Genomic DNA, 72,089 nt, shown 5'->3' with positions numbered 1-72,089 from the left:
TATGATTGATTACAATATTCCATCATGTAAGTTAATATCTACTGTATCTTCATGCTTACCAACATTGTTATGAGATTTATGTGTATTTGTTAATTAAATTATCTATACAAAATATAAAAATAAAAATAAAACCACATTTATTTTCAGTATCAAATATTAAAAATTTAAACACAAGTAGAGTTTGACTAATTTACCCAAATCTTTATAATTGGAAAGTGGAATGGTCACCTATTAATATAGCACCAATATGCCTTCTTAATAAATTACATATGACATAAATAAGTGAATTTGTGAGTATTTATTTATGAAAGCTTCATTAGATATGAATATATGATTTTAACTTATCAAATGTCATTATTATAGTAATTCCTACTTGAAATTGTACTGCAGGGCATCAGACTATGCTAGACTTTGGGATAGTGTCCTGGTCCTCACTTCTGAGAGGGTCTGTTTTCAGGCAGACACTTCTCGCATTGTGGTGATGTGACCACTAGCAGAACCAGATTTCTATATTTCCATGTAAGCAGTTATGATGGATATAGATAAAGTCATTCTCTCTCTCTCTTTCTCCCACCCACCCCTAAATCTCAACTGAAGTCCAAGACTTGAGTAGCATTGACCCAATCGAATCCTAGTTAGGTCTTAAGCCTGTGCCTTCACTGGAGCCAGAAATTTCTCAACCGCAATGAGGAAGTCCACTCATAAGGAAAAATGGTGGAGCTCCAAGCAGCAAACACATGAGAGCTTGCTGACAGAGTTTCCTGTTGGCATGGAGTCTATCGCAATTCATAGGGACTCCACATGTGTCAGACTGTGATTGCGCTCGATCAAGTTTTCAGTGCCTACTCTTTCGAATGCTAGTCCTTTCTCTTGAAACACCTCTCAGTGGACTTGAACCTCCAACCTTTCCTTATTGGTAAACCTGGTAATTGTTTGAATATCCTAGAGCAGGGGTGCTCAATACATCAATTGCAATCTAATAGTTGATTGCAAATGTAATGTGGGTAGATCATATAACATTAAAAAAGTAGCCGTAAGCCTATCACCAATCCTGTCACTTAAATGATATACAGCACAGCCAATCAGATGCAATCTTAAGAGCCAAATGCATGCACGAACAACTGCACTAAGTGCAGCAAAACTGACAAGCTAAGTTATTGCCAATTTTAGACCTTAGTTTTTTTCTCTTAAACGTAAGAAAGGGTATTAAAATGAGTGGGGGAGATGGACCACGTAAGAAGACAAAAATGCATCACTTTCATATAGAATGGGAGATTTTGGCACTATAAGCCAACATTCAGCTGGCTTGAGGCTGGCTGTCAGCAGCTACCGTGCGGACTATGCATCCCTGGCTGATTCCATTCAGTGCAAGTCCTCAGAGTAAACTCAGGTCATGACAAAAAAAATGTACAGAGTTAATTGTGTTGTGTTGTGCAATATGGAATCATGCGGTTATTCAAGGGACATAAGCATGCATGTACATATAAAGAATTCTCCATGCATTTATGAATAAATGAAATAAATAAATAAAAATAAATATATGTTTTGCATTTTTGTAGTTGGTAGATCATTTTGTAAGCAGCTCACAAGCTGAACACGTGTGAGCACCCCTGTACTATAGATTCCTCTACAGGTGCTAAAGCCACCTAGTCCTAACAGTCAGGGACTATCTCACCTGCTAGTTGATCCCAGCTTATGGAAATCCGGTGCATACAGGGAAGAACTACTGGGTAGGGTTTCCAGGGCTGGGACTTCCCAAAGCAGATCCTCAGGCCTGCCTTCCTAGGATTCCTTTGCTCTTTCTCACATTTAATATTAATCTCATATTTCACCTTTATTTCATTATTTCATGTCTCCCACCCACCTCCCTGTTCACCAGCAGATTAAATGGCCCTGGCTTTATTTCTACTGCCAGAGAGGCCAGCAGGCCCCAGGGGGCATTGCAGGAAGAGCTGTGATGGCTGGCATCAGTGAAAAGTTCAAAGATGGCAATGTTTTTCATTTATACGAGTGCCAAAGATCTGACAGTGTACCTGGCCTGGAAGAAGGTGGAGTTCTGCCCCGTGAACTGCTCCAGCACCTTGACTGCCCAGGGCAGTCTGTTTCTACTCTCCCCGTCCAGATGTTGGGGCAGAGCTTGCACACAAGGTTCTTTTTTTCCCCACCTTGATCCTGTGCCATTTCCGTACACTGCACAGTCCATGGGGCCAAGGCAGAAGAAATCTTGGAGAAAGGTTTAAAGGTGCAGGAGTACTAGTTATGAAACACTAACTTCTCTGTTACCGGAAACTTTCTATTTGGGATCCAAGAGCACATGTATATGGGGAGCAACATGGCCCTAGCCTGGGTATCTATAGCTTGGACTTGGATGGGGTGCTGGGGAGGCCAAGCTTCAGCTTTGTGGACAAGAAGTGCAATGCAGGTTGATTCCGGGCCAAATGCGAAATCGACAAAGAGGAGGCCATGCAATGGTTCCATTCGAAATATGATGGGCGCATCCTTTCTGGTACATAGATTCCTGTTTCCAAAAGGCCAATAAAAGTTTACAGTGAGAAAAAAAATTTGAAAAGTTCAAAGAATATTCTGGGTGTGTCACTTTCACATAATTTGTATTACTCAGAGAGGAAGGAGAGATTAAGAAGGGTTAAAGGAAAAAGACTATCTTTATTTTATAGGCTATTACAATTGGGTGAAAAGGGGGTTTTATAGATTCAACAAAAATTTGGGTACCTTAGCTCTATTAGACTGTGCTTTTATTGTCGTTGTGATAAGAGAATAACTAGTTGCCTATCGCAGCCGATGCAGCTGCTCTCTTTTCCAAAACACTTTTGGGAAAATTAAATTTTGCATTTAGATAGTTATTTAAGGTCTATCTTAAAATAAATTACTTATGGGAAAATCATAATAACTTTCTTCAGACTTTACCAGGGTTTCTCCAGCTCAGCATTACTGATATTTTTGGAGAGATAAATTCTTGGATGAAGCAGACAGTTAGTTAAAGATCACCCAGAGGCACCTTAAAACAAAAAATTAATGTCTGCTTCTAAAACACTCAGTCACTGGATCCCATAGAGAGCACAGTTCTACATTGACATGCTTAGGATCACCATGACTCAGAATTGGTTGGAAGACACCTGATATTTTTGGTTTTGGTTGTGTGTGTGTGTGTGTGTGTGTTTCAGTGATGGCGGTGGGAGCACATCGAAACAGCTGTCAAGAGATCAAAGGACACATTACATTGCATAAAGTTGCTGTATAAGATTTCTTAAAAGCATTGAAAATCAAGGAGGTTACTTTGAGAACTAAAGTGCTCCTAATCCAAGCCATAGTATTTTGGGTTGCCTCATATGTATATGAACATTAGACACCGAATAAGGAAGACTGAATATCAATCAGTGTTTTTGAATTCTGGTGCTGGAGAAGAACACGGAAATACCATAGTCAGTCAAAGCATCAACAAGTCTATCTTGGAAATTCAGCCAGAATGCTCCTTGGAGGCAAGGATGGCCAGACTTCACCTCACGTACTTTGAACATGTTGTCAAGAGACAGCTTGTGGGGAACAGTCATGCTTGGTAACTTAAAGAGGAAGTGAAAAAGAGAAAGACCTTCAACAAGATGGGTTGACAAAGTGATTGCTCCGTTGACCTCAAGCTTAAACATAAGTTTTGAGGATAGCACTACACTGGGCATTGTTTTGTTCTGTTGTACATATGGTCGCTATGCATCCAACTCGAAGGCCCCTAAAAACAACGATCTCCCGTGAGGTACTCTCATTTCTATGAGATCATCAAGCACTGGCCAAAGGCTTGCTGTGGATTCATTGCCTGTTAGGGATAACGTAGGTGCTTAAACACATCTACAATTTATTGCAAAAATCTGTCACCCCTGCTTTGTTTGCAGTTGCATGAGATAATGGCAGTCTGTGCCCCTTGCTTCTTTTAATGGGGGTGCATTGCAGCAGGAGCCTTGTAGCTCTTTGCCTCCCTACTTGGATTATGGACAGAACAATTAGCTAGTTGCTGACTTAATTTCTGGGTGACCTCTCGGACCACCTTCCAAACTGTTTCTGGTATAATGGTCACCAGTGTTTGCAGGTGCAAAGTGTTAGTACCGGGAAGGAAAAGTTCCTTCCCAAATTCTGCTTCTCCTACAGCCATTTTATACAAGCTCAAGCCAAGAAGGTAAATGTTTAATATCATTTCTTCCAAAGCCTCTTTTGGATCACTATTGTAAAGCAATTTGCCCTGATTATTACTGTAACTTCGCTTAGATGTTGGCTTGTAATCAGGATCTCTGACTTATCAAAAAGAGAATATTGATTTGTAGATTAGCTTGGCTGCTATCAAAAAGTTGAACCTTCAAAAGCACCCAGAGGTGGGTTGCGTGAAAGGTTTTGCGATCTATTTCTGAAAAAGGGGCTACAGACAACCTTGGGGAACACCGCTCTACTCTGACGTACAGCTTTCCAGGAGTCAGTGTCAATCCCACAGCAACTTGCTTTCATATGAATTCCTTCATGGGTGCTTTGGTCTCCCAGTTCCTCAGGGAAAGGCTTGCTATTTCCATGAACACCACGATGCAATATGTTTCTCACCAACTATAATGTTGTAATAGAACAACTTTTTTCAATAAATAGTAAGCCTCTGGTGTTTATTTTTTTCAAAAAAAAACTTATGGAGGAAAGACGATCTTACTCTAAACCTTCCTAATTAATTTGCTTTTTCTCCTGCTTAGTCTGAAGAAATGTAATATCCAGTTACTTTGAAGTCAACACACCTGGCAATGTCTGTCTAGGAATGGTCTAAAAATAACAGCTGATGTAACCACTCATTTTAGGCTCACATGCATTCCTGTTAATGTACCAGGGGAACTGTCTGCTTGAGGAAAGTTAATGAGTTCTCCCTGCTCATGTCGATGTGAAATCGATACTCTTGGGCCATCACTTTGGATCATATAAATAATTTTACAATAAGCATAATTGACTTTTTGGCTCAAGTTCATTCTCTTCTAAATTTATCTTATGCTTATTGTCAGATTAGAAAAATTTTGGCATTTTCTAAAATGTCTTGCCTATTGGGTAAATAATTCTATGCATTACCAATTGTGTATGATTCTATAATACAGAGGTCCTCACACTGTAAAGTACTCTTAAAAAACAGTAATTCTAGCCCCCTTTATGATATTTATAATGATATTAATAGCCGGGGAAGTTGAATGACCTGTCCCAGGTCATATCATCAGAAGGTGGCAGTCCCAGATCTCTGTTGTTTCTGGGTTCCCTGTTGTTTGGATGATAGTTAATCAAGCCAACATTTATTTAAGACAGGTTGTGAGCTCTCTAGGAATTTTCTGGGACCCAATACTTTGGCTTTTTGTCTTCTTTCAATGTAGTGGCAAATTCAGTGAAGATATATATTGAAACTCAAGTTACCATCTTGAGTTCTGATAGAGGCACAGCTCTGCCGTGAACTGGACTTCTGCATGCTGAAACCTATGGAAACTATTCTGTGACCTTGAGAAGTTTTATGTTGTTGGTGTTAGAGGCAGTGGAGTTGGTTCTCATAGTAACCCCATGTACAAAGGAACAAAACATCTTTACAATTGTTCTTATATTTGAGCCTGTGGATGCAGCCACTGTATCAATCTATTTTATGGAGAGGTGGCCTCTTTTTGACTGCCCTCTTCTTTACTAAGCACAATGTCCTTCCTCCTCCAGGGACTGGCCTCTCCTGAACATATGTCCCAATGTACATGAGACAAAGTTTTGCCATCCTTGCCTCTACGGAGAATTCTGGCTTTATTTTAATCAAGACAGATTCAGTTGTTCTTCGAGTCGACCATGGTACTTCTCAATTTTCTTGACCAGCCCCATAATCCAAATGCATCAATTCTTTTGTATTTATGTATTAAGTTTTTAAGCTTCTTTCTCCTTTTTTGTTTTTTTTCCCAACAGTGTGTAATTTACATATAATACAATCCAATAGCCCAGTTGTTTACTCTTATCAAGAACTGTTTACTCCTTACCACATCAATTTTAGAGCATTCTCCCACCTCCATGGTTAATGGCCTTTAAGATGAGTTGTGCAATCGCAATCCATTCCAGGGCTGCCTCTCTCCTCCCCCTTCATTATTTACCTCCCAAGTCCCCTTTCCCTCCCTATCATCCACCATACACCCCTGCATTCCCCATATCCCATTTTATCAGTCATTTTCATTATGCGCCCACTCCTCCTGTGTTTCACATATGGGAGGCCCAATAGAAACAATAAAAAACAAAATTTCACTAAGTGGTAAGGATAAAACCATAATAGTATAAAAACAAAAATACAAAGAATCATAAGAAGGAAAACCTCCATTAACATTCAGAACACCAGGGACAAAATTTATGTCATGGAACAAGTAAGATATACTAGTATCCAGAACAAATTCAGGTCATGTCTATTGGATAGTGCTCTGTCCAAGTATTGAGTTCGATCCCCCTTAATCAGGATTACAATGGTCTCTGCCTGATAGTAAGGCTGTTCAAGATTCTTGCCTGTGGCAAGAGTGGCAAGATCTGCCAGTGGCTCAGTCTGACTAGATACTCTGCAGATGGGTTTTTGGCTCCCACCATCTGCCATAACCCTCCACATATTGCTTGTTCGTAATTTTAGCCTTGATGTTTTTCTCCTCACCATACTCGGACTTTGTAATTGCCTTCTTTGGATATGCAAGCTGGTGTACTTCTTCCATGTGGCTTTAGTTAATTCCTTGCTTAGATGTATGATTCTTTAAATATGAGCATTTAAGACCTCAGACACTATTCCAATTGATAGCCAGACACCATCTATTTTCTTCACCACTTTGCTGTAGCACCCTTATCTTCAGTGATCATTTCATGACTGTGAGTATCAGGTAAGGTCATGATGTGAAAACTGATTATTAAGTTGGAGCTAGGATTTAGTATAAGCCCCAAACCCATTCCTGGAGATTATTTGCTGTAACTTGATAGTTATTCTCTGGTCTTTCTTATTCAATTTCCAACTTTCACATGAATGTGAGAAAATTGAAAATACCATGGCTTGGATCAAGCACACCTTAGTTTTCAAAGTATCCTCTTTGTTTTTCAGTACTTTAAAGAGACCTTGTGCAGCAGATTTACCCACTGCAATGTGCTATTTGCTCTCTTGGCTGCTGCTTCCATGCACATTGATTATGGATCCAAGCAAGATGAAATTCTTGAGAACTTCAATCCTTTTTGCTTACCCTGGTCCGGTTGGGAGGACTTTGGTTTTATTTACAGTGAGAGTAAGAGGTAAGACTGGAGGGCTCGAGGAATGATTAGATAGGTGTATGTGACAAGCTGGCCAGGTAGTTAGGATGGAGAACACGGCACCTACAGATACGGTGCAAATAAAAATAAAGTGATTCAGGATGTAAGTTCTTTGAAGAGGGATTGTATGAAGGCTACCTTGTTTTCCTTATAGCACTTAACACAATGCTAAAAACAAACTAGCACTCAACAATGCTATTTAGATGAAGGGAATTTGATTTCTATTTATATCCCCAAATTTAAAGCTTCATGGAAAACATTTTTCCAAATTTGCCTTTTTTCTTCCAAGTTGGCTTTTAAATAAAGATAAAGATCTATAATTAGGAAAGCAAAGGAACATTTATTAGCAAATGAGTAAATCCATTGATCATAAGGAAGTAATTAACCAAGAATGGCAAGGCAAGAAAGCAAAAGGTTGAGCCAAATTAACAAATTCACTGTGTAATAAAGCACAAAGAAGGTTAACTAAGTGCATTCAGTAAGAGTCAGTAAACTACCACATAATTAGACCCAACAGTTAACAAAAGCCAGTAAGCACTTTCTTAAAGCTGAGCGAGAACTTGTTTACAAACTAAAATATCTTATAAAGTGTTCAAGTGGTGGAAATAGGAAATAGATGTTGGCTTGGAAATCGAGAAGATAGTAAGAAAAAAACAGAAACAAGATTTATGAAATTAAGAGAAGAAAGGAAAGGAACCCAGGAAACTACAGGAGCAAATCTTAAAAATGTCCCAGGAAACACGAGATCAGCAAACAGCAATGGTGAAAGCATGGTAGGAATTTCATACAAGTCTGGCTGTGTACTGGTGGAAGATTATGCTGTCTTTCAAGATGAATAATAAAGCCCAAAGGGAAAGAAGGTTCAAAATTTCATAATTGCCAGGAATTAATCTTTGACTAAATCTGTAAGTTCTTCCAAGAGTCGTAGCAGTACTAGTCATATACAAGAAGTTTTATACACACATGTTGCAAGCTAACAAACAGGAGATTTTGTAGAAGGAAGGATAAACCAGTGTTAATCTGCAGTTTCCAGCAGGTGATTACTGAGTGTGATTGGTTCTGTGTTAGCTCAGCCAGGATTCTCAATGGTTTGAGAATCGTGAAGTGACCTAAAGCCACGTAAATAACTTCATGATGGGATTTTCTGTGAACTGACACTCAGCGGAATGAAAACGGTGGAGGAACACAACACGCTTACTCAGGTCAGAGACTTGATGCAGTGAAAGGACGTTACCTGTGGGCGTCTCTGCCTTTCTAGATAAGTGGATTCTATGGGAAAGCTTCTTTGCTTTTTGCTAGGTCTGCATTCTGCATCTGGCTGTTTGATCTCTGGTTTTTGGACTTGACCCAATGCACTGTTCTCTTATCTGCCAATCCCAGAAGCCATTAGGGACTTATCATTTGACCTGTCCCCCTTTCTAATTATAGGCCTGGTCAACTGAACTTCAAATCCTCCTCCTCTACATCTCTTAGCCTGTGGAATACCTGCCAATCTTGGGTTCCTCACTCCTGTAGGCACGTGAGACAGAAGATGTCTCCAGCTTCACAGCTAGTACATACGACTTGGAAACTGACTGAACTCTGATAAGACTTGCCTACTTCTGCAATTATGTGAACCATTTTCTTGATGTAAATTTTTTTTCTTTCTGTCTCCCTTTCTTACTGCCTATCTGGACATCAACTCTCTTCTAACTGCATCTAACTGATTTTACTTCTCTAGAGAAATCAGCCTAAGACACTAACCAAATAGTCTTCGCTTTGTGTAACTTCAACCATACTTTATTTTAAAAAGTCATGATTGTTCTAAATAAATATTCCAGATTCTGAAAACTAGGCTATTTTGATCAGTTGCATAATTTCATTGACACTGAAAATCACAGATCTGGTAGCATAAAGAAATAGTTTGTGGGGTTGCTGTTAGATTATATTTAACATGGCTAACAAGAAGATCTTCATGAGCGGAGATGGAGAAAGGACAGAGTGGTCGTTACCAACCCAGGACAAGGGAACAACAAGTGAACTAAAATCTATGCAGAGAAGGCATAGGATTCCTAAAGGGGCTTAATCAAGGGCAGTGTAAGAGCGAGGAATTACTGAAACCCTAACGAAGGCCGAACATGATAGTGGGACAAGAGGAAAATAAAAGGAAATAGATGAGGGAACTAGGGGCAAAGGGAATTTATAGTTGTCTAACTACGGGCATGTACATGTGTAAATATATTTATATATGATGATAGGCATGTAGATCGCTGTACATATATTTACAAGTTTAATTTTAAGGTAGCAGACAGACATTAGACCTCTATTCAAGTACTCCCTCAATGTAAAACGACTTTGTTCTAATAGCCTGGTATTCCATGATGCTCACCTTCCTGCCACAATCGCTGAAGGCAAAGTGGGTACATAAGCAAATGTGGTGAAGAAAGCTGAGGGTGCCAGGCATCAAAGGATATAGTGTGTGGGGTCTTAAAGGCTTGAAGATAAACAAACAGCCACCTGCTGAGAAACAACAAAGTCCACATGGAAGAAGCACACCAGCCTGTGTGATCATAAGATGTCAATGGGATCAGGCATCTAAGACCCAGAATAAAATCATACTAATGTGAATGGGTGGAGCGGCATGGAGTGGAGACTGAAAGCCCATCTGTAGACAATTGGACATTCCCTCACTGAAGGGTCACAAGGAAGAGACGAGCCAGTCAGGGTGCAGTATAGCACCAACAAAACATATAACTTTCCTTTAGTTCTTTAATCCTTGCTCCCACCAATATCATGACCTCAATTTTACCTTACAAATTTGACTAGACCAAAACATGTACATTGTTACAGATAAGAGCCCGAAACACAGGGCATCCAGAACAGATAAACCCCTCAGGACCAATAAGGAGAATAGAGACACCAGGAGGGTTAGGAAAAGATGGGGAAAGAAAGAGGGAGTTTATCACAAGGATTGATATATAACTCCCTCCCAGGGGGATGAACAAGAGAAAAGTGGGTGAAAGAAGACAGTGGATGATGTAAGATATGAAAATAATAATTTATATTTTATCAAGGGTTCATGAGGGAGGGAGGGTGGGGGAGGGAGAAAATATGAGAAGCTGATATCAAGGACTCAAGTAGAAAGAAATGCTTTGAAAATGATGATGGAAACATACATACAAATGTGCTTGACACAATGGATGGATGTATGGATTGTGATAAGAGCTGTAAGAGTCCCCAATGAAAGTATTTAATTAAAAAAAGCAGAAGATCTTCATGGACATCTATACATAACCAAAGATTATTTTCTCAATGGACTTTAAAATACTTTTCCCAAAGTTGGCTTTTTCTGTTTTTTAACTTAAATCTCTTTTAAGTCGGACAGACTTTATTTTTCACTTTCCAGAGGGATCTCTCTCACAGCCTTAAGGGTAGGCATTTAATTACTTATGATTAAACAGAGTGAAGGTGATATTTTAAAATTGTCTTGAAATTGTAGATGCCAGTGATAGTGTTGTGATGTGTTAAGACCATATAAGTATTCCAAAGAATATAAGTATTCCAAAGAATATATCTTTGTGTCAATCTATGGAGCTTTATTTTTATTTGCTGAATAAACTTTGGCAACTTTTCAGAATTAATTTATACTTAAACTAAGTCAATTTCCTTTGTCTTCTCAGTCAATTTTGTAGATGAGACAATTGTGCCCTCATAAGAAAGGATCTTATGTATTTTAATCTCTAAGCAGGGCCATTTAGCTCTCAAGTAATCTTAGAGAGAATGGTTTCAAGACATTATTCATGTGTAGAAGGCTGTTTTGGATTTTAGGACCAGATGGAGTATGTAAAAATGGCAGTAAAAGATCTGGGGCTCATCGTGGAAAACAATCTGGACATGAATTCTCATCATGCCATGGGTTAACCGAACCACATTAAGATAACTTGACCATTTTTGAGTTTTCAACAAAGAGAAACTTTAACAAATGGTCTCTTAAAGCAGAGAAGAAAATTATTTCTGTGCTTTCTTAATGTGACTTTTGAATTATAATGCCTGCTAGAAATTTCTAGGCTCTTTAAACATGGAGCGTGTGAGAAGGTAGAATCTGTTTGGAATTAAAAACAAAACAAAACTGTAGAATGAATCTTAAACAGCTAGGACATGTCTTATAATATTTGCATTTTAATAGGAGAATGTTAAGGGCAAAACTTTTAATACATGAACATTTAACTGGAGATGTTTATACTAAGTTAAAAACAATATATACTTTCACGGAAGAATGTTAACTATGAAGCTACTGATGCATAAACATTTAACAAGAAATAGAGCAAGCCAAAGGTTACCTTTAAGAAACAGTGAGAACAGACTAATCTTCTCACACCTTCTAGCTCTAAGGTTTATGGATTATGTAATAGAAAAATGTGAATATGACCACTGGAGGGCTCTTACTAGAGTGACAAACACAATGTTTATTATATAGCACAAGATTTTTCATTTTAATTAAAGGACTCATAAAAATTGGTAAGGCTCCATTTGAAAATTTAAAAACATGCCTTCTTTATAACAGTCCCTGAAATGGTACAGATATATAAAACTACAAAAAGAAGATAGCTAACATTCAAGTATATATATTTGTAGATCATTCACATAGATTAAAACAATCTTTAAATGTGAGACATGGTATTCCTAATCATCTTTAAGTATGATATTGTTAAAAGCTTTCTCAAATGTGTTTAAATGCATTCACATAATTACTTAGATTTTATGCTGTCAAAGGGTTTAGCAGAAAAAGACAGCAGCCAAACAATTAAACTCATTTATGAGAATGAAATCATGAGGAAATCCCAATATGTTATGAGAAATCACAGCAAGGACGTTTTCTTAGTGCAGTGAATGTCAGGAAGGGTTTCCATAGAAGGTGAAGCATAACATTTCCAATTGAGAAATCCTACATGAAATCACAGTATTGTCCACGAGGCATTCACATTGACCTTTGTTCCTGTCCTGTGAGGATAAGTGAAAATAGTGTTGTTGTGTTAGAAAAAGATAGAAAGAGGTATTGTTATTAAGATTTCAGTTCATCCATACAGGAGTTTATTGCAAACAAAATGTGTTTAGATGTCTTTGTGATCAGTGAAGGGCTGGAGGCAAATTCTCTCAATATTACATTTGTTTCTATCACATTAGGTGCTTTAAAAAAAATAAATGATCTAGTCAAAACCGTGGCTTCCGAGGTGAGCTGGTTCAATTCAAAGTAGAGCAAGCAGGTAAGAAGTTTATGGTGACTGTTTGGGGAGATTCCAGAGACCAGAGGACCTTGCAAGAATGTTTTAAGAAAATCAAAAACAATATCGGTGAGAAGAAGGTCAGACACTTATACTAAGAAATTTTTCCCAACACAATGCACTTGCCTTTTTTTTTTTTTAACAGTGGCAAGGGATGTCCTATGCAAATTATCTTGGGAAATTCCACTCTGATCATGAACTTGCCCCCTCAGATGTCTTTTTGTTCTGAAAACTTAAAGAGAATTTTAAAGGAACATAATCTGAGTCACTTAAGGATACCAAAGTTTCCATTTTGATTCAGTGTAAATGAAAGAGAGATATTTCCTCAGCGAAGGGCTAGAAAGACAGGAACCACCCTTGAGAAGTGACGAGACCGAGATGAAGGATATGTTGAAGAGCAGTAGCTTCACATTTGGATAATTTCAATAAAGGTAACAATATACTTCACACACGCAATTTTAAAAGTTGGCATAACAGAAAGGAACTGGCAGCTGCCATTCACAGCAATAAAAGGAAGTAATTCCAGAGTTAGCATCTGACAGAGTGCTCTGGTGGTCGTGAAGGGGCGGCGTATTGACCATCATCACCAGATCTGTGATGATTTGACCAGCTCTGTGGATGCTGAAGAGAGTACTAACCTGATTTTGGAATTATACATCTTAAAGACTTTCTTGATAAAAAGAAGAAGACAACTAATGCATTCTATAATGACATGAAACAGATGTCTAGTACCTAGCTCTGTGGCCTCAACATGTAATGGCTAATTAATGGTGAGTAGAGAAGCAAACAATATAAGGTGAGGCAGTGTGTTGGAGGGAAAAATTGCTGATATCTGTATATGACTTCTATGCCCCAAAAGTCATGTCTGAAGCACTTCTTTAATTTTTTTTAACAAATGAGGAAATTATTATTTAAAATATTTAAATCTTAATCTGTTTGGTTTCTATTCAGATTCTTTGTCTTTACTGCAGCTCATAGAACATTATAATCAGGAAGGAAGGGTGCTAGCTTGTCTGGAAATGTCTGGAATGTTGAAAGGAGATGTACAAAATATGATCTGAATTTCCCAATTGCTATCAATGCCCTTTATATTAGTCAAAACTGGCTCCTCATTTTGAAAAAGGCTGGTATTGCTTCATTCTAAAGATAGTGAAGGAAGCTACCATTTATTTGGTATGTGCCAAAGACCTCATCTATGTACTTGTTACTATATTTTCTCTCACTGTTCCCGGAGACAGGAACCCAGGGGGCACAGTGGGTTAAACATTGAGCGACTAACTACAGACCTGGTTGTTTGATCACATGAATTGTACTTCAGGAGACAGATGAGCCTTCTCTGCTCCTGTAAAGATCCACAGTCTCAGAAATGCAAGAGGCAGTTATATTCCATCCTATAGGATTATGAGTCCGAATTGACTTGGCAGTAAAATGGCTGATAGGTTTTCATTTTTGACCTTGTACCCAATGCTTAATCCACTGAGCTACCAAGGATCCTTAACTGAGGCACAAATGAACAACACCTTCTCATTTAGTTGATTCTGACTCATGGGAACCCCATAGGACAGAGCAGAACTGCTCATTAGATTTCTACATCGATACGTCTTTATGGGAACAGACAGATCCATCAATATCTCCAGGAGTGGCTGATGGGTTTGAACTGTTTTCCTTGTGGTTAGCAGCAGCCTAGCATTTGACCCACTATACCACTAGCACTCCTTAAGTGACACGCCAAGAGCTTAATTGTTGTTGGTAAATGTCACTGAGTCCATTTTGACCAACAATGACCCTATGCACAGTAGAACAAAGTACTTCCAGGACTTGAACCATCCTCACAATGTTCCAGTTCTTGGGCCCATTGTTGCAACCATGTCAGTTCATCTCCTTGAGGATCTTCATCTTTTATGAAGCCTCTCTGCTACTTTACTACACATGCTGTCCTTCTCCAGAGACTGGTTTCTCCTAACAACATATCCAGCATATGTGAAATGAAGTGTCATGCTTGCTTTTAAGGAGCACTCTGACTCTACTTCCAAGACTTGTCCTGTGCGTACATACAATAGTCTTCTCCAGCACCACAATCCCAATGCATCAATTTTTTTTGGTCTTCCTTATTCCATGTCCAACTTTTCATGTAAAACAAGGCCATTGGAAATACAATGACTTGAGTCAGGTGCACCTTAGTCCTCAAAGTAACATCCTTGCTTTTCAATGCTATCAAGAGTTTTGGTTCAACAGAAGTATCTAATGCAACACATCTTGACTGCTATTTCCATGAGCATTGATTGTGGACCCAAGCAAGACAAAATTCATGAAAACATCAGTCTTTTCTCTCTTTATCATGAGGTGAGGTAATTAGTTTATTGTGCCAGCCTGGCCGATAAATACAGGTGGGATTCATTGAAGGGCGAAGAGATAAATGGCTTGGCAAGCCTCGCCTTACTTGTTTCTCACTCTGATCATCAGACCAGTGTGTGGCTGCCTTGCTTATTCTGTGCCTCAATTTGAAAACTACACTACCTGTGGGATGCCTAGCTTGTGGACTATGTCACTGTAATTTGAGGTTCCTTCAAGACTTGCTTCGCCACACCATTGGAATTTACATCTCTTGAGCTGGGGACTGACGGTTGGTGACCTGACTGACTGTTGGTGACTTAGCTGACTGTTGGTGACCTGCCTTGCTGTTTACTGCCTCGACAGTACCTGGCAGCCCTCAAGACTTGAAAGACTGCCAGTGTCTCACAACTGTCTCATGGGAGTGAGTTACACTGAGCCATCTGTACTGCTTTACAATTTAACTGTTTATTTCTTGTGTTATATATCTATTATCTATCTATCTATCTATCTATCATCTCTCTATCTAGCTATCTAGCTATATAATCATTAGCAATCTGGTTTTGTCTCTCTAGAGAACTCTTACACATGATGTTACCTATTTTTTCAGATGTGAGGATTAGGTTTGTCTTTACATTGAGTGGTAATCCATACTGAAGGCTTCGATGCTTGATCTCCATTAGCAAGTGTCTCAGGCCCTTCTCACCTTCAACAAGTAAGGCTGTGTCATCTACATAAGACTTCCTCTACTCCTGATGCCACATTCTTCTGCATCTAAGCTACCTTTTCTGATAATTTTCTCAGCATACCGACTGAATAGTTATGGAGATATGCAACTCCGAGGACAGTTTACTGATGTTAAATAGAGCAGTATGCCCATGTTCTGTTCGAACAGCTGCCTCTTGATACATGTACACGGTGTGCCTGAACACAATGAAGTGTGCTCCCGTTTCTCAGTGTTATCCACAGTTTATTATGATCCACACAATCAAATGACTTGGCATAGTCAATTAAACATAAGTAAACATCTTTATGACAACAAGGTCCATCTGACATCAGCAACAATATCCCTTATTCCATGTCCTCTTTTTTTAAAAAATTTTTTTAGTTTATTTTTTTATTTTTTTATTCCATGTCCTCTTATGAAACTTGTCTGAACTCCTGGAAGCTCCCTGGCACTGTATTGCTATAACCGTTGTTGGAAGATCTTGCATTCGATATCAAAAATATTGTTCTATAATTTCAGCATTCGGTGGGGTCTCCTTTCTTTTGAATAAGTAAAAATATGTATATTTTTCAGTCAGTTGTCTAAGTAGCTATCTTGCAAATTTCCTGGAATAGACTAGTGTGTGCTTTCAGTGTCTCAGCAGTTGTTGAAACATTTCAATTGGAATCCCATAAATTCTTTGAGCCTGGAGTTAGGCTAAGGCTTTTGGTGTAGCTTGAATTTCTTCCTTCAGCACTTTTGCTTCTTGCTCAAATGGTGGAATATTGACTAGAGCCATTTGGTACAGTGACTTTGTGCCTTCTTTCCATCTTCTTTTGATACTTCCTGAATCATTCAATATGTCACCTATAGAATCATTCAATATTGCAACCCGAGGTTTGAATTTTCCTTGAGTCTTTTCATGTAAGATATGCTGAGGATGTTCTTGCCTTTTGGTTTTCTAAATTTAGGTCTTTGAAAATTTCATTATATTTGGATTTGTCTTCTTGAGATGTCCTTTGAAATTTCCTATTCATTGCTTTGACTTTATCCTTTCTTCCATTTGATTTAGCTACTCCACAACGAAGAGCAAGTTTGAGAGTCTCATCTCACTTCCATGCTGATCGTCTCTCTCTTTCTTGTCTTCTTAATGACCGTTTGCTGTCTTCATGAATGATGTCCTCCCACAGCTCATCGCATCTGTCATTAGTATTCAGTGCATCAGATCTGTTCATGGGGTATTCTTAAAATTCATCTGGAATATACTTGAGGTCTTATTTGATTATCATGGACCTGATTTAATTTTTCCAGCTGTATCCAGAACTTACACACTTACATATGAACAATTGATTATCTGTTCCACAGTCAAGCCAAGTCTTGTTTTGGCTGCTGATGTTGAGCTTCTACAGCATCTCTTCCCACAGATATAGTAATATGCTTTCTGTATATCACATACGGAGAAGTCCTTGTGTATAGTCACTTGTCATGTAGTTGAAAATAGATATTTGCTATGAACAAGTTATTGGTCTTGCAAAATTCTATCATGGGGACTTCAGCTTCATTTCTATCACAAGTCCATATTTTCCAACAACTGTTCCTTCCTCTTTGATCCCAACTTTTGCATTACATTTGCCAATACTTAAAAGTGAATCTTGATTGCATGCTTGATGAAATTCTGACTTAAGTAATTAGTAGAATTCATCAATTTCTTCATCACTAGTTCTTGCAATACGTGCATAAATTTGAATTAATAATTCTATTAATTGGATTTCCTTGGAAGCTGATATATAGAATTCTATCACATACAATGCTATACTTCATGATGGATTTTGCAATGTTCTTGTAACAATGTATGACACACGATTCCTCTGGATTTGTTACTCCTGGGATAATGAACCATATGATTTTCTGATTTTAAATGCCAAAATACTATTTCATTTCAACTCACTAATGCCTAAAATACTTATTTTTATATCTCCAATGTAATTTTTGATAACTTCTAATTTTCCTAGATTCATACTTCACACATTCCAAGTTCTAATCATTAGCAAATTTTTGCAGCTGCTTTTTCTTACTTTGAATAGTACTCCATCAGTAAAGGACGATCCCACAGCACCCACCCTCTCCCCAACCAAGGCTTTACCCAACTCACGTCACATGGTCACTCCACTCTGAGAAATCAGCTTCACCTCAGTCACAGTTCCAGTGCCCTCAAAAGTACAAGAACCTACCCACCAGCAACATCTCCCAAAATGTTCTGCTTCCATTTGTTAGGCCACCAGTGTATGCATAAGGTTTTCCCCGGTCTCTTTCTCCAAAGGTGGGAGCTGAATCCTGCATTGTCTGCTTCTTTGAGACCTGTTCCCTTTGGGTGACCTTGCTGGAAATTGAAAAACTGGTGACAGTTTCCAGCATCACAACAGTGGACAGGCCACCATAGTATGACAAACTGATAAACTACTAGCTTAAATAATGGGGTCAAATGCATTGAGCTAATTACATGTCGAAACTAGAATGAGGACATGGGAATCAAGTTCAACATGATTTTCCCCAACTTTCATTTTCATTTTATTACATAGTTAAGGATATTTTAATGCTGACTAGATACTATATTCTAAATAAAACTAAACAAAAAGATAAGCTCAGTGCCAACAAGTAGATTCTGAATCATAGCCAACCTATAGAACTGTCCCCATGTTTTTCATAGACTGTAAATCTTCATGGAAATAGAAAGCCGCATCTTTCTCTTATAGAGAAGCTGGCAGTTTTGAAGTGCTGACTCTGTGAGTAACAGACTGACCTGCAACCCTCGATGCACCAAATACTATAACTGCTTAAAAAACTCTTTTATCAATATGCTAACTATGATTGATGACTCAAACTCATTCAAACATGCAGGGTTCTTTTCAGACTACTGAAGTAACTTTAATTATGAGCACCCTACACATATGTAAAACAAATAATCAATTTTAATCAAATTTAATCAATTAAAAATCAAATCAACTTAATAGGATAATGTACATGATTGCAAAATCAAGCATTTTTAATACTATTTAATGTAATGCATGGTTGGGAAGCATATGAATACATCTTACAAATATATATAACCTTGGGTTAGTCTGGATTGACTAGAGACACAAATTCATAAACACTCATATGAGTATAACAATGGACTTTGCATTAAAGAATAATTGTACATTAAGATAACATCCCGCCAGTCCAGATCAAGTTTACAAGTCCAATGCCAGCTTATATGTCCAATGCCAATCTATAAAGTCCTCTTCAGACTCACAGAGCACATGCAATGATGCCAAATGCAGGAAGCTCACAGGCTGGGGTGGAAATTCTTGTAGCTCCAGTGGCAGTATAAACTTCTCAGAGTTGGTGTTGGTCTCCACATGGCTCCTCCAGCTCCAGAGATCTCACTTTGCTCCAGGTGCCCTGTCAGTAAGAAGATGAAACAGAGTCTGTGTGTACCTGGCTTCCAGTGAGCTATTTGCCTCTGTGGGACCTCCAAATGAGGTCATCAGCTATTACCTGATTGACAGGCTAGGCTCCACTCTTTCACAAGTTGACACCAGATTATATAACACACACATACACATATATATATATATATATTTATGCATATATATTCAGTATTTTCTAATTATATTCCAGTAGTTCTATTCAGTGGGGAATGAGCTGCCTTAAACCCTGCCTTTTAGTGATGGACAAATAACTGATAGATATGTTGATGCATTATTTTTTCTGATTGTTCCAGTCATGTTACCTTGGTTACAAACCTACACCATTGAAAATGCTTCCTAGAATATGTTTACTGATATTATCCAGCGTGGTAGCTTTGTCTAGATTTCCTTGGCAATTATTACTATTTTTTTGCATAGATATTGGGGATGTAATCTGAAAAGTGTGTGGGAAGCATGCTTTTTTCAGATATTCTTCTAATAACAAATAAAATTTGCGTCTCCTTTTATGTTCTGATTTGAAGTTCACTCTGCACTTATTTTCCATCCATTGTATAATGTCTGATTATGAAAGAAACATTGGAAATAAGGGAGTGGAGTTCGATTATTGAAACCCCAATCACCTATTGTCATGATCCCATTTTTTCGCCATATGAATCATTTTGGTAAAAACAAGCCTTTGGGTTTTGTAGAATAAGCTGTTAATGTTTAGTTCACTAATATTCCTGAAATGAGCTGGTTTTATACACAGTGGACTTGAAAATAAATGATGTTTTTCCAGATGAAGTTAAAAATACATGTTTTCAAAGGACAGTATTGGCATGCACTTGGCAGAGTATCTAAAAAGCTTGACTTCAATTCATTGACATCATATTTATGACAGTAAATCTAATGGTAAAAACATGCATTTTGAACAGAAAGTTGATAGATCATTCTTCATCCCAGGGCCTTTATTTTAATTCAATTGAAAGTGAATGAGCCACTTTGTATTTTGGTTTGTGAGACCAAAAATAGTTTGGAGTGGCTTAAAAGCTTTTTTCTCTCTTTATTCTAGGAAGAAAAAATTATTTTCAAATGCACATTCCACCTACAATTCGCTTGCACAATAGCATATTTTGTTTATTTGTTTTTTTTAACATATTCTGTACTTCAGGAAGATTGCCCTTAAAATCACTAACTGTGTATCAGAAAAGCCAGTTATTTTAACTTTGAGAATATTCTAAAGAATCTGGGTTCTGCCAGGATGGATGATCCCTTCAGGATCAGTGCTGAGAGTGGTGAAACCGGGAGGGAGGAGGGGGGATGGAGTGGAAAGGGGGAAATGATTACAAAGATCTACATATAACCTCCTCCCTCGGGGATGGACAACAGAAAAGTGGGTGAAGGGAGACTTCAGACAGTGGAAGATATGAAAAAAATAATAATTTATAAATTATCAAGTGTTCATAAGGGAGGGGGAGCAGGGAGGGAAGGGGAAAATGAGGAGCTGATACTAAGGGTTCAAGTAGAAAGCAAATATTTTGAGAATGATGATGACAAAAAATGTACAAATGTGCTTGCCACAACGGATGTATGTATGGATTGTGATAAGAGTTGTATGAGCCCCCAATAAAATGATTTTTAAAAAAGAAAAAGAAGAATATTCTGGAGTTTATTCATTTGAACAGAGTTGAGAAAGTAGAATGTATTCAGAATTCCCTTATATTTCCGTAATGTCAGGTGTGTCCTTTCTATTTTAGGATAAGGCTACTCTTTTTCTTGTTTTGAAATGTATGTATTTGGTAAACCTCAATGCTTTACCAGTGAAGGCTTTTTAGTCAGGTAATAGGAATCATAAGGAGGACCTTGACTGACCAAGAATATTTGGCCATCCAAGTGTCACTTGGTTAATATTTTCTATTTCGAGTTTTGTTTTTGCTTGACCTAACACTGATCTTGAATCTCCTTGGGCTCCTCTATGGGAGAAAGATTAACATTCTGCTTCTGCAAAGCTGTAAGGCCTGGGAACCCCGGAGGGAGGACTGCTCTGTCCTATCAAGTCATGATGGGTCAAAGTCAACTTGAGAGCAACAGGGTCTTGTTTGTTTGTATTATCTATTTAGTTGTGGTTTTTAAATTTTTATTCTTGGGTGTGATATGAAGCTAATCTGTTTCAGTTGATCCTGTATAGAAATATGGGAAAGCACTCTTTAGGTAGGACAGTTAAGAGTTTAGAAGTTAATAATTTATGAAGTCATATAATTATTAGTATTCTATATGCTGAAAATTCTTTTGGATGTGGCAGTAGAATATTGTTTCTATCTTTGGAAACAGCTGTACCTTCTTCCAGGTAGATATTATCTACTATAAAATTATTCTGAAAGTGTGCTAACATGCTTTTAAGAAGATCAAAGGAACGGATTATGCTGTGAATGTTGCAACATTTTGAATTTGCTTGTGCGCATTATTTTTGTTTCAGTTTATGAAAACACAAGCTGTGCTATGAAATCACTTACAATTTTCAATGATTCTAATAGCTATCATAAATATTTATTAAAATGCTACTATGTACCGAGTTTGTACAATTAAACATTGAGTTTTTAGCAAATTGAATATAAATTACTTATTCAACATTAATGAAAATGTGTTGAAATGGACAAAATCTCCCAGAATTTTTATTTTTGAACTAAAAGGAAACTCGGGAAAATAATACAGATGAATGCACAATTAAGGAGCATAAGTTTGTAGATTTTCTATCTAATTCATCTGCTAGTTAGACTCTTTGATTGTTGCTGGATGTGTGCAAATCCAGTTCTCTCCTGGCTTGGGAATCATTCCTTAGATGCACTTACATTTTCCATTGCCATATGTCCTAGGATTTTACCCGAGACAGTGATACCTGAGGAACTTATATTCTGAAAAAGTATTTCACTTTGATTAACTCATGGAACAAAGAAAAATAACATGTATGTTTTTTAATTCTTGCTGTTTGACCCTTCTTAGAGATGAAGGAAGAATTCTTTCAGGCATGCATTTCTTCCCTGACATAATTAAGTATATAGTCTGTCTTTCCTTAAACCTTAACCACACAGCCTTAACCCTGGACTTGAGTCCTAGAACTGTGTGTGTTGCTCAATTATAGAATCGTCATCCTAGAAGAAACATTGAGAGATTTTGCATTGCACCCCCACACAACTCTGCTCAGAACCATGAGCAAACCACCCCCAAAAGATATATATATATATATCTTAATTTCTAAAGAAGTTAGATATTTCTCCCACTTTTTGCAATGTTTTTTTTTCTTAGATTGATGCTAAAGAACGTGTGCTTACAGTCTTTTAGCATCCAAGGAAATTGACTTCAGCCTTCATGATTAGAAAACCACCACCTTGTGTTAGAAAGCCTTGTTTTAAGGTTCCATGTCCTCCTGAGGATGTCTCTTTTAGTCATCTTTCCTTCCCTTCACATCCCAAAACTGACCAACCAAGTACAGCCTTTCTCCAATCTAAAAGAAGTAATAGTGTTTTAGTGTAAAGAACTTAGGTTTAGTGAACCGGTAGATCTCAGTTCAAATCCAGTTCTTTCTATTTTTGAAAATTTCTTTCAGTTTCTTAACTCCTGCAAATTTTATTCTATCATCTATCTATCATCTATCTATATCATTTATGCAAGAGAAAGAGGTATGTATAAAGGTCCACCGCTTGTTTCTCACTAGTCCCTCTCAACAGTTGTGAGGATTAGAAGCACTAACTACACAAAACAATTCAAATATTGCGGTATAGTTACAAATCTCTCCCAAATCTCCTTAAACAAACATATCTACATATAAAGTAGTCCCCAAACTCCAGAATATATGTATGTGATTGGGGGCATGGATGAACCACAGATAGCAAAGAAGACTCCTGTGTAGTTTGTCACTGTATGTTTATGGTAACAGGCAAAAGTCAAATGGACTTGTGACAACACTAGATAACACCATGAGCCAGGTCACTTCAGATTTCCAATTGGTCTCCACTGCGTATCGGCTAATTTGAAAACAACAGCCAAATCTTGGGAGGATCAGGGCTGGCTCTAATTTCTAGGTGAAAATTAGATAATATCAGGCTAGTTTAGTCCCAAGAGACAAAGCAAAACAAGCTTTCAGGACAAAAATCCAAACTGAGGTTAAAACATCTGGAAGGAAAACCTAAATGGAATGGACAAGAACAATAAAGAAGGGGGAAAAAGACAAAGAATAATCAATTTAAAGTGAGAAAGGCTCAAATATAAATGGGAGCAGCTGAGGTTGATTTTAGAAAGGTTAATGTTATATTTTTCAACACTTAATAAAAATAATAGACAATGAGTGTTCTAGAGCTTTTAAACTAAAAAAGATAATGAGCCCCACATGCTTAGATTATGATAATAAGAAAAATCACCTCATATAACCATCAGATCCAGACGTGGATAGCAGTAAATTCCACATGCACTTTTTTTAAAAGAGATATGTCGGGGCTGGTAGTCTATTACTGGGAGCAGAGGTGAAGAAAGAGGAGAGGGTAAAGAGAGAAAAAGCAAGTAAGGTTGAAAGCAAATTTATAAAAGTAATTTAAGAAACAAATCCACTAATTTCAATATGTGGACTTTATTTGCATCTATAGTAGAAAAATCTCTAAACATATGAGATAATTTAGAAGACTGGAACAATGAAAGAATATTTGATAACAGTATGGGATTTTTGTTAATATTGTAATGTGTAATTGATAATTGAATTATGGTTCAGTTTTTCAAACTTTCTTCTATTTTGGAGATGCATATGAAGTATTTATAGATAAAATGATATGTATGATGTCTGTTACTATCTTTGATAGCACACATTACATAATCACATCACCATTAATACCACCCTTGTCCAAACACCATCAACTTTCACTTGTATTAATGCAATGGACTCCTCATTGCCCCACTACCATTCTTTGCTGTCTAATGTATATACTCAACACAGGAGCCAAATAATCTTTTAAGCATATAATTCATATAATAATTTTAGCAGGCACTCATAAAGCACATACTATATATCGGGAACTATTTCAAATGCTTTACATATATTACTCATTTATTATTAACATCAGTCCTACACAATTGGTCTTTTTTAAAAAATTCATTTTGGGGGGGCTCATACAACTCTTATCACAATCCGTACACACATCCACTGTGCCAAGCACATTTGTACATATGTTGCTATCATCATTCTCAAAACATTTGCTTTCTACATGAGCCCTTGGTATCAGCTTCTCATTTCCCCCCTGCCTCCCTGCTCCCTCCTCCCCCATGAACCCTTGGCAATTTATAAATTATTATTATTTTGTTATATCTTACACCATCTGACGTCTCCTTTCACCCACTTTTCTGTCATCCACCTCCCAGGGAGGAGGTTATATGTAGATCCTTGTAATCTGTTTCCCCTTTCTCCCTCACCTTCCCTCCACCCTTCCAGTATTACCACTCTCACCACTAGTCCTGAGGGGTTCATCTGTCCTGGACTCCGTGTGTTTCCATTCCTATCTGTGCCAGTGTACATCCTCTGGTACATCCGGATTTGTAAGGAAGAATTGGGATCATAATAGTGGTGGTGGTGGGGGACTAAAGAACTAGAGGAAAATTGTATGTTTCATCATTGCTATACTGTACCCTGACTGGATCATCCCCTCCCCACAGCCCTTCTGCAAGGGGATGTCCAATTTCCCACAGTTTGGGCCCTGGGTCCCCACTCTGCACTCCCCCTCATCAACAGTGCCATGATTTTTTTTTTTATCTTTGATGCCTGATACCTGATCCCTTCAACGCCTTGTGATCTCACAGGCTGATGTGCTTCTTCCATGTGGGCTTTGTTGTTTCTCAGTTAGATGGCCCCTTGTTTATCTTCCAGCCTATAGGACCCCAGATTCGGTATCTTTTGACAGCTGAGAAAGAACAAAGCCCACATGGAAGAAGCACACCATCCTACCCCAACACAATCCTGAAGACAAAGTGTGTGCATAAGCAAATGTGGTGAAGAAAGCTGATGGTGCCTGCCTGTCAATAGACACAATTGGTCATTTTATAATCCCTATTTTATAAATAGGGCAATGGAGGCCGATCTCTAGCCCCAATATCAAGCCCATGTGTTAGTCTGGGTTTCCTAGAGAAACATAACCAGTGACACTCATATATGCATAAGAAAGCATCTCTGATGAAGAGCATGATTCACATAGTCACGCAGCAGTAGTCCTAGCCTACCTCAAGTCTGCGAGTCAGATGCTATGATGGAGGCCTCGCACAACTCACGCAGCTCTTGATCCTGGGGAATGAGGATGCTGAAAGATGAATCAGGAGGCAGCAGATGGGAAGACCATAGACTGGTGGAGGTTAAAATAAGTAGATCCAACACAGAACACCACTGACAGCACCTTGATTTGGCAGGACACGTGATGAGCTGCCAGCTGAAGTCCAAAAAAGAACAACAACAAATGCAGAATCCAGGCCTACATGAAAAAAGACAAGGGGAATCAGTCTCCAGAGCATCTATTTATAGATCTGAAATAGGCCACAGTCCCCAGGAGATATCATGCGACTGTGAGCTGCACCCTACTGAGCCAGCCTTCCTGCCAAAGTATTGAAACTCTTGAGTCAAGCAAGTGGTCCCCAACTGAGCTATTTTATGGCAAAAGGGAAATCCAAGCAACTTGGTGTTCTTAACCAGCATAGTCTGTCACTTCAATCACTTACTCAATAACCCTCAGTCACTTCCTCAAGCACCGATCATAAACCCCACTCCTTTCTAAAGGTAGCTGGCAGTTTGGATTTGTTCAGCCAGCCAGCCACTGCCCAATCTCTCCTTCAGGACTTAGGGTTAGAACACCAAGGGAGTGGTCGCCTTTCCCTGATTACATTGCTCATCGAAAATCAAAAACAAATCCACTGTTGTTGAGTTGATTATTCTGACTAATCGAAAGGCTACGGGAGAGAGTAGAATGGTTGTGAAGAGTTGTGTAGGTTATAAATAGTTATAGAATCAGACAGTCCTACCTTCCTCTCAACATCTATCCAACAGAATAGATGTTGGATTCAAATCGCTGACCCAATGCTTGAGGCACTGTTTCACTGGGCTCCTTTCTAGTCCATCAAAAACGTATTTGTTTTCTAATTTAACTTGGAAACGCTCTAAGATTACTTTTCAACTTGCACAAAGACACTCCATGTGTTAACTCAGCCCGGACAGAGTCCTACAAGACCTAGCCCTGCCTCACTCCTGTCTCTGAAGTACTGCTCTCTTCCTAACTTCCTTTGCTTTAGCCATCGTGCCCTCTGGAAGCTCTAGAAACCTTTTTCTTTCCTGTCAGCAGATCTTTACGTTTGACCAGCTATCCTGTTTCCTCATCTCTTTGATGATGTTCCCGCCCACCCCGCCCCATCCTACCAAAACCCCAACCAGGTGCTAGCTAGTGAATTCTGACTCATGGCGACCCATGTTTTTCAGAGTAGAATTGTGCTGTACTGACTTTTGAATGGCTGTGGTGTTTTGGAAATAGATGGCAAGTTGCTGCTTCTGAGACAGCCCTGGTGGGGTAGAAGTCAGCAGTTCTTCAGTGAATAGCTCTACACGACCCATTTCTACCACCCAGGACCGCCCCCCCCCCCGCCCCGCTGCAAGCTGTTTAAATGAGAACCATTAGAGGTCTTCTTTGCAGCCATATCTCAAGGGTTTTCCCTCTGTCACACTTGGGTACAGTGTTCTATATAAAATATAAATCAGATGAGAATATGCACCTGCTAACATTCACATTTCCATTTCTCTTACAAAAATCTTGACGGTTTACTTTATATTAAAAGAAGACACTCATGTATTTCCCCCCTGAACTTAGAACAGAGAAGTTTACACAAGAAACAAGAGCTAAAACTGCCAATATCACCTATTAGTCATAATGATAATCAGAAAATGTGGCATCATTGTGAGGCCACTGTGAACTTGTGAAATTACTTGCCAAGATTGGCTTATTTTTCCCAATTAGAAGTTTAACGCTTCCAATTTACCCTTACTGGTAAAGTCAACTCCAAATCTTTTTCTGTGTGTATGTGTGTGTGTGTGTGTGAGAGAGAGAGAGAGAGAGAGAGAGAGAGAGAGAGAGAGAGAGAGAGAGAGAGAGAGAAGAGAAGAGAAGAGAAGAGAAGAGAAGAGAAGAGAGAGAGAGAGAAGAGAGAGAGCACACGCGAACAGGTCAGCCTGACCTGCATTCAGAACTGAAAGGAGTCAGGGATTCTCTCGCCTACTTCATATTCCTAAATCCACCAGTTAGCCACTCCTATTCCTCTGGAGTGGGAAGAGAGAAACTGATATTTTTATCTTCTAATAAAGATGTGTTCAGTGGGTTTAAGAGTGGGGCTGACCCCACAAGGTTGATGATTCAAACTCATCAGTCAGCCTTTTGAGGGAAAAATAGTCAAAATGCTTCTGGAAATCCGACAGAGCAGCTCTGCTCAGTCCTATGGGGGCCAAATGGATCAGAAGGGACTCAGTGGCAGTGCCTTTGTGTGTTGCTGGTTCTGCTTCCTGGCAACAGATAGAGTGGATATTCCCCCTCCCATTCCTCTGTGGAAATGGAGAGGTTAAGTCTGAGCAAAACAGCTGCTTGGTTTTCCACCCTGTTCTCAGTGTCAGCTACAGTCAAATTATCATATTTTTGGAATTTTGTGAGCCAGCTTTTGACAAATTTGTTAGGCTGCAGTTGGCCATGGGGTGGAGTATAAACAGCAATATCACTGAAATGGGAAATTTTTAGGCCAAGGTTGATTTCTTTACGCTATTGTCCCCTCTTACCTCCTGAGGCACCACTGTTATATTTCTTACTCAGTTTCAGTAATATTGCCTTTCTGGTTCCCATAATACTAAACCTGTTTTTGTCTAGTTCTTCCTACTCATTGTGTCTTTCCATAGAACGTTCTCTCCTTTACATCACTCGTCTTTATTCAAGTCGTTGTTAAAATACCAAATACTTAGAGAAAGCGTTTGGTTGTTTCTTTGTGTTGTCATATGCCATTAATTTCAACGAGAAGGCAACTCCCCCACAGAGTTCTCTAATCTTTATGGGAGCAAATCACCAGGTTCTTCTGTCATGGATTCAGTGCATGAGTTGTAACCGCAGCCAAACTTCCAGCTAGTATGGGAAACAGAAAGATTTCTCCCAAGTCGTCTCCCCCAAATACATGTTAGACTTAGGACACTGCTTGCAGCTAATGGTAAATGATTGTCAAGTTACCTCCTTGAAGGCAGTCAGTTGCCAGACAACTGTCTGGGCCCACCACAGGTAGGGCCTGCTCCCTGCTGTCAAGGACAACAGTCTGCATCTTCCTAAAGGATTCAAGCCATCAGTCTGGTCCCTGCAGGTGGGTTTATACCCTACTCATAGTGGTTTCTATACTGCGCCAGTGTACAGGTCCAACTGGCTCAGTGATATCCAAAATTAAGGTCCCTCCCTGAATCTAGAATCCGCCCATCTTGTCACATGTATACCCACAATCCCTCCTTTCCTATTTTATGGATACCTCTAGACCACCCCCTTCCATTACTGTCTTTCCTGTGATGTATGTCTTCACCTGTAATTAGGGAGCTTGCAAGGACCCAGAGAATATAAAAGCCTTGGTTAGCAATAAAAACTTTCTCTCCACATGGACCACCAAGTGAGGCTGAGCATGGTACTATGCTGAATCCATTATATCAATCTGTCTTCTAGCTCTCATGCTTTCTATGACTTTACTATAATCTTTACTTATTATCACTAAGCAAGTGCGCCTACTGGATCCGTGATGATGTGGTAGGGGCTGGTTTCCCTGGAATAATTAGTAGCTGAATTCTTAGTCATTCATTGTACCAGAAGTGCTCCTATTCTTTCTTTATAGAAATATCTAAACTTTTCTTACTTAATCTTTTCCATAGTATGTAATTTCCAAGACCAAAACTAACAAAACAAACAAATAAATAAGCAAACCCACTGTCATGTAGTTGATTCTGACTCATAGTGACCTTATAGGGTTTCTAAGGCTGTAAATCTTACTGCTACACAAAGCCTCATCTTTGTCCCACAGAGCAGCTAGAGGGTTGTAACAGCTGACTCCAGGGAGCAATCTAATGCATACACAACCCACAGTGCTATCTATCAGAGCTCCTTCTAGGAGAGAATCCTCATTTGTCTTGTTCACTGTAGTATTTCTAGTCCTTAGTACAGTGATTTGCATACAGTAAATATTCAATAACGGTGGTTCATCACCTTTAGTTTTTAGAAATAAAATGTATACCATACAGAATGGGTTCTTGTTCATAATATTGTAACATATCATGTATTTTCTAATTGAAGTTCTCCAAAGATGATTCCTTTTTTCATGTAAGTTCCCAAATAGTTTTTTAAATCCCAAATAGTTTGCTTTCCTCTTGAGCATGTTCCATGGTCCTTTCCAGTAAAATGAGAGCTAAACATTTGTTCTCCTTTAATATAGATTTTGATTATTAGTGCCCCCATTCTTTGTTCTTAATGAGCCCCCCTCCACTCAGGAAGATTTGGCTAAATAGTGTATAAAGCTTGAAATAGCCTGGTTAGTTGGAAAGGAAAAAGCTCTTATTGTCAAGTTCGACATTTATTGTGATGCCCAGCCCTTTAATGAGTTAACTAAGAGCTGATTTTAATTTCAGAAGAAATATGGAACTTCTCAATAGTACCAATTTTCTTAAAATATGAATACACTCAGTGGAATAACTTGATTTTATAGGGGACACATTGTTCTTATTTATGGACACACTTAAGCAGTTGGTAATTTTAGCAAGCTTGTTTTAAAAAAAGACAAAAAACTTAAAAATCCCTTGATTTAGGAGTGTGAAACATAATTCGAAGTGAAGTGAGAAGCCAACAACACAGCAGCAGGCTTAAGTGTCCTGTTTAGGGATCTATTGCTTAATACTCTGCAAGATGTGTCAGCAGTGTCTCCAGCATTCATTACACATCTGGTTGGTGGCATTGCTCAAGCCACCCTGTGAAATCACCCAGAGCCTCTAAAGACCAGAGGTGCACTTCCCCTCTCTATACATTAAACACAAAGAGCCCTGAAGACATGAATGGTAAGTACTCAACTACTAACTGAAAGCTTAATAGTTCAAACCCATCTAGTAGCTCCATGAGATAATCATGTGATGATCTGCTCCCAAATATTACAGCCTAGCAACCAAGTAGGGCAATCCTACTGTGTCATGTAATGGTGTTAGGAGTTAGAAATCAACCTAAGAACAGCAGGACGTGAGCCTGTTAGGTTGAGACTGTAGTAGAGCTTCAGTTCTGAACACCCAAGTTACCATAAGCTGATGATGGCACTTAGAGGCCCAAATCCATTGGCAGAGACTCTACAGAGATGCATAGACTGTTACTTTCTTTTTTATAATTTTATTAGGGGCTCATACAGCTCTTATCGCAATCCATACTTACATCAGTTGTGTAAAGCATATATGTACATTTGTTGCCCTCATCATTCTCAAAACATTTGCTCTCCATATAAGCCTCTGGCATCAGCTCCTTATTTCCTCCTTCCTCCCCATTCACCCCTCCCTCATGAACCCTCCATAATTTATAAATTACTATTTTGTCATATCTTACACTGTCCAACATCTCTCTTCACCTACTTTTCTGTTGTCCGTCCCCAGGGAGGAGGTTATATGTGGATCCTTATAATCGTTTCCCCCTTTCCACCCCACCCTCCCTACGCCCTCCAGGTATTGCCACTCTTGCCACTGGTCCTGAAAGGATCATCCATCCTGGATTCCCTATGTTTCCAGTTCCTATTTGTGCCAATGCACATGCTCTAGTCTAGCCAGATTTGTAAGGTAGAATTGGGAACATGATAATGGCGAGGGGGCAGGGCGGGATAAGCATTTAGGAACTAGAAGAAAGTTGTATGATTCATCATTGCTACACTGCACCCTGACTGGCTCATCTCCTCCCTGCGACTCTTCTGTAAGGGAATGTCCAGTTGCCTACAGATGGGCTTTGGACAGTTTCCATGGAATCTTTTATGATCATAGACTAACTACATAGATAATCTTGCCCTCAGACAGAGGCGTTGATACATTGCCTCCACCCTTCCCAAGCCAGCCCAGGGAGGGGCAGTCTTTCTCTCAGGTCATTGGTTCTCAACCTTCCTATAGCTACAACCCTCTAATACAGTTCCTCATGTTGTGGTGCCCTCCAAACATAAAATTATTTTCATTGCTATTTCATAACTGTAATTTTTCTACTGCTATGAATTGTAATGTAAATATCTGATATGCAGGATGAATTTTCATTGTTACAAATTGAACATAATTAAAACATAGTGATTAATCCAAAAAACAATATGCTATTACATATTATGAAATATTTATTTCTAATAAAAAATAAATGAAATATTGTCTTGAAGCATGCTGAAGCATGGGAAACAGTCTTAATAGAAAAACAGTAAGCTACATTGCCACATTTTGCGACAGTATACGTACAAAGCCAACATCAGTGTGAAGGTGGAGATAGCTTCTTTCTCACCAGATCAGAAATTCTCAGGACAGTCTTTGCAAGAACACAATGAAGATCATCTTCCACAAGTCTACTTCTGTAGTTAGACCTGATAACCAACAAGCTGGAAAACCCCGTTTCACAAAGATCTATTATCAGAAATGGAAGAAGGTGCAACACAGTCTCGGACAGAACAGGATAGGACTGCAAATACGTGATCCAGAACTTTGTAACTGGCAGTGGAGCAAAATCAGTTCTTGCTGCATCGTTGTTAATAAGTTCAATGAACTCCTCTTGTGCTGTCTCAGGAACCTCCCTAATTCTGACTGTGAATGGGATTCTAGCAAGTATAAATGGGGTGTTGGGTAGATTTAGAAATTACAGTAAAATTTAGACTGCAAGCATGTGCAAGTGTTCTTACATAGAAATTATCATTGTAATCCTTTTGTCTGGTTCAATGTCATGTTCCTCAAAGAAAGCAGATAAGGGAGGCAACATTTAAATTTTATTTTCATCTAATTTTTTTTTTTTTTGCCAAAGCTGAAGTTTCATTTGGAATGATCAGATCTTTTCAGACAAATTGAGGCATGTTGCATTTGGTCCTTGCAATGATAAACTTAACTCATTCAAGATGACAAAAATATCAACCAAGTAAGCTATTTATGTGGTTCACTTTTATCACTGAAAAGTGTTTTGAGCTGTGGTCTTACTTTCTGATTAAAAATGTTTGAATTCATCAAGAAACTCAAAAACATGTGTTAAAACTTATCCTCTTGACAACCATCTCACTCCAGTGTAAAATAGCAGAGCATTATTCAGCACATCCAACTCGTTTCAGAGTTGCGAAAGTAGTCAACTATTTAAAGTGCTTGCCTTTATAAAAATGACACCTTTGTATTGTCAAATTATGATGCTTTTCACTACTTCTTTTAACTCTTGTGGCAGTGTCTTCGTTGCTAATATTTATTGATTAATTTTACAGTAAGTTCCAATGACTTTTGGTGACTCATTCAGTACCAAACATTGAAATCCAGATCTACATCCTAGCATAGTCGGAGCACCATCTGTGCAAACACCACAAATCTTTCCCAAGAGATCTTACGCTCCTTCAGAAATGAACCAACTGTGTCAACTACATCACATGCAGCAGTTGTCATTTCAAGAGTTTTGCAAAAAATAAACTCATCTATAAAGTCACCATCATTAACATACCTCAGGTAACCCAGTAACTTGAACAGTCTGCAACATCTGTAGATTCATTAGCTGAATGCTAAATATTGGCAGTGGAGCAGATTTAAGTTCTTGGATGACCTGATCAAGAATATCAGCAGATGTGCCATCTATTCTTCTGTGGGCAGTGTCGTTGGATAGGGACATTGCACTCAATTTTGTAACAAATTCAACTCTGATCGTAACTCAAACAATGGTATTAGCCACTGGCAACAGTAAATACTCAGCAATGGTGTGAAATTTCATAGCTCTGGCAATTCTAAGTGCCACCAAATATGAAGCTTCAATGGCTGTTACATTTTGTTTGTGGTACTTGCCACCAGTGTCAAGTCTGGCTTTCTTGAGTCCATCAGCTTCACTTCAAATATAGTTGGTATCCTTGCTGGAAAAGCTCGGATGCTTGCTATCCAAATGGCGCTTTAGTTTGTTTAGCTTCATAGATTTGGCTGATAGAACTTCAAAACAAGTAACACTTTGCAATTTCTCAATTCCTGCTAATTATTGAGGTAAAACCATACTGCCCGGCTGTCAAAAGGTATAGCGCCTGGGGTCTTAAAGGCTTGAAGGTAAACAAGCAGCCATCTAGCTCAGAAGCAACAAAGCCCACATGGGAGAAGCACACCAGCCTGTGTGATCATGAGGTGTCGAAGGGATCAGGGATAAGGCATCATCAGAACAAAAAAATCTTACCATAGTGAATGAAGGGGGAAGTGCAGAGTGGAGACCCAAAGCTTATTTGTCGGCCTATGAAAATCCCCTTGCAGAGGGCTCTAGGGGAGGAGATGAGTCAGGCGGGGTGTAATGTAGCACCAGTGAATAATATAGCTTTCCTCTAGTTACTGAATGCTCCGCTCCCCCCCCCCCCCACACACACACACGCTATCATGATCCGAATTCTACCTTGCAAGTCTGGATAGAGCAGAGGATGTACACTGGTGCAAATAGGAGCTGAAGGCACAGGGAATCCAGGGCGGATGATACCTTCAGGACCAGGGGTGTGAGTGACAATACTGGGAGGGTAGAGGGAGAGTGGGTTGGAAAGAGGGAACTGATTATAAGGATCTGTATGTGACCTCCTCCCTGCGCAGTCATGAGTCAACAGAAAAGGGGGTGAAGGGAGATGTCAGACAGGGCAAGATATGACAAAATAATAATTTATAAATTATCAAGGGCTCATGAGGGAGGGAGAAGGGGGGAGGAAGGGGAAAAAAAGAGGACCTGATGCCAAGGCTTAAGTGGAGAGCACATGCGTTGAAAATGAGGGCAAAGAATGTACAGATGTGCTTTACACAATTGATGTATGTATGGATTATCATAAGAGTTGTATGAGCCCCTAATAAACCATTTTTTAAAAATCTCTATATTTTATTTTCTTAATGATCTTTTCTACACATACATTCTCATGGGATGGTTTGCTAATGAAAATAATATATAACAACATCTTTAATAATACAAAAGATGATACATGGCTTAGTTCAGTCAATACAGTTCATTTAATTTCCTATGATTTACCATTCTGTGTTGTTGTTGTTTTTAACATACCTGTGACTATCACAAGGGGGCAGTATTCATATCAACCACAAGTGAATATAAAAAGACCAATCAACATCCAGATTAAGTTTCTATGGTATATTTATATATTTTTTGCAGTAATTGATGATTTTAAGGTACATGGTTTTATATTTACCTAGAAATTATAATTCCTGAAGTGTGATTTTACCCCCCAATACTGCTTCTTTCAACACAATACCTGCTTTTAACAGAGTAGCTGCTTTCAAACCAGAAGCTGCTTTCTACACAGTAGCTGCTCTCTACACGTGTGACTGGTCTGAGTAAGTACATTCTGTCACCAACCAGATCACATACACTTGTATTCGTATGGGGTGTATGTGATGGGGTTGGCTCAATGATGTGATCACTTTGGGTACTGGTATTTGGAGGTATCTGCACTTGGGCGGACTCACCTGTAGACAGATAGATGAGTGGTGTCTTGGTTCATAAGACCAACAGAATATGTGTTTTCCGATGGTATTAGGTGACACCTGTGAAAGGGTTGTTCGACTCCCAAAGGTGTTGTAACCCACAGGTTGAGAACTGCTGCCTTAGATGCTTGCCTAGGTGTTTCCCCGATAGAGGTAACCATACTGGGGACAGACAATACAGGAAGGTGCACAGTCATGAGTCATGCCCTATCAGTCTCTCCATGAATGCCTAGCTTGGAAGGACCTGGACGAATCTTGAAAGCTCTTCTAACAATGTATATGCCCCAATGTTGGGATTTAAATAATTTAACAACTGGTTTGCTGCTCTAAAGCCTTTTAAAATATATATAAATTATATATACTCATAAGTAGTTAACTACTTCATATAGTTAATATTTAAATAATAACAATAAAGGAGGTACACAAAACTAGATGATATTATAAGAAAGATTGAAATATTAATAAACTCATATTACATAATATCTGAACAAAAACATTAATCTGTTATTTAGGATATTTCAATGTTTCTTCTTAGTGGGTGTCATCACTTGCAAAATTCTTTGCTTTTATGTAGGCTGCATGATTTATGCTTAACCATCTTTTCACTGTAGGAGTCGGACCCCTTTAAAGATAGTCCAATTAGACAATAGGCCTTGTGTTTGATATATTAGAAACAGGTGCCTTCTGTTCTATGAACATATTATGTTCATCTTTGAGAAATCCCTTTCTGCTTCTGCTGAATTTACACCCATTGTTCTGACAACATATGAACACTCTTTGACCATTTTCAGGAATTACATAATTCACTGTTATCTCGTGGGAATTTGGGGTGTAACACAATGTTGAAAACAATGACAGTGTGTCACCCTCTGGTTGTTTGACACCTTTTCTCTTTAGATTATATTTATGTTTATTGACATACCAAATGCAAGAGAATGAAAATATAGTGTTTCATCAAAAGTATAACACATTTTATGAAATGAATAGATTAATAATACATAGTTCTCTCTTATTTTTATACTGATGGACAGAATGAACATTATTCTGGTTACTTAGAATACACTGTTGCACAGGTGAACATTATACTCAGAGGAAGGAATGTAAATTTGGGCTTTTAGATGCCCAGTCACCTACCTTAGGGAAAGCACTGATTACAAACGCTATTTTACTGACCAATTTGCTGAACCCAACAAACAATGAAATGTATTTTCTTCTGAATTCACACTAACTGACTGAATCCCACTCCGCACATATCCCAGGAGTGATGTCATTCCAGCTTCTGTGGTCTCACCTACAACAGCGATGCATTGACCTAACAGAAGTCACGCTTTTGAGACAGTTTCTGGTGCCCTCCTGCCCATTTTAAGCTTTCTATCGCAACAAACCCGTGGATACCATTTTAACTGTGTGCTAATAGCCTCCTTTATCAAGATGGCATGTCTGTGTCTTTGTCTCCTTTAAAACTAAATAAATGTCCCTAAAGTATATTCGAGGTGGAGTCACTTTTTTATAATTAATAAATCTTTTTATTGGGGCTCATACAACTTATCACAATCCATACATACATCAATTGAGCAAAGCACCCTTATACATTCGTTGCACTCATCATTCTCAAAATTCACCTTCCACTTGGGTTCCTGGAATCAGCTCGGTTTCCCTTTCCCCCCCCCTCCTCCTCCCTCCCCGCTCCCCCCTTCCCCCTGGTCCCTTGATAGTTTATAAATAATTATTATATCTTATCTTACACTCCCCGGCGTCTCCCCTCACTCACCTCCCCATTGCCCATCTCCCCATTGCCCATCTCCCAGGAGGTTACACATAGACACTTTTGCAGGATAGTTGCTTATTGGTTTTTGAAGCTCTGTCATGTTCGGGTGACTTGGTGGTATGAAATTCCATTCATGAACTAAGTTCTATCAATGGCATCGGAGCGTCTTTAGAATGCTCTCAAAGCCCATCACTTAGAAAAGCACTCCAAAGGTGAAAATAAAGGAAACGGATTGTAAGGGATATCATATAATGGATTTTTAAAAACACATCCATGTTTTGGTTGCAGAGAAGCTGAATTAGCTGAAGACGAGTGCAGCATCAGGAAGGGAGGAAGGCTTATTGGCAAGCTTCAACACACAGACAACATCATCTTTTTGCAATGCTGCTGCGACGACAGTACAATAAATGTGTGGCTTTGACACACAGGTCTTTCTTGTCTCTGCTTATTTACATCTTTTTCTTATGTTTTATAAGATGGAAATGTGACTAACCCTTTAATATAGAAAGATAGTTCTATGTATATACATTTTACTCTAGACTTTATAAAATTGCTGTCTATTCTTTACATGTGTATGTCTAGCATAAACTCAAGCGTAAAAGAAATAACTGCTCATTTCTAACCAGACAAGCCACCCGACTGCTCTCCAGTTGGCTCTAGTTGATAGTGACCCTTCTGAGACTACAAGTCTTCCTGCAAGCCCACACAGCTGCATCTTTCTCCTTTGGAGATGTTGGTGAGTGTGAGCCACTGACTTTAAGATTAGTAGACCAATGCTTACTAGAAAGTGCCACCAGGTAGCCTGCTTGCTACTAGGTCTAATAAAATATTATTTTATACTTTTAAATATAATTTTATTATACCAGCTTATTATATAAGTTCATACAAGTGAACTTATGTTGGTGGACATGAGGTATAAATAGTAATATAAAGAACAGACCTCTATCTACTACTGTATGTAAGCCATAGTATGTCCTCAATACAGTGGAAAGTCTCTCTGCACCAAACCTCTTTATAACTCTCATGTTATCCTCCAAGGAGTTGCTGTTTTGATATTTTGTGTCTTATTATGCTCTTGCCTTTTTCCTTATGGTTTTATTCTATATGGATGAAATCCTACTTGATATATTGATTAATTTAAATGTTTATAAAATTAATATAAATGAGATCACACAGCACATAATCTACTGCCATTTGTTTTCATTCTATGTTATTTTTGTGAGATCATTATTCATGGGGATGGCACTGCTATATAGTTTTACTTTATAGAAATAGAATGCTGTATTACTCATCTTCTCACTCATTTCTAGTTGCTTCTATGTGCTAACACAAATAAATGTGCTATGAATGTTCCTGTAAATGTTCCAGGGGTGGGTTTGCAGGTTTCCCTAGGGCAGGAGGCTTTTCATTCTGGCTCTAACTTAGATTCACAGATTCTAACTTGTTCATTTGGGGCTGGCCTGGAATCAGTATTTCACACAGCACTCCAAGTGATTTCAAAGGGAAGCTGCAGCCAGCGTTGAGACCGACTGTTCTAGACCTTAGGTAGTGTTTCTCAACCAAACAAGGTTGACTGCAAGGAGCATCTACTAATGTACTGAGACATCGTTCAATAGATACTGTTGTTGGCGGGAAGAGGGTTCCTCCTGGCGTTTAGCTGGTAGAGATCAGACCAATTGATGAATTTATACACTATGCAGGTAAGCTCACACAGCAATGGGTGCGTTCTATTTGTTTATTTTCTTAGAAGAGAGTTTTGTCCTGATATTTAAAAAAAAGCAACTTCGATTATCAATGTTTTGCCTTTTAAATTTCAAGAATGTGGAGGAAAAATTGAGCCCATAACCCATACCTTTGGTCATATAAAATGGTGCCGTGGATGTGGAAAATGAATCGATGATTCCTAAAAAAGTTAACTAGAACTTCCATTCTGTTTAGTGCCTGGAATTGGTTCCAACTCATCGTTCCTCCATTACACAGAACAAGACACTACCCCATCCTCATAATCATTATTATATGTAACCCCATTGATGCAGTTACTGTGTCAGTCTTTTTGTATTTTTAAAGAACCTTTTCCTTTTTTGATAATATTCTACTTTACCAACCATGATGTCCTTTTCCGGTTACTAATTATCTCTGATAATGTATCCAAAGTAGATGGGATGAAGTTTCACCATTCACCCTTCTAAAGAACATTCTGGCTGAACTTCAAGGTAGAATTGTTTCCTTCCTTCAGGAAGTCCATAGCACATTCAATATCCGTCGAAAGGATCATTATTTAAATACACCTTCCTTTTGCAGTCTTCCTTATTCATTGGCAAACTCTCACATATATATCTGAGGTGACTGAAAATACCATGGTTTCAGGCAAGTTTACCCGTGTTCTTAAACGGGTATTCTACCCTTCACCACTATAAAAACATCTTGTGCAGAAATTTGAATAATTTGCTTCCATGCTGCTTTCAACCCTACCCTTTCCTAATCCTCCTGGTATCTCTATTCTCATTCTTCAACTTTTATACTTCATAATTTCTTCCATTTCCTTTAACAAGAGCAAGTGTCAGAAGCTCTTCTGACATCCACTGTGGTTTTTAACTGCTTTGTCATATTTTGAATAATGTGTTACTTTCTTCATGAATAATATTCTTGATGTCACACCATACCTATTCAAATCTTCCGTCACCGGGATTAAGTGTGTCAAACGTCTGGCATGGGAGTTCTTGAAATTCAGATGGGATGCACTTGAGGTTGTGTTTTTGCTGTTGTGAAATTGTTTTCGTTTTGCTCAACTACAATCTAAGCATACCTATGAGCAACTGATTATTCCATTCAGCCCTTGGCCTCATGTTGGCTAATGATATTAAACTTTTCAATCATCTTTGCCCATAGATGTAGTCAATTTGACTCTTGTGTATTATATATGGTAAGGTCCATGCAAGCTGTTTCTATTTATGTTGCTGGGGAAAAAGAAAGAAAGAAAGAAAGAAAGAAAGAAAGAAAGAAAGAAAGAAAGAAAGAAAGAAAGAAAGAAAGAAAGAAAATATAGTTGCAATGAAGATGTTTGCGCTGCAAAATCCTAACATGAGATCGCCAGCTTTCTTTCTATCACCAAGGTTGTATTTTCCAATTATGATTTTTCCTCTTTGTTTCTATATTTTACATTCCAATTATCCATATTTATCAATGCCCCTAGACAACTGGAGCAATTTCAGAATGAAGAATTATTAAATTCTTCATCATTAGCTTTAGGGGCTGGTGTATAAATTTGAATAATAACTGTATTAACTGGACTTCCTTCTAGGACTATAGTTATTATCCCATCACAGAAGTATTTTACTTCAAGCTACATCTTTATATTTTTTGAAAGTGAATGCTATGCCATTATTCTTGAACTTGTCATTCCTCACATATTAAACCAAATGATTGCCTGGCTCAAAATGGTGAATTCCTGTCCATTTTGGTTCACCAATGATTAGGATGTGGATCTTTACACATTACATTTGAGTGGTGAAAGCTTCCAATTTTCCTAGATTCACACTTTGTACATTCTATGTTATGATTATTAAGAAATGTTTTCAATTCCTTCTTATAATTTGAGGTATTCCCTGTCAGCAAATGAAAGCCCACAAAGCTTTACTCCCCACACATTAGTATGGGGGATCTATTTTGAGAAGGCAGTTCATCATCAGTTGTGTTGTGAATACCTCCCAACCTAAAAGTCTCATTTTCTGACTCCTCTATCTGATAGTGTTTCACTGCTATTTATAAACTTTAAGTGACTAATCCTCGAGAAGCACATATACTATTCCTTTTTGTACCTTTTTCTTAGTCTTGAAGCTCCTCCAAAATCCATTCACCTTGGGTGACCCTGATGATATTTGAAATACAGGCAACGTAGCTTCCAGAATCACAGCAATTCTTATGCCAACACACACAGCATATTCACAGGCAAGTGGTAGCAGAACTCCATATGACCCAGCAGTGCCACAAGCCAACCTCAGAGATATTACGCAGTTGGTTCCAGACCAACACAGTCAGGTGCATATCAAAATAAAGTAAGGCACATAAATATTTTGGTTTCTCCGTGCATATAAAAGGTATATTTAGACTAACTTTAGTCCTTCAGTATATATCAGCTTTATGACACAGCTTGATATGTTGTGATATTAAAATGTGACACAGAAAAAATGCAAAACAAAATAAATTGAAATGCATTTAAAGGAGTATCCATGCACCCAAAATAATTGAAAGCAGAGATTCAACAATGGATCACTATTCACGACAGCAAAATGCAGAAATAACTCCAAAATCTATTAAATAACAAGATAAAGCATACACACAAACGCACATACACATGCACACACACACGTACATGAGGGGGTTACCCCAAAAAAAGAGTGAAAAAAGCTCTTCTGGGCAGAGCTATCATAGTACACATTATCCCGCTCAGAGAGCATCAAGCAACTCGCTCTGAGTTAGTGCACCCAGTGGTGTCTCCTGGGAAGGTTGTCTCTTCATAGTGAATTTTTTCATAAAAGTAGATTCACTCAAACCTGGATTTTTGTGATGGCCAACTTAAGAGAAGAGCATGAAGCTGTGAAATTTTGTATCCTGCTCGGGAAAAATACCACAGAAACTGTTGTGACGGTGAACGCAGCTTACAAGGACAGCATTATGGGAAAAATTCAAATGCACAAGTGGTTTTCTCATTTCAAAAGAAGGAGAAATGTTGATTGGTGGCAAACCTCATTCTGGACATCTGCCAACTTCCCGAAATGACGGAATGCAGTGAATTTGGAGTTCATTCCACCAGGTCAGACTGTGAATCAAGCTTTCTATTTAGAGGTTCTGAAAATTTTGCATAACACTGTATGACAAAAAAGGCCTGTTTTGTGGCAGACAGGGGACTGGTTTTGCCACCACAACAATGCACCTGCTCACACAGTTATCTCAGAGTGTCAGTTTTTATTAAAAAACAAACAAACAAACAAAAAAAAAACCCAGCATGCGTCTCTTGCCACACACACCTGACCTCATTCTGTAGAAGTGAAAAAATAAATGAGGGAGGTGCTGTCAGGCATCCAAACAGTCGAGTTTGAAAAATGTTTCCAAGAATGGAATAACAGGTTTGACAAATGTATTAAGTGTAATGGAGAGTACTTTGAAGGAAATGAGGTGGTTTTTAAAAAAATTCAAATACATAGCTCTGAAAAAAATTTCCCTCTCAAAGGGGTACCCTGTGTGTGTGTAAATAATATTAAGTCAAAAATACTGTTATCAAGTCGATCCAGACTCTTTGCGACCCTATAGGACAGAGTAGACCTTTCACGTCCGATTTCCCAGGCTGCAAGTCTCAGTGGAACCAAGCTGTCACATTTTTCTCCCACAGAGCAATGCAATTCCTTATTTTAACCACCAACCATGTGGTCAGTGAGCAATCACTAAACCATCAGGCCTTTTAACATACATATAAAAACATCCAAAATATTTGTGAAAATGGAATTGCAAGATAATGGAATTTTTCCACAAATGTTTGTAACCCCCTCATACAATGAAATATTATTTTGTCATTGGAGAAATATTTTTATGTATGCTACAACATGAACAAATCTTGAAAACAATATACTAAGAGAAATAAGTCAGACTAACAAACAAATGTTGCCCAATATGAATTATCTTATACGGATAAATACAAAAACAACCAGACAGTAGATTATGAGCTATTAGGGACTTACAGAATGGATCAGGGAGAATTAACTCCATAATGAGTATTGTTTCTCCTTTGGGTGATGAGAATATTTTTGAAACAATTAATAGTCACAGTTATGCAAAATTGTGGATATAATTATGTCACTTAATTATATACTTAAGCACTTAGAACCTATTATGGTTAAAATGAGAAATATTAGGGGATGTGTGTGTCAGTGTGACTTCAGAAAGTTCATGGAAAAATTCCACTACCTTTTAAGTTAATTTTTCCATGAGCTTTACAAAATACCTTAATATTTTATCACAGTAAGAAACACAAATGTAAGTATGTGGACACCCACCACTTGTCTGTTAGTTTCTTGACTGTGATAGCGTGGGTCTGGCTGTGATCCTGGAAGCTATGGTACCTGAATGTCAAACACCAGTAGGGTCACACATGTTAAACCGGCTTAGGCAGAGAGACAATGGAGAAGCTCCATCTCAAAGCTCAGTTTCCTCAGTCAGAACAAGGTCATGGACCTTCACAGGCCAACTTTAAAGCAGATTATCAATGCCTTAAGCTGAAGTTGAAGAAAATTAAAACCAGATCATGGAAGCCAAAATACAACCTTGATGATATCTTACCTAATTTTATAACCTTGATGATATCTTACCTAATTTTAGAGACCGTCTGAAGAATAAATTTAACTCTTTTCAAGACTAGATTGAATTCTAATGACCAAAGACTAGACAAATTTTGAAATAGCATCAGGGACATCATATAGGATAAAAAACAAAAGGCCTTTAAAAAGAAAGAAAATAACAAAACAAATGTCAGAAAAGATCGGGAACTTGCTCTTGAACAGAAAGAAACCTAAAGTGAATTGAATAATGATGAAGTAAAGGATCTGAACAGAAAAATTTTCCAGGGCACCACAAGAAGAAAAATTATTCTAAGGAATTGCACAGAAACCTAGTTAGCAAACTAAATGGGGAAACTATAAACGCACTTCTTAAGGTAGGAGAACTGAAGATAAATTCAAGCCTTAGCTTTCAACAGTCAAGGTTTTATGTAAAAAGTTTTAATAATGAAGAAAACATGAAAGAAGTTTGAAGAAACACTGAGTTAATATATCAAAATGGATTGGTCAAGATTCAACCATTCAAGGATGTAGCATATGATCAAGGCCAGGTAGTATTGAAAGAAAAAGCCCAGGCTACACCAAAGGCACTGGAGAAAAAAAACAAGGCCCAACATTTGGGCAGAATACCAATGGAAATGTTTAAGCAAACAGATAGCATACCAAAGTGCTTACTTCCCCTATGCCAAGAAATTTGGAAGACAGCTACTGGTCGACTGACTGAAAGAGATGAATATCTATGGAAGCAATAGTCAAAATTTCAAATAACGTATGATTTCACTAAACCAACCTGCTGCACAAGACTTCTTTGAAGTGTCAAATTGCAAAGTTACGAGGACTGAGATCAGCCTGACCCAAGCCATGGACTATTAACTGTCTCATCTATAAATGAAAGGTAGAGAATGAATAAGTGGAATTTAAAGATAATTGATGCATTTACATTATGATTTTGGCAATGAATATCGACTAAACTATGGACTGCCAGAAAGAAGAATAATTCAGTATTGGAAGACATAGAGCTGGAATACTAAGAAGGATAAGATTTTATCTCAAACAATGTGGTGAAGTGCAATTTCTTAATTCAACTCTTCTATTGATGTTGCCATGATTCTGTCAATAGGGTGTGTGAACAGTTATAAATCGGTTATTTTAACTGGTCATTTTTAGTTGCCACTTTCCTGGCTATAAGAATGAGTCATCTCAGAAGCAGGAAAAGGGAGAGCTATCAGGATCATCAAGGAAGGAGAATGGCGAGTGGAGTAGTTTCCAGATCTCTGTTTGAAGTGGCAGCGACAGTAGAGGTCATAATACACCACAACCAGAGGTTGAGGCAAGGAGACCATTAGACAGAAGAGTACAGCTCTGAGACTGTGGGACAGAGCTGCAAGGGGGCTTCCTGGCCTATGGAGGCAGAGACCAAGGGACCACGTGACAGAGAGGCTGTGAACCCAGAGGGAAACTAAGCTGCCAACTGTGGAGAAGTGCTGCTGTGGGTCAGTGACTGCATCGTAAAGGTTTTATGATCGTGATCTATAGTTATCTGCTAAATCCCATAATAAACCCCCATAATTGCGAGTGTTGCCTATAGTTCGGTGTAGCTATTGCCAAGGTTTAGAGAAGCCACCAGAGAAGGAGATTGTTATGGGAGGAATGGTTGGTGTCAGAAGAGGGCGAAAGAATGGCGCAGGGTGGAGGCGGGTGTGACCTCTGCCTGTGGCACTGGTTAATTTGGATTCTCCTCCCATTTTGTATAGCCGGAGGAGGAAATATATGCGTTTGCACCCTCTTTGCGGGTACTTTTTGATATGTTATCATGAGTGCCAAGTCTCTGAAAACGAACATCATGCTTTGTGAGGTAAGAGGGTAAAAAAGTCGAGGGAGAATCTCAGTGAGATTCGCTGACTTCCTGGCTGTGGCACGGGCTTCCGCACAGCAGGAAGGACTGTGAGATGGAGAGAACCCGACACCGGGTCTTTTGGTTGCACAAATTCTCTCTGTGAGTCAGAGATGACTTGACAGCACCTAGCAACACGTAAACACACCTCCACATACAAAAGGTTCTCCATTGTTGACAGCGTACCACTTAGCTTCTCAGTGGGATCTTAGTTTGGGTTCTCCTGGAAGATTTTGTGGACAGTGTTTATTTGGGACATGTAGGCCAGCATTTCGTTGGGAAATGAAAATGTGATGCCTAGAGGAGAAAGAATGCATGTTTAAATTCATTGTCCACGGTGGACAAATAGAATGTAGTTAATTGGGTAAACCCTTATCTTAGTAAGGATGAGGGAGCTGATGTGTATACACTAATTTCTATCAGATGCTGATGAAAGAATGCTGGAGCGGAGTGTAATTTCCCTGGTATTTCGGACCCACCACTGGTTTAAGCAAAGTGGCCTTTTGCAATTTAAAGAAAGAACCCAAGCACAGCGATAACGCTGGCAGTTGGTAGTCATCAAGACATTAAGAAGTTACAGTGCTTGAGGCATTCCATGAAGCTCTTAGAGTCCCTACACTGCATTAAACATTCCCACGTCTGGTCCCTCCCCTCTTTCTCTCTAATGATATCATTTATGCACTTGAAAGGAATTCTAAAAGATAAAGTTAATTCTTAGAAGATGTGAAAGCACGAAGTACAATTCCTGGAATACTTTAGTAGACCAGAGAGTTTTGTTTTGTTTTAAGTTAAAAGAATTTTTCCCCAATTCAACTGCTAGGACTTCCTCTTTCTACCCTAATCTGTACATTGAAAACCATCTCTAGCTATCGATTTGTACATGGAAGTACATATTCTGTGTTTTTTTCTCAGAATTTCATTTTCATAAATAGGTTTATACATTCAAACAAGGTTTACCTATCAAGGTTCATCACTTTCATCTCTGTAAGCCTCACTTCAAATGATATTGGGCACAACTGTAGTGTTTACTAAATATTTTTGATAGTTCTGTAAATTAACAACATGTCTGATTTAATGATTCTTATATATATGGTTTTCAGATGACTAGGCATTTTCTTCAAGCACTAAAAATAAAATGAAATTTGAGATGCATCCACAAGCCTATTTCAGAGTCAATTTTGGCATTGAAAACCCAACAGATTAAATTTAGTTATAGCTCTGTTCCTGAAAATAATGATTACATCTATCACATTAAAAAGTCTAAAATATGTGCCAATACTTTTGCTTGATTGTTTCTGAAAACAAACTATAAAAAATTAGAGAGTGATGAGCTTTAGTGTAATACTGGATGCTGTTATGACTTCAATGCATGCTGGTATGTAGGAATGTGTTATCTGCAAGTAAGAAAAGATCATAGAGGAGGGGGAGAAAATGGCGACCAGATAGTATTCATCTGTCCAGAACTCCTGCTGCCAGACCAGAAAATTGGGAGGTAAAGCAAAGGAAACGGGGAGGTGGAGTCCTTAAGTTAGAACAAGGATACCAGGGTTTCTCCTGAACCCCTTTTTGCGTGGGATTTCCACTCACAAAGCAAACCAAGAATGCTTTAAAGTGCTCTAGCTTTGGCGAGTCCGCAGGCACCAGCTGTGCCCTTGCCGGGAGCAGCGTTTCCTGCAAGCAGACGCCTGAGAGGGGACAGAATCCAAGACACTAGGGGAACCCCACTCCGGAGCTCTCCGTGTGCTTGGCTGACTTGAGCCGACAGCCAGGGGTGTGGTGGTGGGTAGCCATAATTTAGCGTAAAAGAAAAATATATTATTACCTTAGGAAGATCGCGGTGAGGGAGAAAATAGCTAGAAAGTCAGGAGTCTAGGGAACAAATTTAGTTCCAATTGGCCGAGAAGGAAACAACCCCCCTCTGGGGGTCAGACCGACAGCCCCCATATCAGAGCACATCACAAGCATTTAAAAAAGTGAAATATATATTATTGTTTTAAAACTCAAACCCAAGTCTGGTTGCTCAACTCCAAGGAACAAATAGGTGGAGGCCCTTAACCTAAATCAACATAAGAGGAAAACTAGCTAAGGAATGCCAGAACTCAGCTACATGGCCTGGTGGCTTTTAGCATAACAAAGACCCACTGTAGCAAGTGTCACCTTTAAACATATCAGTGACTGTGAAAGACAATTTCATTTGATTTTATTCTAGTTGGCCAGGGGGATTAAAAATTTAAAAATAAAATCCTCTGATCTAGTAAGCACAAGCAGCCTAATAGGACAACAAGCCCAGCTTTCCTCACAGCGATTCTACACATAGCTGGGGAGGCCCTGCCTGTCCTGGGGCCCTAGACATGGCTGAGAGAACACCCCAGTGCCCCGCTCCCAGCCCCTGCTGCAGTGCTATATACAGCACAATGCAGGTACACCAGCGAACTCCAGCACTCAAGTGATCCCTGGCCATGGGCACAATCTTGCTTTTGAAGTATTCCCACACAGCATCTGTGGAACCCTACATCAAATGGGTATACCACCCCACTACCTTGAGGAAGAGTGGAACTCCTCCAGCCTCACAGACAAGGGATCAAGTCTCAGTTATTCCCTTACTCTATTTCTTCTCTCTATATTCACTAGCCCTTCTAACTTTCCCACCGCACTCAGTCTCAACAAGCTCAGGTTTGTGTTGGGGGTTTATTTTCTCTCTTTCTTCTTTATGCCTCCTTTTTTTCCTTCTTTTTTCCCTCGTTCTCCTCTTCTATCCCACTCTCTCCTATCATATGCCACTATTGGCTTCCAGGTCACTACCCTCCTCTTAAGGCAAATCAACCCAAATAGCAGGGGGAACTCCAGCCTGCCCTCCGTGGGAGAGCTGTACACCACACAAGGCAGCTGGGACAAACACCTACACCATGCTGTCCTGTTGAGGAAACCTCCTTCAGAGCTCTAAGGGTCCCAGCATTAAAGGGCACACCGACCTGCCATTTTGGGAAGGGTCTAAACGCCTCTGGTCCCACAGTCAAATAATCAGGGATCAGCTATCTCTTTACTCTTTATTTCCTCCTTCTCTCTCTCCTCCCCCTTTACCATCACAGCCAGTATTAGTGAACTCAGTTGGGTTTATTTCCTTCTTTCTCTTTATTCTCTTTTTATTTCTTTCCTTTTTCTGTCTTTGCTCTCTTTGCCTCTCTCTCTCTGCTTGTATGATTCTCTCTGCTCCCTCTCATTCCTTACACATACCACTGCTGGATCCCAGACCCCTACACTCAGCCTAGGGATACCCTGGCCTCCCAGTGGGCAGGCTGACCCCTAAGACAGTGCTCCATACAGGATGAGTCAGTGCTACACAGAGCACAGCACAGGGTTAGCAATTTCTTTAACTATTTTTAAAATTCTCTCTCCTCCTTCCTTTTCTCTTCTCTCCTTTTTCTTTCATTGCGCTCTTCTTACACGTTTTCTTCCTTTCTCCTCTCCTTCAAGCTCTTCTCTATTTCCTAACACAACGTCAACAGATTTAGTTCTCCTTTTTAGTTGTTTTCTTTTCTTTCTTTTTTTACTGTTTTCACCTTTGTTTACTCTGTGCATTGTAGTTGTGCATGGGTGAGTAGGTGTCTCTTTGCTTAGCATTATTGCCCCAGCCTGTGTCTTCCTCTTTCTCTCTTTTTCCTCTCGTTTCACTCTCTTTCCTGTCACAAGATACAAGCGGCCTCCGGGCCATTCCCCTCTGCCTAGGGAAACTCTGAAGGCCCAACTGGGGGAGTTCTACCCACATTTATTGGTTCAGCAGGCAGCTGGAGAATTCATGCCAGCCCTCTACCACACACCAAGGAGCATGAAGTTCTCCCCTACAAAAAGTGGGGGCATCCCCAGCCTAAATCATGAGGCCCTACAAGTGACTGGGGGAAATGCCTAAGCACCACTTGTGGGGCTCCACGCTACTGCGGGAACATCCACCCAACCTCCAAGGTGATCTCTCTGTCTACAGTAATTCCCCTGCCAGCTACAGAGTTCTTCACCAAGGAGGGTATACCCGCACACCCTCCTCAGCACTACAGTTGCATGGAAAAACACCAGCGGACACCCGAGGTGCTCCAAGAACTGTGAAGCCTACTTAGAGATAGGCCAGGGAAGCGACACCATTGTGAGCCCACAACAATCCGACCAGTGTCACATGACATGAATATCAAACACACATTCCAAGTAACAAAATTCTGAATGGTTAGGATAAGTGTGAAACCACAGGAAGATATAGCGATAGGCTGACCCTTGAGAATAGCTACCGGCAAGTAGTTGATAGAAGTAATCAAACAAATCCCCCAAGAGAGAGTCCAGGGATCTTCGACTCAGGAAGATGGCTCCAGGATGCTCTAAAACAACACATAAACAGCAACCAGTTCTAACAGCTTCAACGAGAAAGCAGGAAAAATAGAAAACAATGACAGAAGAAGTCATGAACCTAACAATGTGCATAGGAGAAGCAGATATTGACCTGCCACAAAAAGAAATTTTCAGAATGCTGCTTAAGTCATAAACGATATGAGGGAAGCAATTCAAAAAAAGATGAAATGATAGAGGAGATAAAGGCAACACACCAAAGGGAAATACAAGAGTTAAGGGATGAAATAACAGAATCCAGTGACAAATTGACAGACCTTTTGAATAGGCTTGAGGAGACAGAGAATCACACCAGTGACTTAGAGGACAACCAAGTAGACCTCAGCAAATGGGAAAAAAAACAGTCAAATAAGACAATCAATGAAGCTGAAGAAAACTTGAGAGCCATGTCAGATTCTATGAAAAGAAACAATATTAGAATAATTGGATTACCGGAACAAGACACAACAAAGAATTCAACAATGAAAATAGCAATGGAATTCTTAGAGGAAAACTTCCCCAACTTAATAAATGAAAATCAAGCAATCATACAAGAGGCTAAAAGAATACCAGTCAGACTGAATCCCAAGAAGTCACCAAGACATAATTGTCAAACTATCCAACCAGGAGGAAAAGGAGAAGATCATAAAAGCACCTAGGGAAAAACAAATAGTCACGTATAAAGGTACCCCAATAAGAGTATGTTCAGATCTTTCAGTGGAATCAATGAAGAGAGGAGGGAATGGAGTAACATTTTACAAAAATTGAATGAAAACAACGCAAACCCAAGAGTACTTTACCCAGCCAAATTATCTATTAAGATAGATAGAAAAGCAAGGCTTTCCAGACAGGGGCAACTTCAAAGAATACATAAAAAACAAACCCAGTCCTACAAAAGATCCTTGCCGATCCAGTATGGGCAGAAGAGCAACACTCACCAAGGGCAAATAAGACACCATTACATAGAACAAATCCACCCATAGGGCAGAAACAACCGCCAGGATAGCATCAGCTCAGTAGTGGAAAGAAGGCAAGCATAAACCACTCACACAAAATAAGTGGATAAGATAGCTAGATAGGGAAAGATCCATCACAAAATGTACAATATGACATACAGAGTCCACTGATAAATATAATAACACTGAGCATCAATGGCCTGAACTCATGCATTAAAAGGTAGAGGCTAACAAACTGGCTCAGGATATATAACTCATCGATCTCCTGCCTCCAGGAGATGCATCTCAAGCTTACAGATGAAAAGAGGTTGAGAATTAAAGGCTGGAGAAAAAATATGCCAAGCAAATGGTAATGCAAAAAACGCCAGAGTAGTAATCTTAATATCTGACCATACTGACCTCAAGATAAAGGCCATAACAAGAGACAAGGAGGGGCACTATATAATGCTCAAGGGAACAATAGACCAAGATCCAGTGAGCTTAATAAACATATATGCACCTAATGAGAGACCTGCGAAATTCATAAATCAAACACTCCAAAAGATGAAAAAAGAGATCACAGCCTCAACATTCATACTTGGTGACTTTAATACACCACTCTCTGATAAAGACAGATCGTTGGGAAATAAACTTAACAAGGAGGCTACAGATCGAAATAGCATGATTGGACGACTTGAATTGATAGATATTTTCAGAGCTTTCCATCCACAAGGAAAAAAAATCACATTCTCTTCAAACCCACATGGCACATATTCAGAAATAGACCACATGCTGGGACACAAGTCAAAATTGAGTAAATTCAAGAACATAAAGATTATACAGACATCTATCTGATCACTGTGCCATAAAGCTGGAAATTAACAGAAGGACAATGAGGAAAACAAGGGTAAATAATTGGAGGATGAACAATTTCCTATTGCAAAAGGAGTGGGTATTGACCCAGATCAGAGATGAAATCAGGAAGCTTCTAGAAACCAATGAGGAGGAAAATATGATGTACCCAAACCTGTGGGATACAGCAAAGGCATTTCTGAGAGGAAGGCTTATAGCAATAAATGCACATATTAAAAAAAGAAGAGAGACTCGTGGATGATATGCTGGCACAACACTTATACCAATTAGAGCAGAGGCAACAAAAAACCCCACTAATAGCAAGAAGATAGATATAATAAAAATCAGAGCCAAAATACAAAAACAGAAAAACGATGGAAAAAATTAATGCTGCTAAAAATTGGTTCTTTGAAAGAATTAACAGAATTGATAGACCTCTGGTGAACCTAATCAAAGAAAGGAAGGAACAAACGACATTTGCAAGGATGAGGGATGAAACAGGGGACATTACAATGAACCCTAATGAAATCAAAAGGATAATTACATAGTGCGATGAAGGTCTATATTCTAACGAATTCAGCAATTTGGAAGAAATGGACAAATATTTGGAAACACAATCCCTCCCTAGACTATCCCAGATGGATGTCAATAACCTCAAAGGACCCGTAGCAAAGGAAGAAACAGACAAGGTAATCAATGGATTACCAACAAAATATTCCCTGGGCCATATGGCTTCACAGGAGAATTCTACCAAGCATTCAGGGAAGAACTGAAACCAATCCTATACAGACTCTTCCAGAACATAGAAAAAGACGGAAAACTCCCAAAATTTTTCTATGAAGCTAGTATAACTATGATAGCTAAAGTGGGCAAAGATGCCTCAAGAATCGAGAACTATAGACCAATGTCCCTAATGAACAATGGTGCAAAAATTCTTAACAAAGTACTGGCCAACAGAATACAAAAGCATATTAAAAAAATAATTCACCACGACCAAGTGGGATTCATACCAGGGATGCAGGGAGGGTTCAACATATGAAAGACCATCAGCATTATTCACCCCATTGTCAGGAAAATCAGGAAAAATAATAACCACATGATAATATCAATAGATGCGAGAAAAGCATTCGACAACATCCAACATGCATTCCTGTTTAAGACACTCAAGAAAATAGAAACAGAAGAAAATTCCTCAATATTATACAAGCCATATATGAAAAATCAACAGCTAATGTGGTAGTTAACATAGAAAAGACGAAAACAATTCCACTGAACAAGGGGACCAGACAAGGATGCCCCTTGTCCCCATTCCTATTGAACATCGTACTGGAGGTCCTAGCTAACAACATAAGATAAAGGAAAGATAGTAAAGATATTCAACCAGGGAAGGAAGGGGAGAAATTATCATCATTTGCAGATGATATGATTCTATATATTGAAGATCCCTTAAACTCCACAAGCAGATTTTTAGAAGCAATAGAGGAATATGGCAGAGTGGCAGAATATAAAATCAACAAACAGAAGACTATTGGACTGCTATACACATCAGACAAGACCACAGAAGAGACGATTAAAAAGATAGTATGCTTTACAATTGTCAAGCACAAATTGAAATACCTAGGGATATATCAGACTAAAAAATGAAAGATTTGTATGAGGGAAATTATAAAACACTACTTCAAGAAATCAAGAGTGACCTCAACAAATGGAAGAATATCCTATGCTCATGGATTGGCACACTGAATATAGTAAAGATGTCAGTTCTGCCCAAGATACTATATAAATTCAATGATATTCTGATACAAATACAACCATCTTTCTTCTAAGAATTGGAAAAACAGATTACCAACTTCATATAGAGTCGTAAAAAAGCCCAGAATTATCAGAGAACTCCTCAAGAAGAAGGGCAAAGTGGGAGGGCTTGCTCTACATGATTTTAGCACGCACTATATGGCCACAGTAGTCAAAACAGTGTGGTGCTGGTATAATGACAGATATTCAGACCAATGGAATAGAGCTGAAGACCCAGAAATGAAAACATCAGCATACAGACACTTGATCTTTCATAAGGGCCCAAAAATATTAAATGGGAAGCAGATGCCATCTTCATTAAATGGTGCTAGAAAAAAATGGATATCTACCTGCAGAAAAATTAAACAAGACCGTTACCTCACTCCATGCATAAGAATAAACTCAAGGTGGATCACAGATCTTGAGATAAAACCCCAAACAATTAGGGCCATAAATGGGGAATTGGGACAAATCTGAGAACCTTGGCACAGGGATTACATAGGCTACCAGAAATAGGGAAGGATACAAATACAGAGGAGTCTCAAATAGAAAAGTGGGATATAATGAAGATAAGACACCTGTGTACATCGAAAGAATTCCCAAGAGAGTAATAATAGAGTCCACCGACAGTGAAAACATCTTTAGCAATGACACATTAGACAAAGGCCTCATTACTAAAATCTATAATACTTTCCAAGCTTTCAATAAGAGAAAAACTAATTGCCCACTGATGAGGTGGGCAAAGGATCTGAACAGAACTTTTACAGTCTGAAATCCGAATGGCCAATAAACATATGTGAAAATGTTCCCGATCCTTAGCCATAAGAGAAATGCAAATCAAAACAACTATGAGATACCACCTAACATCCTCAAAGATAGCCCATTTAAAAAAAGTCAGAAAGCAACAAGTGTTGGAGGGTCTGTGGTGAGATACAAACTCTCATCCACTGCTGGTGGACCTGTAGGTATGTACAGCCACTATGGAAATCAATTTTGCGATTTCTCAAACAGATTGAAATTGAGTTATCATACGACCCAGCAATCCCTCTATTGGGCATATACCCAGAAGAGGCAAGAAACAAACCATGGCCAGACATCTGTGCTCCAATGTTCATTGTGACACAGTTCACAATCGCAAGGAGTTGGAAACAACCCAAATTCCCATAAACAGATGAATGGATTCAAAAACTGTGGTATATACATACAATGGAATACTATGCATCGCTAAAAAGCAGTGATGAATGTATGAAGTATATTAATGCATGGGAAGAACTGGAGAAAATTATGCTAAGTGAAGTAAGCCAAGCCCAAAGGACAAGTATATCATGAGTCTGCTAGTCCACTGAGGTTAATATATATATATCCAGGGGTGAGGTCCAGATAGTATGGCAGGGGCCAGACCAAATCCAGGGGTACATATGGTAGCCAACTAAGATGGGGGGAGGGAGGAAAGGGGAAAGGAAAAAAAACAACATGTGTGATGGGGGAGTAGGTCAATGACCCATCCAAGGGGAAGGTATTGCTTGTGTCTCCACAGAGAAAAAGGGACCGGATATAAAGCCAGTGCCAGATGAATGCAGTGTGCTGGCAAGGAGTGGGGAGCCAGTGGAGGGGCCTGAGGGCTCGGCCCACATACCAGCTACGTGGACAACTGCCCCTCATCCCAGAAGAATTTACTTGAAAGGATGACACTGAAGCTCCAGCTAGGGGAGAGGGACATGTTCAATCAGAGCAAGTGGGAGCAATGAAGGGGGAGGAAGAGAGAGTGGAGCACATCCTAGTCCATTAGGCCTGGAAAATGATATCCCTGCTCTGAATAGCCAATGGACAGAGTGGACAATATGGCTAATCCCTCTATGAGACATACCACCCCTTGATGGCCCAGGGCCCTAAGGGGGACAACACTGGAGACTCAGGGCCAGGACTGGCCAAGCATGACCCTGTGACACTGAGAAAAACCACTAAAAGCTTGTGGCAGAGCAACCATGGGAGCAGAGCAGGGAGCCCCTGAGGGGGTACAAAGGGCAGACTCTGGGGCCAACGCATGGTACCCCATTGGGCCTGACTTAAGTACACGCCTAGAGAGCAAAATCAGACCTTGATCTATTTACAGGTTTCTCTTTCTTTTAATTAATTTATTCTTTTATGGGTAATTGGTATCCTTTTTTGTTGTCATAGCTGTGTTGTCACTCATCACCTATCTTGCTATAGCTTGATTTTTGGTGCATATTATCTCTACAGATCGATCTAGTTAAGATAGACTGGATGAATAATCTGGAGGAGAAAACAATGGGATCAATGGTCCTGGGGGGACACGGAGAGAGGGATGAGTGGACAAGGAGATGGTGCTGACCAGCCCAGGGACAGGGGAGCAATAAGTGATCCAAAATCAGTAGCAAGGAGGGTGTGAGAGGTCTGGAAGGGATTCACCAAGGGCAAGGTAACAGAGAGAAATTACTGACACCCAAATGAAGGCTGAGCTTAATAGTGGGACAAGAGGAAAGTAAAAGGAAATAGAGGAAAGAACTAGGTGACAAAGAGTATTTATAGAGGTCCAAAGACTGGAATGTACATATATAAATATATTTATATGAGTGTGGGTAAACAGATCTATGTGCATATATTTATAGGTTTAGTATTAAGGCAGCAGATGGACATTAGGCCTCCACTCAAGCATTTACTCAATGGTACAACAGTTTGTTCTATTAAATTGGCATTCCACGATGCATACCTTCTCGACACGATTGCTGAAGAACAATGTGTGCATAAGCAAATGTGGTGAAGCAATCTGACTGTGCCCAGCTATCAAAAGATATAGCGTCTGGGGTCTTAACAGCTTGAAGATAAACAAGTGGCCACCTAGCTGAGAAGCATCAAAGTCCACATGGAAGAAGCACACCAGCCTGTCTGACCACAAGGTCTATAAGGGACCAGTTTTCAAATATCAAAGAACTAAAAATCGTATCAATGGGTGCCCACCTCCCTGATATGATCAATGAAGACAAACGTGTGCATAAGCAAATGTGGTGAAGAAAGCTGAGGGTGCCCAGCTATTAAAAGATAGAGCATCTGGGGTCTTAAAGGCTCAAAGATAAACAAGTGGCCATCTAGCTCAGAAGCAACAAAGCCCACATGGAAGAAACACACCAGACTGTGTGACCATGAGCTGTTGACGGGACCAGGTATCAAGCATCAAGGAACAAAAAATCATATCATTGAAAATGTGGGTGACTGCAGAGTGGAGACTCAAAGCCCATTGTTAGCCAACCAGACACCCCTTACTGAAGGGTTGTGGGGAGGAGATGAACCAGTCAGGGTTCAGGGTAGCAATGATGAAACATATAACTTTCCACTAGCTCTTAAATGATTCCTACCCCCCCACTATCATGATCCCAATTCTACCTTACAAATCTGGGCAGAAAACAGGATGTATAGATGTACAGATAGCAACTGGAAACACAGGGAGTCCAGGACAGATGACTCCTTCAGGACCATTGGTGATAGTGGTGATGTCTGGAGGGTTGATAGAATGTGGGGTAGAAATGGAAAACTGATTACAAGAATCTATGTATACCCTCCTCCCTGGGGGAGGGACAGCAGAGAAGAAGGCAGGGAGAGACATTGGACAGTGTAATATATGAAAAAATAATAATTTATGAATGATGAAGGGTTCATGAGGTAGGGGGGAGTGGGTATGGAGGAGGAAAATGAGCAGCAGATATTAAGGGTTCAAGTAGAAGGCAAATGTTTTGAGAATGATGATGGCAACAAATGTACATATAGTCTTGACACAATGGGTGTATGTATGGATTGTGATAAGAATTGTATGAGCTCCCAAAAAATGATAAAGAAAAGATAATATGCCTCTAAGCAGCCCAAAGAAGTACTAGCAGTGAATCACAATATATTATAATCACTTTGATGAAGGGTCTAAAGACTAGAAAGGCCTAGAATTTTTAAGGCTTTGAGGACTAATAATGTTAATTTTGATAACAAATTACTAATAATACTATTTTGCAATGAAGTCACTTATAAACTATATTCTCTTTTTGATCAGTTAATTTTTTACTTGGTTGGCTAAAATTTGAAATCCTTCAGAAATCTTATACTATTTTTCCGCACATGTGGGACTATTTTCTCACTTCATTTGATTTCTGCCAATATCGTGAGGGCTATGTTTTCCTCTGAGGAAAATAAATAAAACTCAGTCAACAAAAGTATAGTAAAGAATCACACTTCTTCATGGTATTTAGTTTATCATTTGCTAAAATGAACAATCTGGCTCTACTTAGTTAAATTTACTTCTTCGGTTTTGTCAAGAATTTATATTGCATAGGGACTAATCAAGGATTACAGTGCACACATTGTTTTAATAGATCATTGGGGATGGAATTTTAAGTCTCGACAGGGTGTTATAAGTGATTTTTATGTATAATATATTGAGATAGTTAAAGTTTATTGTACCAATCTGGCCGATTAACACATGTGGGTTTAATTGAAGGGCAGAGAGATTAAATGGCTCAGTGAGCCTAGCCTTTCAAGCTCTCAGGTCTCTTGCTTTCTGATGGTCTGACCATGGTGCACCTGCCTTAGCCATTTCCGTGCTTCAGCTGGCAAGGCTCACTTCCTGCAAGACATCCCTGAGGAGAAGCTGCATGGACCTACTGGATGCAGTCCTGGGTGCTGGAGCAGCCGTGTGGAGACTCCTGTCAGCATTGAGATACTTACACGTTCACTGATTTGGCTTTCCTCCTGCAGTTGGCATCATTGCATGTGTTTTGTGCGATGGAAGAGGACTGTGCATGGTGTTGGACATATGGGCTAATGTTAGACTTGTGGGCTTGGGCAGCACTGGATGTTTTCTTGATGTGAACTTATCCTTGACATAAACGCTCTCTTATACTTATGAGTTTCGTTGGATTTGTTTCTCTAATGTACTCAGACTAACACAATAATGTTTGTACATATATGCATATATATGTAGAATTGACATAATACACATTGAAATTTTTCATAAAGCTGATGGAGAACTGGAAGCACTCATCTATACTAGGAAATTTGGAAGACAGTTACTTGGTCAACTGGCTGAAAGAGATAGATCCATATTTGTGCCCATTCTAAAGCTAGGTGACTCAAACAGAATGCTCAAACTACAGAACAATATCATAGATATCACAAACAAGCAAATTTCTGCTCAAGATTATCCAACAATGGTTTCAGCAGTATACTGACAGGGAACTGTCAGAAGTTCAGGCCAGATTCTGAAGAGAACAAGGGATAGAATTGCTGATGTCACATGGATCTTGCCTCAAAGAATACCAGAAAGATATCTACTTGTGTTTCACTGACTATACAAAGGCAATCAACTGTCTGGACCATAATAAACTGTGGATAACTTTGAGAAAAAAAGGATTGGGGGCTGACACTTAATCCTAGCTCCAGTCTAAGCACAATTATTCTTACCATATGGCCTTGCTCAATACTTGCCCTCATGAAGAGAACATGGAAGATAGGAGTGCTGTAGCAAAGTGTGGTGAAGAAATTAGATGATACCCAGCTGTCCGAAGAATAGTGTGTGACTTGTTCTCAAACATGCAGTCATCCAAGAGAGATGTAAACTAAGCTCACATGGAAGAATCACACTAGCATCTATGATACAAGTATTGGAAATTATTTCATCCAAATCTAAAGAAGGAAATAGTAGCAGAATTTATATTGTGAGGTACTGGTGTGCAGAAGATTATAGATGACATCAGAAACCCAAAATACATTTTCAGGCTCTACACAGGGAATAAACCTCCAGTGACTCCCCTCTAATCATAAATGAGGAATAGGAATATCCTGGTTTTCAGACAGAGTATTGGAGAGATGACTATATTATATTAAAATGATAAATCTGACTTGAATGGCTAAAACCTTGTCATTTTCCCTCCCTTTTGGTGTGCGCTTTAGCTTGCTCTGTTTTTTAATATTTTCTGTGTGTGTGTGTTTTCATATAGGGGGTATCTCTGTTGTGTTTTGTCATTGTTGGTGTCATTCTTGACTGTGTTATGTATTGCCCTATGATTTGTAGAATACGAAACCCAGGATTGGTGAATTAATAGAGACCAAGAATAAGGGTTCCTGAGGGGTATGACAGGGGAAGTGGGAAAAGGGGTGTCACAGGGAGCTTATATCAAGGAGTATAAGAAGGAAGAAACTGTTTTGAAAATAATTGTGGTAGCAATTGTACAACATAATGGTATGATGTCTGGAGTAGTTCCTAATAAAATAGTTAGAAAGGAAAAAACATAACACAAGAGGACTATGGATTTTAAAAAAATATGTTCTAGGAATTTTGTCCTAATTTTTGAGTTCACTTGTCTATATAGCAAACCAATGGACTGAGAACTTCAAATGAGTTGGTTTTGACTCCTAGTGACCCTGCATAGGGTTTCCAAGACTGCAAAGTTTTACGGGATCAACAACTTGTGGGTTTGAAGAACCAGCCTTGCAGTTAGCAATTGAATGCTTACCCAAGAGTGCCCTCAGGGCTCCTTATGAACACAACAACCAGTCTGATTCTAGTCAAACAGTCAGAGTGTGTCAATCTTTTGCTCACATACTTTGTGGCTTCCATCTCAGAGTGGAAATTAAAATTTTGACTATGACCTACAAAGTCCTACCAGAGCTCATCCTTTTCCCCGACCCCCCTGATATCTACTTCTCTCTTCAGTCACCTTCTTTAGTCACCCTGCCCTCCTCACATGCTGCAGGGAGCCCCCTCGATAGATCCTTCCTGTGGTGTTCCCACTGCCTAATACGGTTACTTACACTGTCTCCATGGCTCAACGCTCCCTTCCTATGAATGCCTACTCAGTTATCCCCTTGAAAATAGGACTTCCCCAAACTCTTATATTTAAAATTGTAAGCATTTGATTCACCTTGACCCTGTGAATCCCTATAACCATACACTTAATTCCTCATAACACGATCGCATATTTATATAAGTTGGTTTTCTATATTGGTAAAATGATATATAACTTTGTTTACCGGATCCAGGTTTGTTTCAGGTCATGGCATATTTATCCATAGCATTTGTTTTCATTCTCAGAATGTGTCCTCATTTGGTTAATAAATTGATAAGACAAAGATTTTGTTTGTTTTTAGTGATGGTTCAAGAACAATGGCTCACAAGTGGTAGATGCTTAAAGTATTTATTGAATGAATGAACGAACAAACCAATGAACTGAGCTAAGCATTTGGCTTACTGATGTTAGAGGAGAAAGGGGGACTAAGGTTTCATCCAAACTGTAAAACTTCGAGGTGGAAGGCGGCTACAACTGGAACTCTACAAGTGGCAATGCAGGAAAGGGCAGTGATATTCCTGGAGCCAGCCACACTGATCCCTGACAAGGGATGAATCCAGCGGAGAGTCGAGTTTTAATTATTATAATACACTGAGAATTTTAATTAAAGACATAAAACTATTCTGGGGACTAGAAGTGTCCACAGAAATTTTAATTTGATTTAAATGTAATTCAATTTGAATGTAAGCATGACAGGGAAAGCTCTGGGATTAGTCCGAGACTTCAACTAAAAGTGAAAAAAGAACTAGTCAATTTAGGAGGTTTAAAAGGACAGAGTACGGGGGAAGAAATGTGTTTTAAGTGTACACCCTTGTTTATAAATGTTCATGAGATAATATATTAAAGCATAGCCATAGAAGAAGATAGATCTGAGTTTGAATATCATTCCTGCAGCTCAATGACCATGAGGGTTTTCATGAAACTGCTCCTCTTTTCAGTCCTTCAGTTTCACAAATGGATTGGTAGCTTTTTGTGATTGTTAGTAGCATTGTGTGAATTCTGACTCGGCTTGACCTGACGTGTGCAAAGTGGAATTGCCCCCAGTTTTCAAGGATGTAACCTTCCCCAGCAGCAGACAGACATACTTTCTTTGTAGATACCTTTGGATGAGAAAGTATGTAGATACCTTTAGATGATTTTGACTTGTCAAATTTAGGGTTAGGAATGCATTGCTTCATGATCAGTGTGATCCATGGCTCCTTCCTACTGTGTTTACAAGAAAATATTTTGCCATCTAGTTGCTTTGCAAGGGAAAGATGTGGCGATCTGCTTCCATAAAGACTACAGCCTTGAAAACTCGATGCAGTGGTTCTGGTCTGCCCTACAAGGGTCACCGTGTCAGAATAGACCCTATAGCAATGGATTTGGTTTCATTTCTTTTTCACATTGAATAAACTTTATTCAATGGTGTTTTCATTAATGCTGAAATACATAATCAGTTAACTTATCTGTATATAAAATGTATGGGAAATGTCATTAAATATCACAGCTAGTTTCTAAGGGAGAGTAATTAGAATTTTGTTAGCATTTATTTCGTCCTTTGCAGGACGGAAGACCTGTGCCCTGTTTTTATTGCTGATATACTTTAGAACTCCACAGAGACCTATCATAAACTTTACAACCACTAACTGCACATGAATCAGTTTGTCATGAAAGTACTGATGATATGGAAACCCTTGTCATGTGTGCCCCTTTAAACATATCAACCAGGGAATATTGACAGTGTCCATGAAACACTGGCTTAGATATGTGTTGTTGGATTCACAGAGAAACTTAAGGTTAGCGATCTGTATGAGGAAGTACTCCACCTCTAAGAAAAACCCGGAGTCTGTTTCCATAGCTATGTATTTAATTTTTTTAACAAAACAATCTTATCACCTTGAAAGTACTCACTATGACAATACATTTCTCAAATTTGCAATTCCATTCTTGGAAGCATTTTTCAAACTCATCTCTTTGGATAGTTGGCACCACCTCCGTCATTTATTTATTTACCTCCTCTATTTTGTCAAATTGCTGCCTTTTCATGTCCCTCTTCATTCGCAGAAACAAAAAGAAGTGGCTTGGAGTGAGGTCGGGTGAGTAAAGTATATGGGGCAAGAGAGGCATGCTGTTTTGTTTTGTTGAGGTTTTTTTGTGTGTGTGTGTGCCAAATACTGATGCTCAGAGATGCACACAGATGAGAAAAAGGAGTGAGCAGAAAGACCTAATGTGATGATCATCTGCAAGCTAAGCTAAGAAGCCTAAGATTACACGCATGGAAAGAATCAATACAGCCAAGACCCTTATTTGGACTTTCAACTATAGAATTGTGAGATATAAATTTCTGTTCTTCAATGCCTGTGGTGTGTTTTAGAAAATTAACACTGTGCTTAGCCACCCGCGCTCTGTTTGCTGCTAAGGCACGTCTGTAAAAATGGCTTTGGGGTGAGCATGTGACCTCTACCTTCACAAGTGAAAGAATAAAATATATCAGTAATCCAATACTGATTCCAATGAGAAGGAGGTCAGATAGACTTCCTTACTCCAATTGTTTGACTAATTCTGACATCAAAAGTCCCTCCCTCGGTACTCTATTTTTCTGATGGCTTCCATAATCCATTGCATTAGCCTCAAAGAGCTCACAGACAACTCTCAGATTTATAGAGTATATTAGGGAAATAATAGATCACATAATTCAGGATCCATACTGCATCAGGATACATTTCTTACATCTGAGCAGTATTGTCTCTGTTGTGCCTGCTGACAGCAGACAGACCTCTCTTGGCCACTCAGTTTCTTGTCCTAACCTCTGCCCTCTATGGGCAAGTGGTGTCTGTGGTAGGATATCTACATACAGAGAAGGGAGTCCCGTTAATACAACTATCATTCAAAAGTCTGTACTAACCACTAAATCTAGTGATGAAGAAATTGAAGAATTCTGTCTACTACTTTTTAAATGACAGGATGAAATTCATACTATTGTATTATATAGGATTATAAACGTCTTTATCATGAGAATATTAAAATCTTCCTAATTTTGAGGAAGGGAGTGTGATATTGGGAAGAACCATGTGCCAATAAAGACAGTTGCCTCCAGTCAATACCCAGAAAGAAACCATCAAACTGCCTGAAGGAAAACTTTACAGCCAATAACCATGTTAATGTGGAAGTAAATCCTTCCCCACCACGATCCTCTTATGGAAATGCAGTTTCAGTAGACACCATGATTGCAGCCTTGCAGAACTCTGAATGAAAGGACTCACTAAAACCTGCTCTGACATCTGGCCCATTGAATCTGTGAGATAAATATGGTCTGATTTCAGTCGCTATATATGTGATAATTCTAAGATATACAGCATTATAATTTTAAAAAATCTTCTCTTGTCTGAAAGCAAGCCACAAGTTCTTTTTAGACGCCCCCCCCGGGGGGGGGGCCCCTCATACATGACGTGGATGGCAGGAGCTCTAGCTCATGGAGTCTGCGCCACAACCACACAACCACTAATGGAACATCAAGCATACATGTCGCTCCGACTCTAGAGACTCAGAGTTAACCACTCTGTCCTCAGTCTATAGAACAAATAGAGAACCACAACTTGGTTTCTCTGACCTTGCCGAGGTTCCAACACAAAGTAAAATAAAATTTATATATTCATGATCTCAACTTTGGTCTTTTGTAATTTGGATCCCATGCTCATAATGTAATATCACCATTCTCTACCCCTATCTCAGCAAATTCATTTTCCCTGCTGTGTGTTCTCTTCTTAAGTTTATACTCTTGATAGTTGAATTTGATTATTTTCTAATACAATAAATACAAGTACCACTTTGTTTCAAAGCACATTTATTTTATGTACACTGAATTCATTGAAACAACTGTAAGGATGAAATTTCCACTGAGATGCCACCTGTGGTAACATATAAGACCATGTTTTTCAGGGCATGGGTACAAACCATATGATTTCTGATTCTTTATACTCCTCCTCACCAGTATGCTCCACTACCCTGATCCTTTATACTTCTCCGTAATTTCAGGTCAAGATTGAAGTAAAGTGAGCATGTTATCCAGTATTTACTTCTGATATTATGTTTTCCTCTATGAATCAATAAGGCCAGACAAATCAAGACAGCACTTGGAATTGCTCTGTGTTTCTTCCCATTGCCTAGAGTTGCACACTAGTTGTCATTTCCTTCTGTGAAAGCAATACTTCAGGCCTAGTTTTAGAAAATGCAATTACGTAGTTCTGGATTCTATGAACAACTAGGCCCTATGGATCATAAGGTAAATAATGCAGAATCTGGAGTACAAGGTTCACTCCACCAGAAAGTTTAATGTGCTATAACTTCTACAAATTAAATCCCATAACTGAAGGCCCAGAAAGTTTAGGTAATGAGCTGAATAGTATTCAAATGCCATAGAAATTTTTGGATGGGAGACATGAATGTGTTTCTCAATAAATAAAATGTAAGTCAATCCTACAGAGAACATTTGAATACCATCACTTTTGTAGCTAAGGAAGAATATGCAATGCAGTAAACATTGTGTTGGTTGAATTTTAAGCTCCACAAATTTCATAAAAGGTAACTCTTTCTATGTCCTCTCAAAGAAAATTTAAATGGTTTCTATTATAAATGCATCCTTGCATTCAAACCCTGCTCTAAAGAGCAAGAACTGGTCTCTGTCATCTTTCTATTATCATCTAGTGTTACTTTGCTGATCGTGACTTTCAAAAGTTTTTTACTCTGAATTTCCCCCACAAAAGTGAAAATGTTTACTTTGAATAGAAATCCCATTCATTATAATCTGTCCTCATTCGGCCTTTCCAAACTCCTCTGCCTCTGCTTCATCCCATTCACTTTATATTCAAATATATTAAACTATCTTCAAACTTACCTTCTCCCCAATACTAATATCATTTTTAGCCCAGTGTAAGGTACATGGAAAATACAGATCTATTGCTCACTGATTCTGGGCTTTTGTCTTTTGACTGTTCAGCAGCACATGTCTATTACACCTATTTTAATCCTACCAATTGAAGATTGCCCTGGTGGTTACTTTTAAGGCTGAAACCCACAGTCAGCTGTCTGGAATCATGAGCTTTTCGTATGAGAAAAACCAGACTTCTACTGCCATAAAGAGTTGCAGTCTTGGAACCCCATGGGGGGAGTTCTACCCTGTCCTATTGGGTTGCTATGAACTAGCATTGGCTGGCTGGAAGTATGTTTGTTTGTTGTTTATTACTGAAGGATTGGAGCCCTGGTGGCCTAGTGGTTATGTGTTGGATGGCTATCCCCATCAGACCCTTTGTTGGAGAAAGAAAGGGTTTTCAACCATGCAAACAATTACAGTCTCCGAAACTCACAGAGGGCTTCAATATTTTTTTCCACTTTGAGTTTGTCCTCTGATTCGAGGTGAATTAACACTCTTTCAAGCCTCATGGCTTATACTTTGATTATAGCAAATGGGTAGTTTCCATTTGTGTTGAGACAGACTTCAACTAGTATGTGAGGAACTACTCTGGAATTTCTGAGTAAGTAGTGGGTGTTTGAAGTCAAGCAGGGGGTTTGGTTAATATTTTATCCTCTAGCATTAGGTCTTGTATCAGCTCAGTATATTACTGTGTTTCATTATCTATTTATCAGAATGATAACCTGTGCTCCCTTTTATCTTAAAACATGTTCCCTAATACTTTTGCCAATCAATATGCTGGAGTTTTTGTAAAATTTCTATTTATTTGATCTGCTCATGTTGTACATGGGAAAATTTTTAGTCATATTCTTAGAGCTAAAGCAGAGAGTAAAGAATAATGACTATTTGTAACTTTGCCACATTCGTGGGCAAGTGAGTATAGGATATGGAGAACTCAAAAGGAAAATGTTATTTTATTACAAAGCTAAGTCAAAAAGTATGGCTACAAAATCATAGAAAGATTTGCTAACCAACAATTTAAACGTGAAGTCACTGTTTATTAACATATTCTCTGTCTAGAGATATACACTTTTGAAGTTGGTAGTTCCATCTCTCTAACCTTAATTTAAAAGCCTGCTCTTTTTATTTTACACCATCTAAAAGTTGCTGTTTCAGCATTATCAAAGGTCTCAAATATTTATGTTCCTTTTCAAGGTTCTTTGAATTTGGCGAACAGAATTATGTCTTAAGGGGCAAAATCAGGTCTGAATGGTAGATGAGATAAAGCATATCAATGAAATTCTTGTTGGGCAGGTCTTACTACCCTTGAAGAATCAGCAGGTGTATTGTTGTGATAAGGGAAAAAGGGGATCGGCACAAATTTCCTCACCTTACAGCCTTCAATATGGATTACAATTCCATGTAAAGAACTATAAAATGCAACGGGGCCCATAGGTAACATAATGATAAATGGAGAGAAAATGGAAGTTCACGAGGATTTCATCTTGCTTTGATTCGCAATCAATGCACATGCAAACAGCAGTTAAGAGATCAAACAACACATTGCATTAGGTAAATCTGCATATGACCTCTTTAAAGTGTTGAAAACCAAGGATATTATTTTGAAGAGTAAGGTGAGCCTGGCCCAAGGCATGGTATTTTCAATGACTTCATGTGCATGTGAAAGTTGTTAATTGAATAAGGAAGACCAAAGAAGAATCAATGCATTTGAATTATGGTGTTGGTGAAGATTGAAAGTATCATGGACTGGCAAAGGAACAAATATCTGTCTTGCAAAAAACAGAATGCTCTTTAGAGGCAAAGATGGTGATACTTGTTCTTCTTCTTTTTAAAGATCATTTTATTGAAGGATCTTATAGCTCTTATAACAATCAATACATCAAGCTCATACATCAATCGTGTCAAGCATATTTGTACTTATGTTGCCATCATTAGTTCCTAAACATTTGCTTTCTGTTTGAGCCTTTGGTATCACATCTTGTAATGTGCTTTGAACACGTATCAGGAGAGATCAGTCCTTAAAGGAATGGTATTATGCTTTGTGAAGTTCAGGTGCAGAGACCAAGAGAAAGGCTCCTGATGTGATTGACTCACACAGTGGCTGCAACAATGCACTAAAACGTAAGAACAATGGTGAACGTGCTGCAGGAATGGCTTGTTTCCTTCTGTTGCACACAGGGTCGCTATGAGTCAGAACTGACTCAATGGCACCTAACAGCAAAAATATAGATGTATATTCAAGACAAACGATGAAGAAAATAATAGCAGCAGGAAAACACAAACAAACTGAAAATGAATCTGAATATATAGCTTGGCATTCATGTAAACAATATGCAATCAAATTAATCTTTGACAAATTAAACATTGACAATAGATAACTGTAAATATAATCATCTGTGGTTGTATAAAATAAAGTCATATTTTATATAGATAAACCATGGCCATTGACTTCATTTTGACTCATAGGAATCCCAAAGGACAGATTTTAACTGTCTCTTTGACTTTCCAAGGCTGTAAATCTTCACAGGAGCCTAAAGTGGGTTCTCACTGCCCACCTTGTGGTTAGAAGCCCCACGTCTAACTCAGGATCCTTTTCTATGTGAAAAGGAGGTTACTAAGACTTTCTAAATCCGAGAAAACTCAGTAATAAGGATCTTATTTCGAACAGAAAAGGAAAAGAGAAGAAGAACATCGAGCAACTGGGGGTAGAGTCTCATTGAAGACAAGGAAAGGACCACATCAGAGGTCTGCCCATTTTTATTATGACTCTCCCAGGAAAACTTGATTGTTTACACATGAATGTATTGTTTAGACAAGAAGTAAAGGGTTTTTTTTAAAGCACATTAAAGCAACATTAATTATAACTGCAACACTACTACAAGGAACACTTAGCCCCAAAATATATCAACCATTTCTGATTTCTGCTGATCTGTTACATGAGATTCGGAAGTAAATAAACGTACTAGCTGGAGGAAACAGCAATGCAATTTTAATGTGCAGATACACTTGAAGACAAAGAGTCTCTTTGAAAACTGTTCTTTCTGGTCACCACTAGGGAAGTTATTTGAAACCCAGTGGCAGGAGGGGATGGGAGGACTGGGAGGGAGTGATCAAGGGCAACGTAACTGAGAGGAATTACTGAAACCAGAATGAAGGCTGAACATGGTAGTGAGACAGGAGGAAAGCATAAGGAAATAGAGGAAAGGAGTAGGAGGAAAAGGGCATACATAAGCCTAAATAGAGACATGTACATATGTAAATATATTTATGATTATGGGGGAAATAGACCTAGGTGTATATATTTATAGCTTCAGTAGTAGGGTAGCAGGTGGACATTGGGCCTCCTAGCGCACACTCCCTCAATACAATAGCACTTTGCTCAGCTAAATGGTCATTCCATGAGACCCACTTCCTGACATGATCGCTGAAGACAGACGTGTGTGTAAGCAAATCTGGTGAAGAAAGCTGATGGTGCCCGGCTATCAAAAAGATACAGTGTCTGGGGTCTTAAAGGCTTGAAGGCAAACAAGCGGCCATCTAGCTCAGAAGCAACTAAGCCCACAGAGAAGAAGCATACAAGCCTAAGTGAACACGAGGTATTAAGGTATCAGGTAGCAGACACCAAAGAACAAAAACCATCATTGTGTGATCACCTTCCCACATAAACATTGAAGACAAATGTGTGCATAAGTAAGTGTGGTGAAGAAGGCTGATGGTGCCCGGCTATTGAGAGATATAACATCTGTGGACTTAAAGGCTTGAAAGTAAACAAGTGGCCATCTAGCCCAGAAGCAACAAAGCCCACATGGAAGCAGCACACCAACATGCATGATCATGAAGGGCCGAGGCGACCAGGTTTCAAGCAACAAAGGCAGGGGAAAAAATCATTTCATCGGGAATGAGGGCAGTGCATGATGGGGTCCCAATGCCCATCTGTGACAACTGGACATTCCTTGCAGAGGGGTAGTGGGGAGGAAATAAGTCACTCAGGCTTCAGTGTAGCAATAATGCAACTCAAAACCTTCATCTAGTTCTTTAAAGCTTCCTCCCCCAACTATCATGATCCCAATTCTACCTTGCAAACCTGGTTAGACCAGAGGATGCACAGCGGTACAGTTGGGATCTGGAAACACAGGAAATCTAGGACAGATAACCCCCTCAGGACCAATGGTGAAAGTGGTGATACCGGGAGGGAAGAGGGTGTAGAAAGGGGGAACCGATCTCGGAGATCTACTTATAACCTCCTCTCTTGGGGATGGGCAACAGGAAAGTGGGTGAAGGGAGATGCAGGGGAGTGTAAGATAAGATAAAATAGTATAAATTATTAAGGGTTCATGGGGGGAGGGGAGTGGGGAGGGATAAAAGGAAAATGAGCTGGTTCCAAGAACCCAAGTGAAAGGTGAAGTTTGAGAATGATGAGGGCAACGAATGTAAAAGGATGCTTTACTCAATTGATATATGTAAGGATTGTGATAAGAGTTGTATGAGCCTCAATAAAATGATTTATAAAAATAAATAAATAAAATATAATGAAAAAAAAAGAAAGACTCTGCAAATACCTTTAAGAAAAGAGAATTTCCACAGTTCCGGGGGATTTGGGGTGAAGGGGGTAGGGGGGTAAGGAAGTGGTGATAACAAACACAAGGACAAGGGAACAACATGGTAGTGAGGGGGAAGTGGCAGGCCTGGTAGGGAATGATTAAGGGTAAGATTGCGTAGAGAAGAGGTATAGCTGTAGCCCAGGTGGGGACAGAGCATGGTAGTGGGGCAGGAGGAAAGTCAAGGGAGATGGAGGTAGGAGCTGGGAGTCAGGGGCATTTATGGAGGTCTAGACAAAGACATGTACATGCAAATATATATATGAGGATGGGGAAATAGATCTATGTGTCTATATTTATAGGTTTAGTATTAAGGTGGCGGAAGGACCTTGGGCCTCTACTCAAGCACTCCCTCAATGCATGAATACTTTCTTTTATTAAATTTGCACGCTATGATGCTCACTCTCCCAACACAACTGCTGAAGCCAAAGTGGGTGAGCAAGTAAATGTGGTGAAGAAAGCTGATGGTGTCTGGCTATCAAAAGAGATAGTGTCTGGGGTCTTTAAGGCTTGAAGGTGAAGAAGCGGCCATCTAGCTCAGAAGCAATAAAGCCCACATGGAAGAAGCACACCAGCCCGTGCAATCAAAGGTGCCAAAGGAACCAGGTATAAGAGGCATTATGCAAAAAAGAATATATATATATATGTGTATGTGTGTGTGTGTATGTATGTACATGTATATGTATGTGTGTGTGTGTGTGTATATATATATATACCATAGTGAATGAAGGGGGAAGTGCAGAGTGGAGACCCAAGGCCCAAATGACGACCACTGGAGATCCCTTCATAGAGGGGTTTACCAGAGGAGATGGGTCAGTCAGGGTGCCATGTAGTACTGATGAAGAACACAGCTTTCTCCCAGATCCTGTATGCTTCCTCCCCCCAACTACCATGATCCGAATTCTACCTTGCAGGACTGGATAGGGCAGAGGTTGTACACTGGTGCATATTGGAGCTCAAGGCACAGGGAATCTAGGGTGGATGATACCTTCAGGACCAGGGGTGGGAGGGGTGATGCTGGGAGAGTGGAGGGTGAGTGGGTTGGAAAGGGGGAACTGATTACAAGAATCCACATGTTACCTCCTCCCTGGGAGATGGACGGCAGAGAAGGGGGAAGGGAGACTCCGGATAGGGCAAGATATGACAAAATAACAATCTGTGGATTATCAAGGGCACATGAGGGAAGGGGGAGTGGGGAGGGAGGGCAATAAAAAGAGGACCCGATGCGGAGGGCTTAAGTGGAGAGCAAGTGCTTTGAGAGTGATTAAGGCAAAGACTGTACGGATGTGCTTTATACAATTGATGTATGTATTTGTGTGGATTGTGATAAGAGTTGTATGAGCCCCTAATAAAATGTAAAAAAAGAAAAGAGAAAAAAAGGAAAAGATAATTTCCCGAGTATTTTATATGGTAGTAGTGAGGAAAATGCAAGTGTTCAAACTGTAGAGATGTTTAATCATTATTTGGGAAGAACGATAAATTATGTAAATTAAAAATAACATTTTTAATGTTTGGGTAAAGTATATAAATGAAACAGTTTCATATGTATATTTACATTAATATCTCTCCAAATATAGATACCTCAACCCTCAAAGTTTCAGAAAAAAAGAAATTGAGGAATTAATTTGCTTAGCAGTGAGTTTTTAAACACTTATTCCATTTTTTTCTACAGATTAAATCTTTTTATAATCTCAAAATCATGGTGATTTATAAAGCAGCTTTTCTATGCAATTGGTCAGGTTTTGCAGCAGCTGGACCCAGCATTCTAGAGAGTTAGTCTCCTTTATCATAACAGACTGATTGCAATAGGAAAGTATGAAATTTGTTGACTTCAGTAATAGCCCCTAATTCCTCAATTTTTTACTCCTGGAAACTGGGATACAATAGTACAGGAGGTAGCTTCAGATTGTTTATGGAAAATGGAACTGAAAGATGAGGAACTTCTTCCACGGAGTTTTTGAAGTCCCCTCAGGTTATCTGGCTAATGCAAAATTTAAAACAAGACCACATATACAAATCCTTGAGTGAAATTATAGCTGACCTTTTGGCCCCATGTGATTCTGCATGTAAAATATTTTCAAAGGACATTTTGAAATTCCATCTTTGGACAAAAGCATGAGGTATAATACTTTTAACTTACATTTCTTTGGGATTTTTCATGAAAGATAAAATAGAACTTTTAAAATTGGTTTTATGCGTAATAGAATTTTCAGAATTTTCCAGGAACTTAAAAAGCAGAAGATAGTGCCATGAGATACAGCATTCGTTCTTTTTTCATTCCCCCCCCCCCCTTCTCCTTCCATTCCCTCTTTATTCTTCCTTGTTAAATTCCTGGGGCTGAGGATCAAGCTGGGGCCAGTGTCATTTGTTTTCTGCATGGCTCCAAGCTGCTGGACATATGAGTCTCAGTTTTTCTTATCTTTAGAGAAAATCTAAACGAACCCAAGCTCATTGTCAGGAATCCCATTCACTTCACAGCATTCCTATAAGGAAAACTGACTCACAGGCTTTGCAAGGTGGCAGAAAGGTGAGGCCACCTGCTCCTGCAAAGATTTTTTGTCCTTCTTCTCCTTTTTGTAATCATTTTATTGGGGGCTCGTACCACTCTTATCACAATCCATCCATCCATCCATCGTGTCAAGCACATTAGTACATTTGTTGCCCCCATCATTCTCAAACATTTGCTTTCTACTTGAGCCCTTGGTATCAGCTCCTCATTTTGCCCTCCCTCCCCGCTCCCACCTACCTCATGAACCCTTGATAATTTATAAATCATTACTATATTGTTCTATCTTACACTGTCCAATGTCTCCCTCCACCCACTTTTCTGTTGTCCATCCCCCAGGGAAGGAGTTATATGTGTATCCTTGTAATTGGTTCCCCCTTTCCACCCCACCCTCCCTGCACCCTCCCAGTATCGCCACTCCCACTACTGGTCCTGAAGAGATCATCCACCCTGGATTCCCTGAGTTTCCAGTTCCT

The sequence above is a fragment of the Tenrec ecaudatus genome, chromosome 4 (genome assembly GCF_050624435.1).
Source record: "Tenrec ecaudatus isolate mTenEca1 chromosome 4, mTenEca1.hap1, whole genome shotgun sequence".
Lineage (NCBI taxonomy): Eukaryota > Metazoa > Chordata > Mammalia > Afrosoricida > Tenrecidae > Tenrec > Tenrec ecaudatus.
The sequence above is the reverse complement of the archived record's forward strand: the minus strand, read 5'-3'. Positions refer to the sequence as shown.